Below are 72,089 nucleotides of genomic sequence, written 5' to 3' on the forward strand. Positions count from 1 at the left end.
TCTGCACAAAATATTTTTTCTTAAAAAAAATGTTCTTCTCTGTTTACTAATTCTTATAATATGCATTTCTTATAATGTTAATGTGTGATTTCTGGTCATATATAAGTTGCATTTATACTTTTATGTTTTCCTTAAATTTGGAGGTTCTTGCCTATTGTGAGATTGGTATTGTGGCAAAAAACAGGGCACCTTTGTGCATTTGAGATCACTTTGTGACTCCTGTAGGGACTTCGTTGTTTTTTTCTATACCAAGGTACAGGGCCCCTAAGGGTGGCACAATAAGTGCTGCTGTCCTTAGGGTCTTCTCTGGTCACCATGCCCTGGGTACCTAGAGTACCATTTACTAGGGGCTGATAGGTGGCCAGGGATGCCAATTGGGTTTTGTTTCAACACAGTTTTTAGGGAAGGAACACAGGCCCTGGGTACCTGGTTGGCAGGAGCCCAGGGCACACTCAGTCAAAGCACATCAGCAGTTCAGAAAAAGTGGGGGCATACCAATGCAAGAAAGATGGCACTTTCTCACACTGGCGTTGTTACAAAAATACAACTAGTAAAGGCTGGATCCACAGCAGCGCCACCCATGAGGAAAACTTCTGCCAGAGGCAGCAGCATAATCACTTTTCATCCCACCATTCCAATTCAACAATCTCAGGAAAAGTCTGCTCTGGACAAGCTGCATTTGAGCAGCACGGTGGCAGGGAATTGACAAGAACTCCTGCAAAAGCTTCAATCGCTTCAGGGTTGCAAGAGCAAAGCCATGACTGGGGTGTCAATCTGATCACACATGATCTCTTCCACTGGAGGGGCACACAATCAATATAGCATGCAAGGGATGCTGAAACACCCCAATGGATACAGAGTTTTGGCCACAACAACTTATAGTCTATGTGCTACTATCAGGAAACTCTGCAGTAAAAATGCCCACCAATCCACAAAATAGACCCACAAGCTGCCATAAAAAATCCCACATACAATTGCATGGACTTATTTTTTTCGTTTTATTGGCGATAAAGTGTCACACTTTTAGAAGCCTGCACACAATAAAACCACTAAAATGTCACACATAAGCAACCTGAAAACTTAACAGCTATGCAGGCTGGGAAACGACAGCCAACTTGAGGTTCAAATAATTAAAACTGTTGGCAAAAGGGGAGATAGAAACAAAACACCCTGTAAATGTAGCACATTCAAAGTGTGATCCAAAGCTCATTTTTTGTTCTAACCTGAGCCTCATATATTCGTAACGAAAAATACATTTTACGTAATTTAGAAGTAATTAAACAAATCAAGACAAGTTCAATCATTTTATAATTGATGCATTTTGAACGATCCAAGAGCCCTTTCGACTTGTGCCTTTCTGAGATGGCTGCCACTTTCAAATACGTTTCAGGTCGGGGGCTGGGGTTGTTAGAGGAAGTGACATTGTGGTTAAAGTGACTGCCGTCGCAGAAAAAATATCTGTTTTTTAATCCACATGAGACGGCTGAAAAGCTGTTCTGGGCGTATTATATATAGCACTTGAAAAAATAGTTTCATTTCGCTTTTTCTACTGTTCGCTGAAAGCCTTACTGCGAAAAAATTGCACGAAACCCTGGCACGTATATCTGTTAACTGAAAAGTAATCATTGCTTTTGTGTTGATTTTATTTTCCCTGAATACTAATTCGGATATTCAAGGACAGACACCAAGCAGCAAGGGGTCCATTGAAAAGAAAACATGCACCCTCAGGAGTTACCGCTGCAGTCCCTTTTCTGTGTCTATTGGTGCGTGTGGAACTACATCTCCCATCATCGCTTTAGAAACAGCAAATGTCTGCTTGGTCTTCTAAGTCCTGCGCGAGACGGAAACTGCCCTTCTGGGCGAGGGGTAGCTTGCAAGGTGTGTTTACAGTCATAAACGAACAGATCATATTTGAGCCCTTATTGCTTGTAATTTATAACTTAATGTATTTCTCTTATTCATTGTTTATCACTAGATGAACGTTGCTGTTCCTACTACTTGTGGATATCTTTTTCTGAAAGGGTGGATGTATTTCTAGATTTTATTGTTGTTTTGCAGAATTCTTGCAATATATTAAAGGGGCATTCGGCTATATGTGCCTGTTTCAGCGATATTTCCAGTAAAAGATCATCACCGAACTAGACTACTGAGTTCAATATGACTAAACTAGGCTCCCAGCAGCAACATTATATACTATATAGTAAAAGATTGTCACGTTTATGCGTATGTGAAAGCACAACATTGAGGCACACGACTGGACACGAAAAAAGAAACTGATCAAAGTTTATGCAGCAGTGTGGCAAGTCCCACTGCCAGCTGAGAGGCACAGCCACCAACCTTTATTGTTGCTTATACGGCACACTGATATTCAGGCAATGTACTCCAATGTACTCCAACATGCAGAATGACCATTTAAAATAACCGATGGAAACATTTAAAAGATTTAAAAGCTTGTATTATATATATTTAATTGGAGTTGTGGTTTATTACATCACTGAGGTTGTGCAGAACCAGATTTATAGGAAGGGTGACCAACTGGCATGGGTGCAAATTCTGGACGGTGATTGTAAACATTCAGGACAAAGAGTCAACATTCAGGACAAACATTCAGGACAGGAGGTCAAAATTCAGGACAAAAGGTACGTTTTACAGACACATCAGAAGAGGTCGTGCAATAGTATATAAGTAAGTAAATAGACAACCACTTAAGTACAAGTTAAAAGAAGTTTATATTAGGTTGAGACACTTTCATGGTTTTTCAGTATGCGCACAGCTATGAGCAAACGTGCAGGTCTTTTTGTGGTAACAAAACTGTCCCCAACACCAACTTTCCAGCTTCCCAGGGAAACGTCCTATGCCCTGTACAGCTTTGCTACCACCCTCCAATGGTGACCCTCCTCTTCACAGAGACCCTCTTTCATGTGTATTTAATTTCTTTTATAGTACTACTCGTGCTAAGTAAGTAGGACAGGGTGTCGGAATGCGTTACATCACACACATATTATATAGAGACAAATACTCATATAAATGTGAAAATCAATCTATAGGAAATGTACTTAAGATAATGAGGGTTACAAGGTGTAATCATTCTTTCATCCATCATTCAGTCTTTCACCATTCATTCTGTCCTTCCATCTGTGTGCCCATCCATATCAATATTCAACCATTTGCAAACCTATCCATCATCTATCCTTCCATCCATCAATCGTTCCACTCATCCATCCCTGAATGATTAAAATGAATGATTAAAATTTATAATGCGCAGACAATAACCCGAAGGTATCAAGGCGCCTAACAGAAAGAGATAAAAAAAGAGAGTGTTGCTTTGCTACAGGTACGCTTGCGTGAAAAGGTGAGTTTTCAGGGCCCTTTTAAAAGCCTGAAGGGTAGGCAGTGATCTTATTTCCAGAGGAAGAGCATTCCACCAAGTAGGGGCCAAGGTGGAGAAGGCCTTACCACCCCATTTCGCTCTCCTGAAACGAGGGGTCGTTAGCAAAAGTCTACCGGAGGACCGTAGATTTCTGGTAGGGAGATAGCGGAACAGGATGGAACCTAGGCCAGAGGGGCTGTTTCTGGCCAGAGCCTTGTATATCAGGCATAGGATCTTAAAGCGGATCCGGGCCTCTACGGGGAGCCAGTGTAGCAGCTTTCTAGCTGCTGTGGCTGAGGAGCGCTTGGGGAGGTCCAAAACGAACCTGGCAGCGGCATTTTGGACTACCTGCAAGCGTTGCAGTAGGCCCTTTTTCAGGCCCGCATACAATGCATTGCAGTAGTCAATCCTAGAGCCTATCAAAGCAACTGCTAGTTGTTTCCTGGCCTGAAGAGAGAGGTAATCCCTAATCCTTCTAAGGATATGAATAATGCCCCAGCAGGTGGAGATGGTACGACTAACCTGCTTGCTCATGTCCAGGGCGGGTCAATCATGACCCCCAGATTCTTGGCCGAGGCAGTAGGGGTGGGACAGGCTCCCTCTATCCACCCTTTCACTCATCCATCCCTCTATTCATCCTTTCACCTTATCCATCCGTACACGCTTCCATCCACTCTTCCACTCATCCAGCCATTCACTCATCCATCTACCCATTCACCCATCCAGCCATCCTTTTTCACTTACTCATTCATCCACCCAGTCACTCATCCTCCCAGTCACTCATCCTTCCACCCATTCAATCTTTCAGTCATCCATCCTCCCTTTCTCTTTCCATCCTGTTTTCATGTATCCATCCATCCTTTCATCCACCCATCCATCTACTCATCCATTCATGAATCCATCCATTGACCCTATCACTCATCCATCTTCGTCCTTTCACTCATCCATCCTTTCTCTCATCCATCCACCCTTTCACTCCATTCATTCATCCATCCTTTCTCTCAAACATCCACCTTTTCACTCCTTTATTCGTCCATCCATCCTTTCTCTCATCCATTCACCCTTTCACTCCTTCACTCATCTATCCACCCACCCTCCCTTTCACTCACTTATCCAGCCTTACATCCACCCTTTCATTCATCCGTCCATCCATTCACCCTTTCACTTATCAATTCATCAATCCATCCATCAGTTCTCTGATCCATCCACCCATTCACTCGCTTGTCATCCAACATTTCACTCATCCATCCATCCTTTTACCCGCCCATCTACCCTTCCACCCATACAGCCATCTATTTACCTTTTCTCTTATCCATCCTTTCACTCACTCATCCTTTCTATCCTTTCTCTCATTATCATCCATTCACCTTTTCATTCCTTCATTCACTCTTTCACTAATCCATACAGCCATCCACCCATCCCTTCACTTACACACCTTTTCACATTAATTATGAGCTGAGCCTTTGTCTGCAGAGTTGTAGACAGAAGAGGCCCGTCAGGAAATTCACCCTTGCTGTAGTTCCTAACGCAAGGAGTGGGGCGGGGGAGGGCTCACTATGCCCCTGTACTTAGGCATTCCGAAGAAGTGGAAGTCATGAGTCATGCATGATGCACAGTGCCACTGTGACATGGTGTTGTTTCCAGGGCTTTAAGTGGGATACAAAAACTGGGAGATCTTTCCAAAGGGGATGTTGAATGTAATTAAGGGAGTGGCTTAAAACACCTAAACTAAAAATCTGTGCTTAGCATAGTGAGCCTCCTGACTGGTAATTTGTTGTTTCTGTCATTGCATCCAGATATATAACACAAGAAGTAGTGTTACACTTACAAGCCAGAACTATTGGCTATGTCAATGGTTGCTAGTTGCATAAAATAAAAAAGCAGCAACCATGGCTTTGTTGAATATAACATTGAAAATGCGTCAGTTCTAAAATGATGAGACAGTGAAAGACCCATAACCCTTTTTTTAAACTTGTTTCACCACCTCCTTTTCATGAACTGGATTCTCACCTAGCAGCATAGGCGTTTTTGTTCATTTCTTCCACATGACTGAATGTCCTGCCCTAGATGAGGCAGGAGGAGGCCCACCACATGCAGTAAGAGCACAGACTGTCCCATTGTCATTCTGTATGTGGCAATCAGCCGCAGACAGATGACAATGGGCTGTTCTTGTGCTCAGAGGAGTGCGAGGTGGGAGCTGGGCCTTCTGGCAGGGGAACAGTGATGTTCCTCAATTTCCAAAATTACGGACAAATGGCTTCCATAAAAGGGATCTTCACGGACAACAGACGTGAGATCCAAATTATGGACGGTCCGTGAAATTTACAGACGGTTGGTCACCCTATTTATAGGTGGGTATCAGACAAGAAAGCTGAGTCTGTCATGTGGCCTTTTTAGGTAGTTTTGATGCGTGGGAGGACCAGTTGTCCAGGTACTTTGCTTTGGTCGCTATGCATGAATTTGAATAGAAAATGAATGAGAGATGGAACGCTTTACAATAAGACATCAGTATATGGATAGATAAAAAGTTTATGAACACAGTGTGGTGTATGTAGGAAGTGTTTTGTAGTTGTGCGCGTGTAGGGTAGACAACTCTCTCCGAGAAAAATAAGTTTTAATATTCTGCAAAGCCCCAGGCATGAATCTTAAGTAGATCGTTATATGTTCTATATATGTTATTCTTTGGTATTCATTTTTACATGACGTTTCTGTCTTTGTTAACTTTAATTATCAGTCAGAGGACGTTAGGGCAACTGTAGAACACATTTTGAACTTTTTTCTTCTTACATTTACTGTTTAAAGTGTGGTCTCTTTCTTTTGACTATCCTTTTCTATTTTAAGTGACCCCTGCAAAATGTCTGTCTCTCTCGGTCTGTGTGAAGCTTGTGATCCTCTTCCTCTATTAGGTTTAGTTATAGCTTGTTGATAAGCTTTCTGTGAGGTCAAAAATGTAGTGATCATCTTCATTTCTTCCAGCTCAGTTTGTATAGAATTGTTATCAATAAAATGTGATGTTGTTTTGAACTCAAATGGACAAGAGACTGAATGCACATGTGATACATTAGCATCGCCTTCTGTATTTTCTTGGTGTACTTTTTCATGCAAATCTCTCTCCTGAGTGAAGAATAGGGCAGTAGATGTTTCACTTTATGCCTAAGTTTTAAATTCAATAACATCAGAAAATCTGATATGACCCCTCTAAGAGTTTACCCAACTTCAAGGAATCAATTTCATAAGCTTTGACTCTATTCTTTTAGTAAGCTAGTAGTACATTATTATCTAATGTTTGAACTTAAGTAGTCAACTTTATCTTGTTGTGGCGTAGAAACAAATCAAGGTGTCTCTTTCTGTTTCGGGCTCCCAAAGTACATTTCCAGCAGATCCATTTTGCCTGTAGCAAGAATTGCCCAATTCATGTGGCTGATCCTTGAAGGCGTTCCATAATACACTTTTTTTCTCAGCTTCAGATGCTCTCCTGTCTGCCAATAACTAAGCACCCAAGTGGTGCCATATCTCAACATTTGTTTATTCTCTTTGTCTCGTTATAGACCTTTGGCCGTTCATTTAATTCAGTACTCTGTGGAAACATTCTGCAAATGTGTCCATTCAAATTTTAGTTGCAATATCTGCTGTTTAATATTCTACAACACTTGTTTGTACTGAAGAACTTGACTGTACTGGTATGCCTATTTGCTAGTGGCATTTGGTTGTCCTGCCATATTGGTTACCTCTGTGTCGGGTGTGGTAATCACAGAAGGACAAACATGGAACTCCATTGACAGTCTATGCATGTTGATCTTTTGCAATTGTGCTCCTGGATAATCGCTCACCTGAAATGATTTTGCATTATAGACAATAATCTGCAATTTTCCTGGTTTCTTAGATACCTCTATATTCTCGTAGATCTCCCATCAGGTCTACAACCAATTTTGGGTACCGAATCCCTTTTAATGTGTCTGGATTTTCCCCTTCCATCACTTTTCATTTTTGTTCTGAACAAATTCTCATATTTTATTAATTTGTGCTTTGGCAATCCATGTTTAAATTATGCCTTCTGATTTATCTGCAGTTGCACAACTTATCAGTGCTCGACTCTTCTGCACATTAATCTTTTCCCCTTCCATCACTTTTCATTTTTGTTCTGAACAAATTCTCATATTTTAGTAATTTATGCTTTGGCAATCCATGTTTAAATTATGCCTTCTGATTTTTCTGCAGTTGCACAACTTATCAGTTCTCGACTCTTCTGCACATTAATCTTGTCTGCTATCTAGTTAACAGTAACCTAGCACCTTCTAAGCTAGGCCTCAAGAGTGATGTTGCCATTTTGTTTAGCAGGTCCTTTAACCCCTTCGCTGCTAGGTCTTTTCCCCTCCTGTGCTGAGCCTTTTTTTGGCGATTTGGGGTAGTGCGCGCTTAGGCCCTTGTAACCTTTTGACCACATAAGGTATCCACGCAAAATTTGCGTTCTTTTCTTCCAACATCATGTGATTCTAAAGGTGCCCAGGGTTTGTGGATTCCCTTGGAGGGGTCCCAGAAATTAAGCAAAATACAGTGAAATATTAGTTTTTTTCAGAAAAATTGGAAAAACGGGCTGCAAATGAAAGCCTCTGGTTTTTCCCTGCAAATGGTATCAAAAAAGGGTTTGTGGGGCTGAAATCTCCATTTTCTCAGCTTTTAGGGAATGACAGTCTTTTGTCAGAGAACCAACATTTTTCACACAGTTTTGGCATTTTTCTGGGACATAGCCTATTTTTGCTATTTTTAGAGCTTTCAACCTCCTTCCAGTTAATGGTAGAAATGAGTTTGAAAGCAATAATGGATCCTGGAAAGCTATACATTTTCGAAAAGTAGACAAAATTCTGAATTCAGAAAGGGGTCATTTGTCTAAATCCATGAAGTTTTCTTTATAGAAACTAACAGTTAAATTTTGGAATAAGTGAAAATTTGTTGAAAAAAACAGCATTTTGTCTCAACGTTTTCACCTATAACTTCTTGTAATTTTTACGGCTCTTGGAAAGCAATATACCGTTACATCCGGTAGACCTTCCTGGTTGTGGGGATATATAGGACTTGTAGTTTCACCAAGAACCCGACGAACCCAGATCCAAAAACTGAGCAGCAACTTGCAATGGTATTTTATTATTTACTGGGTATAGAGCACTTATTCTTGGAAAATGTATACATGGAAAAATCTGTATGAAAGACACCTATGTATTTCTGAATTGGGTACAAATTATAGAGTTTAGAAACAGTATATATTTGCACATTTTCAAAATTGGGAATACTCATACTAGCATGAGAATTATTGGTCATTTTTCAAAAATATTTTTTTTTACACAATGTCTTTCATTGGGAAGGAAGAAATGCATGAAAACTCAATAGGTAATAACAGTTGATTTATAAATCTGAATTACCCTAAGTCTCCCGCTAAAAACGGTACCTCACTTGTGTAGGTCGGCCTTGTGCCTGCGACAGGAAACGGCGCAAAATGCAACGTGGTCACACCTCAATTTTGCAGTTAAAAATTGACCCTTTTATGGCAAATTGCCTAGCTGTAGTTTTTGCACCCTAGCTCTGCCGGCACCTAGGGAAACCTAGCAAAACTATACATTTCTGAAAAGTAGACACCCTGGGGAATTCAGGATGGGGTGACTCGACTGCCTACCACCAGAATCCCTTGCAAAGCTAAGAAATTGACAAACAAAACGCATTTCCCTCACATTTCTGTGGTGGAAGTTCTGGAATCTGCGTGGATCAACAAATTTTTAACCACCCAGCGTTCCCCCAGGTCTCCCGAAAAAAGTGGTACCTCACTTGCCTGGGTCTGCCTAGTGCCTGCGACAGGCAACAGCGCAAAACGCAACATGGTCGCACTGCAATTTCGCAGTGAAAATTTGCCCTTTTTTGGCAAAGAGCCTACCTTTCGTTTTTGAACCCTAGCTCTGCCGGCACCTAGGGAAACCTAGCAAACCTATACATTTTTGAAAATTAGACACCCAGGGGAATTCAGGATGGGGTGACTCGACTGCCTACCACCAGGTTCTGTTACCCAGAATCCCTTGCAAAGCTAAGAAATTGACAAAGAAAACGCATTTTCCTGACATTGCTGTGGTGGAAAGTTCTGGAATCTGCGTGGATCAACAAATTTCCACCCACCCAGCGTTCCCCCGGGTCTCCTGAAAAAAATGGTACCTCACTTGCCTGGTTCTGCCTAGTGGCTGCGACAGGAAACAGCGCAAAACGCAACGTGGTCGCACCTCAATTTCGCAGTGAAATGGTGCCCTTTTTTGGCAAAGAGCCTACCTTTTGTTTTTGAACCCTAGCTCTGCCGGCACCTAGGGAAACCTAGCAAACCTATACATTTTTGAAAACTAGACACTTAGGGGATTTCAGGATGGGGTGACTCGACTGCCTACCACTAGGTTCTGTTACCCAGAATCCCTTGCAAAGCTAAGAAATTGACAAACAAAACACATTTTCCTCACATTTCTGTGGTGGAAAGTTCTGGAATCTGCGTGGATCAACAAATTTCCACCCACCCAGCGTTCCCCCGGGTCTCCCGAAAAAAATGGTACCTCACTTGCCTGGGTCTGCCTAGTGCCTGTGACAGGAAACAGCGCAAAACGCAATGTGGTCGCACCACAATTTCGCAGTGAAAATGTGCCCTTTTTTGGCAAAGAGCCTACCTTTCGTTTTTGAACCCTAGCTATGCCGGCACCTAGGGAAACCTAGCAAACCTATACATTTTTGAAAACTAAACACCCAGGGGAATTCAGGATGGGGTGACTCGACTGCCTACCACCAGAATCCCTTGCAAAGCTAAGAAATTGACAAACAAAACGCATTTCCCTCACATTTCTGTGGTGGAAAGTTCTGGAATCTGCGTGGATCAACAAATTTCCACCCACCCAGCGTTCCCCGGGGTCTCCCGAAAAAAATGGTACCTCACTTGCCTGGGTCTGCCTAGTGGCTGCGACAGGAAACCGCGCAAAACGCAACATGGTCCCACCTCAATTTCGCAGTGAAATCGTGCCCTTTTTTGGCAATGAGCCTACCTTTTGTTTTTGAACCCTAGCTCTGCCGGCACCTAGGGAAACCTAGCAAACCTATACATTTTTTAAAACTAGACACCCAGGGGAATTCAGGATGGGGTGACTCGACTGCCTACCACCAGAATCCCTTGCAAAGCTAAGAAATTGACAAACAAAACTCATTTCCCTCACATTTCTGTGGTGGAAAGTTCTGGAATCTGGTGGATCAACAAATTTCCACCCACCCAGCGCTCCCCCGGGTCTCCCGAAAAAAATGGTACCTCACTTGCCTGGGTCTGCCTAGTGGCTGCGACAGGAAACAGCAAAAAACGCAACATGGTCCCACCTCAATTTCGCAGTGAAATCGTGCCCTTTTTTGGCAATGAGCCTACCTTTTGTTTTTGAACCCTAGCTCTGCCGGCACCTAGGGAAACCTAGCAAACCTATACATTTTTGAAAACTAGACACCCAGGGGAATTCAGGATGGGGTGACTCGACTGCCTACCACCAGGTTCTGTTACCCAGAATCCCTTGCAAAGCTAAGAAATTGACAAAAAAAACGCATTTCCCTCACATTTCTGTGGTGGAAAGTTCTGGAATCTGGTGGATCAACAAATTTCCACCCACCCAGCGTTCCCCCGGGTCTCCCGAAAAAAATGGTACCTCACTTGCCTGGGTCTGCCTAGTGGCTGCGACAGGAAACAGCGAAAAACGCAACGTGGTTGCACCTCAATTTCGCAGTGAAATCGTGCCCTTTTTTTGCAAAGAGCCTACCTTTTGTTTTTGAACCCTAGTGTGGTACTGAAAATCTGGACCCTGTTGTTATCCCGATATCGAGGTCCAATACCCGTGTCACAAAACATCAACATACCATGACGAATTTAGTATCGACGAACCGATAATGACTAGGACATCATCCCTATGCATTTGCGTCATGATCGGAGGTTGCCAATACCCCTAAATCCTAGTTTCCGTTCCGACCCTTTAAGCTCCATTTTGTAAGCGGCATCCATCTTGTGCCTTGCCCTCATGATAAGTCAATTAAAGGTCGAGCTTGATCCAAAAGGACACGTCCACCTTCCCTGACTTCCCCCTGACCTGTCCCAACTGACTCCACTGCCTTCAGCCAGACCTGTTTGGGCAGCTCCTCGCCCAGTGGCCGAATACGATAGCATCAATGCATAACATTCCACAAACCATTCACTACATACAGACCATGCTTTCTGCAAACATGCACCTGTCCACGTTCCTTGTTTATGGCAAGTTTTATGATTAGGAGGTGCCCTTTATTGAGGTTTCATCGATATCTGATGGGAGTTCCGGGCCTAACTGGGTAATCTATCAACAAACTGGACATCTAAAATGTGGGCTTGCTTACATGACTTCGATGTCTTTGTATTATTGTAGAAATATGTGTATAGCCATATCATAAACTCAAGAATTCTTGCTCGAAGCTATTATGTTTGTATATAAGGAGAAGGCTGGTTCTGTAAAAACGAACAGTCTCCCGAGAACCTACTATCCGTGTGGTGTACTTCTGGGACACGTGTTACTTGGTAGCTGCCAATAAAACTTGATCTTTGACTGTGACTAGAAGACTCCGTGTTTCTGTGGTCCGGAACAAGGGAGAACTCAGAGGTCTTCGGGTGTTATCCCCTGGCACCAACGGGTTCCTAAAAACCCGTTACCTCAGTTGGTGCCCAACTCGGGGCGATATCAAGCGGCGACGGTCCAAGCCAGATGTTCGTGAGGAGCTTCGTGTGAAAATTCCGGAGGACGGCCAGCCACTTCAGCGACCCCTGTATGTCGACGTGGTTCCGAAGGTCTTTGCTGCGAGGTTCCCCGCGTCCCGACGGCTACGAAGGATTGCTGCCCTGACTATTGCCTTGTTTTGGACCCAGTGATCCTTGGTAGAGCGAAACGATAGACGAGTCTTCTAGCGACGTCACAGATCTTCAAATACTTCAGTTAAGTATAAGTGGAGCGTCTCCCAGTCCTTAGTTTGTCCTTAGTTTTTGGTATCCTTGAGATACGCTTTGATTTGGTACTTGCAAGCCCCAAAGCCGAAGGACTCGTGTATTCACGAGAAGTATCGTAATAGATCATCCTTTGAAGTTTGAAGCTAGACTAGTGAGCGAAGATGCCTGGATTTAGCAGACTTGGAAACTTGTTTTGTCTTGGTTGTAGTAAGGACTCCTGATTAGAGGATTCTTGTCCGGTTCCTCCAATTGGAACTCCAACATATGAGCTCTATGTAAAGCACGGCGTAGGTCCTATCACATATAATGAAGCATGGATAAAATACACCCGCAAGGATGGTGTTTTAAAATGGCCCCAATATGGTAGTTTTGACTCAGAAATGTTAGATAATTTAGAGGTCAAATTGTTCAAGAAGAAAGCCCGGCTGGCGATGTTTGACTCTTTCCGTTTATGGCGTAAAGAGGCCAAACAAAAGGAAATTAAATTAGAAAAGAAAAATAAGAGAGGAAGAGGTATTTCGGTAATGCAAGCCGCGATAAAATTTAAAGACAACGAAGAAGATCAAATGAGTGAGCAGTTGCACAGGCAACGTAAAATGGCAATAGATAAATGCTATCCTGTTTTACCATCTCTTCAGCAAGAGACAGTAAAGGAGCGCGAAAAAGATCCATTAATGGCGCATTTGCTAAATTCGCCACCACCCTATGCACAAAATGCCACAGCACCTCCGCAACCTTTAGTTGCACCTCTGGTAGCTGTTATACCGGCTCCTTTACAGCACCCACCAGCTGTTCTTCAGCTGGCTCCTGTTTCTCTGGTGCAGCCTCCTCAAGGCTCATCGATCACATCTACTTCTCCTACTGTTCCTTCTACAACTTCACCTAGCGCACCTTCTATTTTCTCTGATACTCGTTCTACGAATGTTTCTGTTTCTGCTCTGCGTGACTCTGTTCTACCACCAGTTATTCCTCCACTTTCGCCTTCCGTCTGGCATAAAATGGCCAGCATTGTTACTAACTTTCCTTCACCACTTTTTCGGTCGCCTAAAACGACCCCTAATACGGAACGAAGACAATTACGAAGCCAAATGCCTGATTATCAGGAAAGGGAGTCATTGAATAAGTTAGCACGGAATTGGGCTATGGATACAGCGAGATATGATGTAGAGTCTGTCATGAATGTCTTCCGTCAATGGGATGAACCAACGCAAAGATACGTCTTTGAGCAGATGTGTGTTTTTCTGTGTGAGGATTTGGAAGATAATGGTCAGAAGAGCAACCAGCAAGAGTTGTGTAGTGTACGATTTAAATTTGGGGAGGGTATGATCATAGGTCCCGATGTTGAAAAAGCAGTTGAGATATTATTATCACTTCGAAGTACGGGTGGTAATTCTGGGTCATCATCTGAATGTGGTACATCTAGTAGGAAAAGAGCGAGACAGTACCCCATGAGAGAGGTTCCTCCGGTTTGGAGGGAAGGCGATGCAAATGCAGTACCGCCAATTCCGCCTCATTTCCAGCGTGTATGGGTACATGTCCCCTGGAAAAGATCCGAAGTTTTAGCACTCAAGCAGACACTACCCGATCCCCGTAAAAACCCGACTGGGTATTATAAGGAGTTGTCGCAAACTGCAAGCTCATGTATAATGAATTTAGCGGATATAGACATGTTGTTTGGGAACGTTGTTCCCCATCCTTTATGGAGTAAAATCCGTCATACGGATCATGACCAAGAATTAGGTGACTCGTGGGCGAACATTACAACTACAGATGCTAGACAAGTCGGTGGTTTTAAACCTGAGCCGTTAATAGCTGAACTTCCCGGTAGAATTCTAGCGTACATGAAGACAATAATGCCTGAAGTACGCGTAAACTGGGACAAACTCTCTGCGTGCAAGCAAAAGAAAGATGAAAATGTGTCTGACTTTTTCACGAGATTTGAGGAAACTTTCACCGACCATAGTGGTCAGGATATGGCTACCGAGGGTGGCCAAAGATTGTTCGTAGACAAATTTGTACATAATTTGCTTCCTGAACTGTGTACTAAACTAAAAGATTCAGAAAGTGCTTGGGCTGTCTCCACGTCAGCGCAGATTTTAGCAACAGCCCAGTACTATGAAAATAGGCGCAAAGACGAGCTAGATAAGGCAGACAAAAAGACAAAAGATTTAAAAACTAAAGTTCTTCTCCAGCAGGCCTATCCGCCTCGTATGGCTAGTCAGCCCAATTATCAGCAACAACAGCAGTATTCGAGAAACGCGCAAGGAAACGAGTTTCCCCATCAGCGTGTTCCGTATGGCCCGAATCAATGTGCGTATTGCAAGGAAGAGGGTCACTTCAAAAGTAATTGTCCGGCTCTTGCGCGACGCTTGAACGGTGTTTCAGGTGTAAGGGGAAGAGGTGTTCAACATGCCCCTAGAGGTAGGGGCCGTGGAAATTTCTCCCAGAACACAGCTTCTTTTCCGTCTCAGAATTCCATGAATAGCTTTCACCAACAGAATAATGCATCGTCTAAGTCAGCTCAGTACTATGCTGACGACTATTACACCGAACACGAAAATGAGGGTAACGATTGCTAGGACAGCCATGGACAAAGAGAGGGAGTTGTTTCAGTTCCAGTAGATCAGAATGGACCTTATGTCGAGGTAATTACATCAGGAGTGTCAGAGCCATTTCTGCTGGATACTGGTGCTATAAAAAGTTCTATTATGCACTCGAAACTTCCTGGCGCACCTTTGTCTGGCGAAATGAATGTCTCAGTAGGTTTCTCTGGCGCCCCTGTTAGAAATCCGATCTCTAGTCCTATATTACTTTCTGTTGGCCCATGCGAGTTGGAAGGTTTGGATTTGCTAAAAAGGTTATATGCGACTCTATACTGTTCCCCCTTGGGAGTACAACTTACTTTAGGTAAGAAAGTAATTTCTCCAATGTATTTGTCAAAGGAAAATATTCCAACTGAATTGTTATCACTTCCTGATATACTTTGGGCTAATGGTTCTAATGATGTCGGTCGTTTGGAGATAGCACCGTATGTCATAACTTTGAAAGCCAACGTTAGATTGCCACGTATTCCCCAATACAAAATATCTAGCGAATGCGAAAAGGCGTTGTTAACAATCGTTTATGATCTGATCGATAAAGATGTTATCGAAGAAACAACAGGTAACGTTTGTAACAGTCCAGTTTTGCCAGACTTAAAACGTACTGATCCTTCACAGCCCCCTGTGTATAGGTTTGTGATTGACCTCAGAGAAGTAAATAAGGTAGTTATCCCACAGTTTCCAGTTGTCCCCGACATTACTGCTTTATTGACAATGGTTCCAGCTTCAGCAGCTTGGTTCTCGGTGATTGACCTGAAGAACGCTTTCTTCAGCATCCCGATTGCTGAGGAGAGTAGAGACCTTTTCGGCTTCAATTTAGGAGGACGAAGCTTCCGCTTCAAGTGCGCTCCTCAAGGCTACTGCGAAAGCCCATCAATATTCAGTCAGGCTCTGAAAACACAACTAGACACAATTGTGCTGCTAGATGGGTCAACTTTGATTCAGTACGTAGACGATCTGCTGATCGCTGCAGACACTGAAGAAATTTGCAAGCAAGCCACGTTGTCATTATTGCATCACTTATGTGACATGAAGCACAAAGTCTCTCTTTCCAAACTACAATTTTGTCGACAAGACGTAACCTACTTAGGTCACATCTTATCGAAGGAGGGAAGGAGACTGACACCAGAAAGAATACAGGCAATGGCAGAACTAAGTGCCCCAAGGACACAGAGAGAGGTTCGAGCCTTCTTGGGCATTACATCGTACTGTAGACAATGGATACCGAATTTCTCATTACTAGCTAAACCCTTGCTGACACTACTCTGTAAGGACACGCCCAATCCTATGCCCTGGTCTGAAGATTGTCAGACGAGTTTCCACGAGTTGCGTGATGCATTATGTTCGGCTCCTGTGTTGGGAAACCCCAACTACAGTAAGCCTTTTACATTATATGTCCACGAAAAGGAAGGTTGTGCATTATCAGTCTTAAAAATACTTTGGGGACAAACAGCGCCCATGCGCGTATTTTTCGGCAACTCTAGATCCTGTGGCTAAAGCCCTTCCAAGTTGTCTGAGAGCAACGCCGCAGCAGCTGTCTGCATTCGACAGTCTGCTGGATTAGTCATGAATAATACTCTGATCGTTATGGTTCCGCATGCAGTAGACATTTTGCTAAATAGGACAAAGACACAACACCTCACTAGCGCTCGACTATTCAGTTACGAACCTACACTGCTAGCAAGTCACATCCACATAAAGAGGTGTGATACACTCAACCCCGCTACGCTACTTCCCATCCCGACAGAAACAGACACAGACAAAATTGATAACCATGACTGCTGCTTTAGGACAGAAGAAGAGACAAAAGGGAGAGTAGACTTACAGGACACTCCCCTTCCCGAATGCAATGATACTTTATGGGTTGATGGTTCATGCTTCAAGTTGCCGAATGGTGATACGACTACAGCATATGCCGTAACGACATTACACACCATTATAGAGACCGCGCGTATTTCCCACAATTCTGCACAAGCCGCAGAACTTATTGCACTTACCAGAGCATGTGTGTTGGCGAAAGGAAAGCGAGTGAATGTGTACACTGACAGCCAATACGCCTTTGGTGTGGCTCACAGTTTTGGGAGATTGTGGCGTGAACGTGGGTTCTTTACGTCACATGGTGCAAAGATACAACATGGTCAGCTAGTTAATGAGCTCCTTGAGTCACTGACCTTGCCACTACAAGTTGCCATCATAAAATGCAGTGCACACAAAAAGATTCAGGATGATGTTGGCCGCGGGAATGCATTTGCAGACGAGGTTGCGAAAGAAACTGCAAGGAACACAATGAGTCGAATGTATGTTGTGGGTCCCGCTAGATGGATTGCTGATGTGGGAATGTGTGAGGACACCATTGACAGCGTGAAATCAATACAAGCCGAGGCCACTGAGAACGAGGTGAATGAATGGAGAGAAAGTACAGGTAGATTAGATTCGAATGGTTGTTGGGTCGAATTATCAGAACACCAGCGATGGCTATTACCTAATGTATACGTACTTGCAGTAGTAACGATGGCTCATGGAATTGCACACATCAGTTCGAGAGGAATATGTAAACTATTGGCCCCAGTATGGCAGAATAGTAATATCCCAAAATATGCAGAGAATGTGGTCAGAAACTGTATGGTATGTTTAAAGTACAATCCCGGTAGGGGAACCCCAACTCCAGCTGGTCATTTTGCGCCTCCAACGTACCCATTCGAGGTTCTGCAGCTCTATTTCATCCACATGGAGCGGTGCAACAATCTGAAGTATGTGCTCGTCGTTGTTTGCGCCTTCTCCAGGTGGGTGGAAGCGTACCCCCTTAAGGACAATACCGCCTTATCAACTGCCAAAGCCCTTGTCGAAGAGTTCTTCCCGAGATTCGGTATGCCTAGAATTGTCTGGAGTGATAACGGAAGTGAATTCGTAGGATGCGTGATGAAGAGAGTGTTTGAGTGTCTAGGCATACACCAAAAATTCCACGCTGCAAATCACCCCCAATCAGCTGGATTAGTAGAGTGCTACAATGGCACATTAAAGCTGAAATTAGCCAAGATCCAAGCCAGTACAGGTCTTAAATGGCCTGACGCCCTGCCTCTAGCACTCCTGTCGACCAGAATGACTGTCCATTCCAGATTAGGACTTAGCCCCCACGAGATAGTGTTTGGCCGCCCAGCCAACGTCTGGGGCGTGACAAGACCAAAGAAACTCAGTGAAATAGAACACCCCGTACTGCTTGACTACCTGTGCGGATTGACAACTAAATTACGTGTTTTACACCAACAGGTTCGCAGTTCCTCTCCGCCAGCCTCTGACGATCCAGGCCACCTCATCGAACCCGGCACGTGGGTCCTGGTGCGGAACTTCCAGCGCACCAACAACGAACAACCGAGGTGGACCGGACCGCACCTGGTACTTCTTTCCACGAGATCTGCCGTTCGGGTGGAAGGCAAAAAGAACTGGGTACATGGGACCCATTGTAAACGGGTCCCTCTGCCCCTTCCCTACGACCGGTGGGTCAATAAAGGACTTGCCGACTCTGAGACAGAATCCGTACCTCGCTTCATCCCTTTCAGCCATGCACGTTTGAAAGAAACTAGTACCGAAAAGGAGAGTGATCATATTTTACAAGGACTTGTGTCACCGTCTATGCAATTGGACACTACCGAACCCGAGACATTGATTGAAGACCACACCGTACCTGGGAAACGACGGTACAACCTACGGTCTAGACAAAGAGACTAATAAAAATACAAACTAATGTAAATTTCTTTTCCCCTAAGAACTATTTTTGATTTTTCAGCTCTCTCGTCCCAGGGAACTTGCTCATTTTTGATTTTCGAACCGCCATCCGGTTCTGCTGCTAGGGTCGCGGTTGAAGTCTGGGGAGTGCAACTGGGGAAGTTTTAGGTCCACGGTTCTGGTTGGTCCACGGGAGTTACCACGGACTGAACAGAGCGCGCTCCCTGGCAGAATCAATCTACCACCGCGGGCAGCAACTAGAGGATGGAGTTTCCTAGGGTAGAGAGACCTATCAGACTCACGAACTTTGAAAAACAGTTATGCACGATACTGTCCAAAAAGAAGATTCCTGATAATATGTGTTTTAATGTCATGTAGCATAGTTGTGTTTTTGACTGGTTATACTCTATTCGTATTTAAAGTTACCTTTTTGAATGACACCCAGCCACCACCTCCTCCTACTATTTCTCCACACTACTTTCACCCTCTACCTGAACACGAGTCTGCCCGAAGACTCGAATTTGTAAATAACTCTTTCATTCAACTTCTACACCAACACCAGTCCATAATGAACACCTCGAACTGTTGGATATGCGGACTCATGCCACATACAACCGATAAGGGGATCCCATACTTCATTCTGCCATTCAGTTATTAATGGTTCTCTGTGGGCTTTCCAGACCATGTTCCTATTCGCCCTAGAACCATACCCGACCCGTTCCACTGAGAGCGATTCCAGTAACAAGGCACTAATTGCAGGGATAAGAAATATGAGTAGGGATATCTACACATATCTGACAATCCCCAAAGATGAACTCAGTCCCTACACCCGTTGGAACGTGACCAAACATGGGGTTTATCTGATCAAGAGCCAGGCAGCAAAGAAATCCCGCCCAGTTTGGGTAGTGCCCCACCGAGGTCATTTATGTTTACAGGGTATTGGTAGGGATCCCACGGCACAGTTAGGAAAGAGCATTTGCACAGAAACATATGTGTTCGCTTCCCGAACTTCCCCTATACTCTTAGCAGCCAAAGGCACGTATTTCGTCTGCCACGACCAAGCCTACACGTGGTTGCCCCCTGACTTCTCAGGTACATGTTTCATCTCATTTCTGCTGCCTCCCACCTACACGGCCAGAGCAGATTACCATCGGACAAGGACAGCTAGGGGTGTCGTGAGTAAAGACGACACCGCGGGTCAGGAATTCGCTGACTTTGCAAAGGGTTTTCTTCCATTTTGGGGTCCTATGGTGAACAGCAGGAATATTCGTCAGTTATCGAGGATAGTTGAATCCACCGTGATTACAACGGCCGAAGCCCTAGGCAATTTGACAACCGAGCTTCAGTCGGATCGACTTATGACCCTTCAGAACCGAATTGCCCTAGATATCATACTCGCCGATCGTGGTGGTGTGTGTAGAGTCATCCAATCCAGTTGTTGTATATTCATCCCTGATAATGCGCCGACAGTATACCAGGCCATCTCTAAACTACATGAAATATCTGGTTCCCTTCACGTTGAGAAAGGGGATTGGTCCTTGCTGGGGTGGTTCTGGGAACTGATCACCGGCTGGGGATGGAAAACACTGATCTTCATTGGGATGATCTTAGCACTTCTGTTTATGTTCTGCCTATGTGTACAGTGCGCTCCTGCACTATGTGGCCTCTGTGCTACTTCGTGTGTACGGAAGCCTGTGTCAAGGGACGAACGGAGTAACAGAATGATGCTACAGCAGCATCTCCACGAATTTCTCCATACCGATTTTGACTCAGATTAACGTGAGTTATTGCCTTACATAAGGGCAAAAGGAGGGTCTGTGGTTCTGAAAATCTGGACCCTGTTGTTATCCCGATATCGAGGTCCAATACCCGTGTCACAAAACATCAACATACCATGACGAATTTAGTATCGACGAACCGATAATGACTAGGACATCATCCCTATGCATTTGCGTCATGATCGGAGGTTGCCAACACCCCTAAATCCTAGTTTCCGTTCCGACCCTTTAAGCTCCATTTTGTAAGCGGCATCCATCTTGTGCCTTGCCCTCATGATAAGTCAATTAAAGGTCGAGCTTGATCCAAAAGGACACGTCCACCTTCCCTGACTTCCCCCTGACCTGTCCCAACTGACTCCACTGCCTTCAGCCAGACCTGTTTGGGCAGCTCCTCGCCCAGTGGCCGAATACGATAGCATCAATGCATAACATTCCACAAACCATTCACTACATACAGACCATGCTTTCTGCAAACATGCACCTGTCCACGTTCCTTGTTTATGGCCAGTTTTATGACTAGGAGGTGCCCTTCTTTATTGAGGTTTCATCGATATCTGATGGGAGTTCCGGGCCTAACTGGGTAATCTATCAACGAACTGGACATCTAAAATGTGGGCTTGCTTACATGACTTCGCTCTTTGTATTATTGTAGAAATATGTGTATAGCCATATCATAAACTCAAGAATTCTTGCTCGAAGCTATTATGTTTGTATATAAGGAGAAGGCTGGTTCTGTAAAAACGAACAGTCTCCCGAGAACCTACTATCCGTGTGGTGTACTTCTGGGACACGTGTTACTTGGTAGCTGCCAATAAAACTTGATCTTTGACTGCGACTAGAAGACTCCGTGTTTCTGTGGTCCGGAACAAGGGAGAACTCAGAGGTCTTCGGGTGTTATCCCCTGGCACCAACGGGTTCCTAAAAACCCGTTACCTCACTAGCTCTGCCGGCACCTAGGGGAACCTAGGAAACCTATACATTTTTTAAAACTAGAAACCCAGGGGAATTTAAGATGGGGTGACTCGACTGCCTACCTCCAGGTTCTGTTACCCAGAATCCCTTGCAAATCTAAGAAATTGACAAAAAAAACGCATTTCCCTCACATTTCTGTGGTGGAATGTTCTGGAATCTGCGTGGATCAACAAATTTCCACCCACCCAGCATTCCCCCGGGTTTCCCGAAAAAAATGGTACCTCACTTGCCTGGGTCTGCCTAGTGGCTGCGACAGGAAACAGCACAAAACGCAACGTGGTCGCACGGCAATTTTGCAGTGAAAATGTGCCCTTTTTTGGCAAAGAGCCTACCTTTCGTTTTTGAACCCTAGCTCTGCCGGCACCTAGGGAAACCTAGCAAACCTATACATTTGTGAAAAGTAGACACCCAGGGGAATTCAGGATGGGGTGACTCGACTGCCTACCACCAGGTTCTGCTACCCAGAATCCCTTGCAGAGCTAAGAAATTGACAAAAAAAATGCATTTTCCTCACATTTCTGTGGTGGAAAGTTCTGGAATCTGCGTGGATCAACAAATTTCCACCCACCCAGCATTCCCCCGGGTCTCCCGAAAAAAATGGTACCTCACTTGCCTGGGTCTGCCTAGTGGCTGCGACAGGAAACAGCGCAAAACGCAACGTGGTCGCACCTCAATTTCGCAGTGAAATCGTGCCCTTTTTTGGCAAAGAGCCTACCTTTTGTTTTTGAATCCTAGCTCTGCCGGCACCTAGGGAAACCTAGCAAACCTATACATTTTTGAAAACTAGACACCCAGGGGAATTCAGGATGGGGTGACTCGACTGCCTACCACCGGGTTCTGTTACCCAGAATCCCTTGCAAAGCTAAGAAATTGACAAAAAAAACGCATTTCCCTCACATTTCTGTGGTGGAAAGTTCTGGAATCTGCGTGGATCAACAAATTTCCACCCACCCAGCGTTCTTTTTTTTTTGTGGAAAAACCTCTATTGCAGCATTCAATAAAAATACAAGCATGGGCCTACAACCGCAGGGGCCGGCCGCTAAACAAAATTAAGACCCCCTATATCACAGTACGACACAGCTCATCAGCCGACAACCCTGAGGTCCGGCAGCGATTCAGGATAGAACTTGTATTAGAATGCACAACTAAGTCCCAGGATGAGACAGAGGTTCCATTTTATATTATTTAAGAAAGGATCAGGTGCCATACAAGCAAACAGAAGAATACGGGGGGCAGGGAAAGAGATATAATATGCACGTAAGAACCGATATAATGGAACATTGGCGCCAAAGCATATGGATCGATGCAAACGACAATACAATATACATTCAATGTTGAGCGCCAGATCACAGGGCCTGCCCACCCGGGAATCAGGATATCATAAAAAGCATAAGCACTGAATACAAGTACACGATAAGGATCCGAATGATTCACAAGCTATACTGATCCTTTAAGGAAGAGAAAGGGAAGGAAAGAAAAAGGCCATAGAAATAAAAAAGGCAAAATAAAAAACCCTTTTCCAACCCCCCACCCTGCACCCCTGCAAATGGCTACAGCCTAACCCCACTAGCAGCGTGCCTGTCGCCCCTAATACCTAAAACCCTAAAAGTAGGAAAAAGAATGGAGGAGGGCTTATCCGTTTGGGCTCCCAGCCCCTTTAGTCCCCCCGCCAGAAACAGACACCCCCTTTCACTAAAAGACCAACGTATGACAACACTTATAGAAGAAATTAGGGGGCACCGTAATACACCGCCCAGCCTTTTAGATCAAACAGTTGCAGGTTGAACACCCGTAAAAGCCACTCCAACCCGTCCCGACCTAGTTGATCTTAACCCTGGCCCTTCCGAACCAGCACACGAACCCCCCCCAGCGAGACCCAAAGGCACACAAAGGAGTAATAGAGGAGAAGGGAGTCATCAAGAATCAATCTATGGCGATTCGTAGGCAGTGAGTCCACAAGAACTTCAGACGCAGAAGAACTCTCCCTCCTAGATGGACAGTCCCAATGTATCTTGCCCAGGAGTCGTAAAGTCACCAAGAAAGGAGAAGACAACCACAAAATGAATGGAAAGTCAAGAACAAAAGTCTCCGGGAAGGGAACGCCTTTCGATACCTCCAAAGTCGATAGTGGTGGAAGGTTCGGCAATACACCGACGACCTCAGGAACACCTTCCTCCAGGGCACCATCCGATGGTTTCAATACTTGCTTCCTCACGGGGTTCTCGCACGGAGTCAAAATGGCCGCGGTTTGAATGGCTGCAGATTGCTGTTCCAACAGTAAGGCTGGGTCCGGTTCCACCAGGAGCATCTCAGATAGGCGCGTGTCCAATTTGCACAATAAGACATCCACATGTGAATGAAACGCCCTAATTTCTGCCAATATTGACCTCAGCGATGGCTCAAGCACCGTTCGATCCATAATCTCACACCCAACACCAATCACAATCACCTCCCCGGGTGAATCTGGCATCCTCAGGGGGGACAATCAGGATCACGAACGTGCAGATGCGGAGGGTGACCAGTCTTTATTCGCAGCCACGGTCAACCCGGTTAAGGCCGCAGGCCAGAGACCTCGACTCACCGAACCCCGGCGGGCCCAATACCGGATCCGCGGGACGGGGACCCGCAGCCAACAGCAAGCAGAGTCACTCCTCCATCGATGCTGAGCAATAGAAACGATCGCCGCCAAATTCGGGCTTAAACAAAGCCTCCACTCCAATTGACCAGACCCAGCCTGGGTCTCCCGGCCGATGTTGTTGCACTGCAGCCCGGCTGTGAAAGTACTCGAGGCCCCGGCTTCACCGCTGGAGTAGGCCACAATCTTCAACTCGATGTAACTTCGTCAAACCAGCCGATAAAAGTTCCCGGATTTTACCATCGGAGTGTGGAACAGTTCATGTACACAGAGGCTAGGCGTAAAATCAGGATAATGTACAGGATATTGCGGCGGGATACGGAGGTCGGTGGAGCCGGGAGCCTAAGCAGCCATCTTGTTCGCTGACGTAGCTCCTCCCAAAACCTATATATTTTTGAAAACTAGACACCCAGGGGAATTCAGGATGGGGTGACTCGACTGCCTCCCACCAGGTTCTGTTACCCAGAATCCCTTGCAAAGCTAAGAAATTGACAAAAAAACCGCATTTTCCTGACATTTCTGTGGTGGAAAGTTCTAGAATCTGCGTGGATCAACAAATATTCACCCACCCAGCGTTCCCCCAGGTCTCCCGAAAAAAATGGTACCTCACTTGCGTGGGTGGCTCAAGGACCCGCGACAGGCAAGGGCCCCAAACCTAAGGAGGCGACATCAAAATAACCTATCACTAAACAACCTGGTTTTGCAACGGGGTTTCCATGAGTTTTTGGCCCGGGGCTCGGCGGCCATCTAGGGAAACTTACCTAACCCACACATTTCTGGAAACTAGACACTGGGGGGAGTCCAGCGAGGTATGGCATGCATGGGTCCCCCAAGGTTTACCTACCCAGAATTCCCTGCAAACCTTAAAATTTGGTTAAAAAAACACTTTTTCATACATTTCTGCTTGGGATCTTCGTGCCGGCACAAATGTCCTACAGCCCAGTGTTCCCCTTGTTCTCCCGAGTAAAATGATACCTCACTTGCGTGGGTGCCCCAAAGCAGAACAGGCTAAAAATGAATTTTTAAAAATTGTAGTGTTTAGGATTGACAAATTAAGCACCTCACCTTAGTCACAGGCCTTTGGCCCACCCACACAAGTGAGGTATCATTTTACTCGGGAGACCTGGGGGAACGCTGGGTGGGAGGAAATTTGTGTGAGCCCAGTGATGCCACGCTTTCCCACACAAAAAAAGTGTGAAAAAACTGATTTTTTTCAGCAAAAATTGAGGTTTGCAAGGGATTCTGGGTAAAGGAACGTTGGAGGATCCACGCAAGCCATACCTCCTTGGAAGCCCCCGGGTGTCTACTTTTCAGAAATGTGTGGGTTTGGTAGGTTTCCCTAGATAGCCGTCTAGCACGGGGCCAACAACCCAGGTAACCCCTCTTGCAAAAGCTGGTGGTTTTGACATTGACATTAGTAAGTTATTTATAGCTATAATGTACACCTTAACTGAGTTACTCAAAAGTCAAAAATTCAAGCACGGCTATCTATTCCTCAAAAACACACACATGCAGGTTGGATTTGGCACGAGGGCGAGTGATGGTTCAGTACATAAAATTTTATTAACAAGATATTTCAACAAAATGAAATGCTCTGTCAATAAATAAATGCATAAAAACCGAACCAGTGACTCGCAACTCGTGAGCTGTAAAGCCACGACAAGGCACCAACCGTTTTACAGGCCATTCACGCACCTTTCATACCTGATACACACCAGACCATTGACACCATCCGGAAGGAAAAGCAACACATTACAACATTCACAAAAAGGGACAAGGTACACCCTACTTCAGAAAGAGAAAAAAGACAAATATTATTGCACAGCCATCTAATCCGCAAGCACACACACATACTGGTTGGATTTGGCACGAGGGTGAGTGATGATTCAGTACATACAATTGTATTCGCAAGTAATTTCACAAAAATGAAATACACTGCGTATAAATTAAAAGTATGATAAACTGAACCACTGACTCACAGCTCGTGAGCTGTAAAGCCACGTCAAGGCACCAACCTCTTTACAGGCCATTCATACACCTTTCGTACGTGTGACACATACAAAACATTCACACCGCCAGCCGCGGACCCATCACATTACAACACTCACACCAGCAGACAGCGCCATTCAAGGGCCCATCACTTTGTAACGCCCACATTTCTGACACTGCAACTACACAAAATGATGGACTGCATGGAGTGTCACTCAACTAGCAGTGTGTGTAGTGACCAACAGATAGTAACTACTCACACACCGCCAGCCGAGCGCCAGTCCACCCACACCACCATCCAAGCACCAGACCATGCACACCGCCAGCCAAACACCACTCAGCGCACACCGACAGCCAAGTACCACTTCACACACACCACCAGCCAAGCACCACTCCACGCACACCGCAAGCCAAGCGCCACTCCACACACACCGCCAGCCAAGCACCACTCCGTGCACAGACAGCCAAGTACCACTCTACGCACACCGCAAGCCAAGCGCCACTCCACACACACCGCCAGCCAAGCACCACTCCGTGCACAGACAGCCAAGTACCACTCCACGCACACCATCCAGCCAAGCGCCACTCCACACACACCGCCAGCCAAGCACCACTCCGTGCACAGACAGCCAAGTACCACTCCACGCACACCATCCAGCCAAGCGCCACTCCACACACACCACCAGCCAAGCGCCACTCCACACACACCACCAGCCAAGCGCCACTCCACGCACACCACCAGCCAAGGGCCAGTCCACGCAGCCCGCCAGCCAACCACCAGTGCACGCACACCACCAGCCAAGCACCAATCCTTGCACTCCACCAGCCAAGCACCATCCACTCACACCGCCAGCCAACCACCTAACCATGCACTCCGCCAGCCAAACAAAAATCCACACACACCACCCGCAAAACACCAATCCATGCACTCTGCCAGCCAGGCACCAGTCCATGCACACCACCAGCCAAGCGCAAGTCCACGCACACCGCCATCCAAGCACCAGCCTGCACACACCACAATCACATTTAGAATTCTTTTTTTCAAAATAACACTAAACAAATGGAAATACCTACAAATCAGCTAACACAAATTCTAAAACTAAACACATTGCACTAATGCCAATCCTTGAAACAAACTAAACATTTTTACAGGATACAGACGAGGCAATTCACTTTACAGCTCATTAAAACTCCCAAAACTTCTTTTGCATGTGGTACGATTTAAAACAAGCTGACACACACAATCCAGGCTTAGAAGGACAGTCAGGGCAGTACATACGAGACTCCTTCCGCACGCCTCTTCGCCAACAGACTCTGCATCTTCTAGTCGGAAAGTCTCTTGCGGATGTGGGAGGAATGTATTCAGGAAAGTGCCGATCTTTCAATCTAGCCACATCCTCCACCACTCCAAATCTAGGAACACTTGCCTGTTCCACTAGTACAGGGCTGCCTATTATAGACTCCTGAAACTTGACAAAAGGCATCTTCGACTCAGGACAAGACTTCTGGAACACAACAAAAGCATTAAAGGATGCCAAGTGGAAAAGATGGATAGCCAACTTCTTGTACCAAATGTAAGCCTTTCGAAGAGCAGCATAAGGTTCCAACCTCTGATCTACTCTGTCAACACCACCCATATACTTATTGTAATCTAAAATGCACACAGGTTTGCGCACTTCGCACTAGACTGTCCCCGCACAAGCCTTTTGCAAACAAGTTCCTTTGGGCAACCATTACGGTTACAGCGCATTGTGCCACAAGCAACAGTGCCCACTTTGGCCAATTCCTTGAACAACCGCACACCAGTGTAGAAGTTATCTACATATAAATGGTGGCCTTCGTTAAATAATCCTCTACCTAGTTCCCACACAATTTTCTCAGTCACTCCAAAAGTGGAAGGACAACCAGGGGGGTTAATGCTGGACTCCTTACCAGTGTACACCCCGAAATTGTAGACATATCCAGTCTCACTGTCACACAGCATATACAGTTTGATTCCATAGCGTGCCCTCTTACTAGGAATGTATTGCCTAAAAACCAAGCGGCCCTTGAACAATAGCAAAGACTCATCCACTGCAATTTCTTTACCAGGAGCAAAGATCTCAGAAAAACGATCAACAAAGTGATCAAGGACAGGCCGAATCTTAAACAGACGGTCACAATCGGGGTGATCGCGTGGCAACGCTAAACCATTATCAACGAAATGCATCATCCGAAGAAGAAGCATATACCGATCACGACTCATAACTGCTGGAAATATAGCTGTTGCCATCAAGATGAATATGAAGACATTGATGGCTTCCTTAGCAAGCCCATCAAAAAAGTTAATCCCAAAAACTTCTTCATCTCTTCAACATTTGTGGGAGTCCACTGGGTAGCTCTAGAATGGGGCTTAAGTCTGGCACTGTTGTCCCTCAAAAACTGTTCTGCATACAAATTAGTTTGCTCAACAATCTCTTGCAAAAACACATCGTCAAAAAACAATTGAAAAAAATGTATTGGCAGAAAATTCTCAGTATTCACTCTACTCCCAGGAACACCAGTGAAATCTGGCAATGCCGGCTGCACCATGCCAGGGGGAACCCAGAGGCCATCCCTATCAACGGGAGGAGCAGCCACCCCAGCCTGCAGCCCAGAAGCCTCTTGCTGCTGTACATAAACGGGAAGCCTAACAGCCACAGATACTTCTGGCTGCACAACACCAACAGAAAACATAGCATCCCCAGAGGGCTCTTGCTGCACTACACCAACAGGAAGCCTAGCAGCCTGAGATGCTTCTTGCTGCACTACACCACCGGGAAACCAAGCAGGCCCAGATGCCTCTTGCCGCTCTACACCAATGGGAAGCCTAACAGCTCCAGATGCCTCTTGCTGCACTACACCAACAGGAAGAGGAACAGCACCAGATGCCTATTGGCGCACCACAGCAATGTGAAGCCTTTTGGGCGCAGGCTGCAGCCCACATGTCTCTTGCCGACGTAAAAAAAAGGGAAACCTTGCGGCCCTAGGCAGCAGCCCAGATGCCTCTTGGCCCACTACCGGCACATCAATGTCCTCCTCTACCATAAGCACTTCATCAGCACTAGAAGAAGATTCATCATCCGATGATTTCATGCGAAGAGAAAACTCACTGCCTGAATCTTCTGCCCCTACCTCTGGGTCCGAATCGGAGTCAGTCTCTGAACCATGGTCAGAGGAAGACTCAAAAAGCAAACCAAGAACCTGCTGAGCAGTAATCCTGCGACTAGCCATTATCCTTACAAAGCAAGAAGACTGCACACACAAGTGAACAACAACCTACACTGTGCAAAGTAAGAAGTAAACAAGGTAAGCCTTTCACACAAAGATCTATACAATCCAAAACAATTTCACTCTTACCAAATATAGCTACACTCACCAGCACCTACTCTGCTGAGACACAGCAAAAAGAAATGATATCCCACTAGAAAGAAAAAAAAATTACAGATTAGAAAACAAAGTGCACATCAAGCACTAATGCTGAAAAAAAATAAACAAACAAAAAACACAGAGCCACACAAACTGCTATAAGTACACCTTTTTCAAAAAGACAATCATCTAGGGAAAGTAGTACAAAATACATTCACTTACCAAGCACATGCAACTACACAAGCTGCAAAACCAGCAGTAACAGAACCGCAACCTACAACAATCCAAACAGCAAAAGCCTGGAACAAGACAAAAATAGAGAAGAAAAAAAAATTACTACCACATTTCACAAACAATATAACAATTAAAAAAACAACACGCAAATTTGCCCCCCAAATTTACACTCGCCCAGATGGGCCATCAAATAGGGCTTAGACCAATTGGGATTAGGTGAGGTTTTCCATCAAGACACTGGTTAATTTTTTGAAAGTTTTTTACTGCCTAACCCCTTTGGTGCCAGTCGGTCTTTTGGTCCTAACAGTACCCCCCTCACACGGGGGCAGTAAGGACCAAAAAAAGACCAACTGGCACCAAGGGAGGCGGCCAGTAAAAAACAACCAAAATTATAACCATCATTGGAAGCAAGCCTTGCCCAAGGGCTCTCTTCCACACACTACAAAACTCAATTCCTAGGGCCAAAAAACAGAAAAGAAAAGGGCCAATTCACCCCCAGGGGGGTGGGGGTGAAGCAGAAAAACAATCCTAAAACAAGTTCCCTCTAAGAAGCAAACCTTGCCCAAGGGGTAGCCGCCATTACAAAAAAAACAATCCCTGGTGCCTAGTAGCATTTTCTGCCCCCCCCCCCCCCCGGGGGCAAAACGGGCAAAAAAAAGGCCTATTTGCCCCCGGGGAGGGGGTGGGGGGCAGAAAATATACATAAAAAATTAAGCCCCCTCCAGGAAGTGACCATTGCACAAGGGGTCAATATTAACCTTGCAAAAAGAATAACCCTGGTGCTAGTGGCGATTTTCTGCCAAAGAAACGGGCCGATTTGCCCCAAGGGGGGGGGGGGGGGGGCAGAAAATCTAAACCATAATTATTTGCCACTAGGAAGCGACCCTTGCCCAAGGGGTCGCTTCCAAAACATAAACTTTGCCCCAATACAAATCCCTGGTGCAAGTGGGGAATTTCTGCCCCCCCTGGGGGCAAAACGGCCGAAAAACGGTCCGATTTGCCCCCAGGGGGGGCAGAAAATCAAAAAGATAATCACAGCCCACCTGGAAGCGACCCTTGCCCAAGGGGTCACTTCCTAAAACTAAATTTAAATTCCCTGGTGCTAGTGGGGATTTTCTGCCCCCCCTGGGGGCAAAACGGCCAAAAAAAGGGCCGATTTGCCCCCAGGGGGGACAGAAAATCATGAACACAATTACTGGCCACCTGGGAGCGACCCTTACCCAAGGGGTCGCTTCCAAAACAAAAACATTGCCCAAATACAAATCCCTGGTGCTAGTGGGGAATTTCTACCCCCCCCCCCTCCCTGGGGGCAAAACGGCCGAAAAAACGGTCCGATTTGCCCCCAGGGGGGGCAGAAAATCCAAAAGTTAATGTGAGCCCACCTGGAAGCGACCCTTGCCCAAGGGGTCGCTTCCTATAACCTAAATTTAAAATCCCTGGTGCTAGTGGGGGCATTTCCGCAGCACGATCGCGACGCTGTGCGCGATCGTGAGGCAGAAATGCCCTGCAAAGAGACATCAGGGGAGAGGAAAATCTCTTTCCTCTCCCCTGATGCCTCTTTGCGGCCCCAAACCCCCCCAGACACGAAAAACCTACAGTTGTCCTCGGCGCGCAGGAAGCAAATGGCTTCCCGAGAGCCTGGGAATCCCTGATGATCTCAGCGTGCGCTGTGCGCGCTGACGTCATCAGGGATTCCCATGGGGAGGGGCGTGGGGGGGGCAGCAGAAACTCTTCTGCTGCCATCCCCGTACTTGCCAGCAAAATCGAAGACCCTCGGGGGGAGCGCCAGCGCTTCCCCCAAGGGTGGGGCTCATGACCAGCTGGGCTCGTCATCAGCGCACGACCAGTGTGCACCATGACGAGCCCAGCTCGTCATCAGCCACGAAGGGGTTAATAGTCTATGTATGGAATCAGTTAAGTCTCAGGATGTAGCTCTAGTTAAGTCTGAAGCTCACTTCTGAACTCCACCTATAACCTACTCATTTGACTTGTTCTTGGCAGTGGGGATCTAATACAAAAGTGGCAGTTTTACTCTCTCAGCTAGTTAGAACAGAATTCAACCTGAGTCCTTGCCATTTCCATTTCCATTTTATTGCATTTGTATCGCGCATAAATCACCCGAAGGTCTCAGAGCGCTGGCAGGCAAAAGGAACCTCATGTCCATCGGATCTAGGAAAGTGGAGTAAGCTCATCTGGCTAAAAGAGCCAAGTTTTTAGCTGTCTTCGGAACTTCACATGATCAGGCTCTAGTCTGAGCTGGATGGGGAGAGAGTTCCAGGCTTCTGGGGCGGTTTTACTGAAAGTTCTGTCCATTTCTTTCCACATAAGAACAATGAAACCAAGGGCACGTTTCTATGCAAATACCGAAGTGCATGTAAATGAAAGCCTCAAATGAATTCTCTAAATTTCCTTTAGCACTCATTCACACCTGCTATACACAGTTACCTATGCTTTTTTCTAAAATTCACATAGGTAATAATTAAAAAATGTATATAAAGCAATGTGATGTGAAAAATACTGTGAAACATTAACAATGCAAATGTTAGTAGCATTAGCAGTTAAAAATAAAACATTGAATAAATATTCATATAAATACTCCAGTTCAGCAACTTTTTTACATTAATATAAATAACTTTACCTCTTGAACGCATGAATAAATAAATAGCCCAGTTCTATGAACTAATATATAGTTCAGTTTCAATCTGAAGTTCTATTAATAAAGAAACAAACAATTATTTACCTTCGGTAACACTCTTTTTGGTGGAAACTCTGTATAACCCCAGATTCCTTGCCTTAGAATATCCACTCAGCGCCAGGCTGGATCCGGAGATTGTTTTATATCAGTGCTCCTGTGTTCTGCACATAAGCAAGCAAGCTAACTTCAGTTTCTTATATATACCCTTTCCTCTTCCTCAGATGCAGAATGTTAACACTTGTTGGTAGCTGTGTGTTTTAGAAGTTTAGGAGATGTTAAATGCACTTGCAAGCATGCCTAGTTATTTTCTTGATGCCACCCAAGGAATGCTTATGTAATGTATAATGCACGTAATGGTATGAGTTGCTTGCCAATGGTTAAATACTGATGTTTGTACATGATATAATGCATGGTATACTATCACAATTGTGTATACCAAGTACCTAACACTATGTATGACTTGAGAAACCAAGAAAAACCAATAAAGTGTGTTTTAAGAAAAAAAATGTTGGTAGCTGTATGTTAATTACTAACTAAGCACCTTTTTAGATGTAAAAAGAAAAGAGGCCACTTCACAGAACGGGAAGGTGAAAGGGCAGTGAGGAAACTGTGGTTAATATCCACAAAAAAAGAGCATAAGTAACTTGTTCTTCTGTTGGTTACTTCGAACCTCCGATTCCTCACCTTAGACTAGATACCAAAGCAGTACCTCCCCAAGGTGAAGGGTCTGTGGAGTGGTCTCAACCAAAGAGTTTTGTTGAACCGAGCAGGCAAAGTGTCCTTCCTGCCAATCTGGCTGTCAAGGCAGTAGTACTTCGTGAATGTATCAACCAAAGCCCACTCCTCACACCAACAAAGTGGTACCAGCCATAGCCATGGTGGAATGGACTCTCAGACCTTCTGTGGTTTCTTCTTCATCAGTGTGTAGCAGATCTCAGTGCAGAGGACTAATGTCCTCTTCTGCTCAACCTTCCCTTTCTTTCTTCCAGGCAACCTCACAAAAAATTGATCTTTCACTTGATGAGCCTTGTGCTGTTTATGTAAAAGCTTAAATCCCTTTTGGAGTAAAAACCAATGTATCTTCCCTCCTCTCTGTCGAGGGTTTAGTGGAGTAAGGAATTGTGGTAGAGTGATAGTTTGCACAACATGGAAGGGACTCACAACTTTTGGTAAGTAGTCTGCCCAAGTCCTCGTCACCAATTTCCCTGGGGAAAAAGGTGTTGTTGGGCATTTTCACTGAAAGAGCCTCAAGCTCACTCAGGTGACAAGCTGACGTAACTAGGCATGGGCTGACTTTCGCTAGCCCAAACTCTGCGAAGTGACCAAAAAACTCCACTGCCCGATGTGGAGTTCCGCAAGCGGCGGAGTGCGTTAGGTTGTGACGTTTGCGCTGATCTATAGCACTGGAACATCAGCGTGAACTGCACCATGCGCAGTGCAAGAGGGTGCTGCTTCTTTCTGCTGCTTGAGTAGATGTTCCACTCGAGGAGCAGTTTCCTCAACCAGAACAGAAGGTTTCTCAAGCGACCATCCGCGACTGCCCGCGTTGGGAAATCTTGCCAGGAGGTGGTCCGTAGTAAAATTTTCCTCACTCGCCAACTCAACGCTGGCAAGAGCAAGCGAGGAGTTTTTCAGAACTCCACTGCTGTGCAGAGTGGAAAAAACTCTGCACCTCCGCAAGCAGAGTGAAATTTCACCCCCAAGCCTAGATGTAACCTCAATGAGAAAGACCATCTTCCAGGTAAAGAGATGCAGCGAGTCCAGAATCAGCTCGAGGGGTGTACACGTGACGAAACTCAAGACCAAGTTACCATCCAACTGTGGCAGGACAAATGGCATGGAAGAATGGGTGTCAAACCGGTAATACATCTTATCATAACAGGTGATAAGAAAAAGGATAGTTGGTCCAGCAAATGTAGAACAGGCCTGCAAATGACCTTTGATAGTGCCCACAGCAAGGCCTTGCTGGGATAGAGATAAAACAAACAAAAGCAGCTTTGCCTGTAAGGGGTAAACAATGCTTACACCATACCAGGTTATACATTTTTCCCAGTGCCCAGGATACGTGGATTTTGTGAAAGGGCATCTGCGGATGAGGATGGCATCCACCACTTCTGGTGGTACGTTGAATGCAGTTAATTGCTGTCATACAATCTCCATGCAAAAAGCTGTAAGTTAGGTAGATACAGGTGGAGGACCCAGCCCTTTTGCTAAGTCCTCTTGTGAAGTGGCAGCCTGATTGGAGGACAGATGCTCATGTACAGAAGTTCTGGTACCATACTCTCCTTGCCCAATCAAGGGCATTAGGATGACTTGGGTCTGCTCATTGTTGATGTTATTTAAGTTCAAGACAAGCTTTATTCGATTTTCGGCATTAAAATCATAAAAGCAGACAGTTAAAATATCATCTCACATCTAAAAATTACATTAAAACACATTAGATAGGTACAAGTTCATAGAAAAAAAATGTCATTTAACAATAACTATTTCTTTTACATTTCATCTCTGTATTTCTCTCACATGTTTTACATCCAGCAGTCAAATATTTAGGGATTTTCTGGCTCTGTGTACACTTTTTAAAAAACCCAGCATAGATCCTATACAATAACAATTTCCCAACATCTGCAAAAACACAAAGGCGGGGTGACATTGTCTCCATCCCAACTGTTTTAATAGCGGTATTATCCATCTTCGCCTTTCAGTTTTGTCAAATTTGCAGAATAAAATTACATGGATTGTTGTCTGTGGTGAAGTGTTATCACAAGGACATCGGCAAAGTTCCCTTGACCAGTTATTAATATCTGGGTGACTGATCAAACGGTGGAAGGTCCCAAATCTGAAACGTGTTAACATAAACTTGTCATATCCCCCCGATATACATGTCAAGTATGTTTAAATGTTATATGTTATGGTAATTAATTGAAGTTCAACCACCGTAGGTTTATTCATTTCCAGTGTTACCCTATTTCCTTCCAGATGAGTTATGCAATTTGTTTTTAATTCCTTTCGATTAATAGAGTTCATATTTCCGGGTAGGAAAAAATACTTTGGACGGCTGATGTCCTGCATAACATTTCTTACATACTTCAACCAGGGAATCTTGTTGGCATTATCTAATTTCATTGCATCAGTTATTATTTCCCTATTTAGACCAGTGCTAACAGAGGTCCAAATTCTATGCCAGAGCAGCACCGGTTGTACCATAATTAAGTCAGAGATGTATGGTACTTCTAATTCACTATGGCAATTAAAAACTGGAGCACTGGCCGGGACTGCCAATATGAATCTTAGGAAGGCATTTTCCACATATTGAATTGGTGCACAGTCATAAAAACCCCAAATACCTGTCGCAAACACTGCTATACTAGCGCATTTAGCTTGATAGATTTTTTAAAGGATTTCTGGTGGCCTTTTCCCCAATTGTTTTGTAAAATTAATTAAGGCTGCGGTTGACTTCATAAACAGGAGGCTTGATTGCTTGGGCCCAAGACCTGGTGCGGCTAAAAAGAACACCCAGGTAACAAAAGGAGCTGATAGATTCCACCCTACTTCCCCCGGCTTGAAAACTTCTGTTCTTATGTTTCCCTCTACCACAGGTCATAATGAAGCTTTTCTTTGCATTAATTTTTAGTTCTAGGTTGTCCATAAAACTTGTATAAAAAGTGAGAGACCAATCTGGGTACGTGCCATGATTACCGCATCGTCAGCGTAGAGAAGGGAAACTATCGGGCGTTTATTACATATGGTGGATCCCCAGCGTTTGACACCAAATCCTGTTCCAGGGCATTTGTGTACAGAGTAAACAGCAGTGGTGACAAAACACAGCCTTGCCTCACTCCCCTCTCAACTTTAAACGGCACAGTACACTCTCCCTTGAGTCCGTAACAAACTTTTGCTGTAGCGCCAGAGTATAGCTGTCTTAAAAACTGGATTAAAATGGGATCAACCTTTAAATCACTAAGAACGCCCCACAGCTTATTATGAATTGCACAGTCAAATGCTGCTGTGAGGTCAACAAATGGCAAACAAAATTTCCCCATTTTTGCCTGTGTATACTTTCCAATTAAAATACTACGGTTAAGAATCTGCTTGTTAATAATTAAACCAGATCTCAAACCATACTGTACATCGCTTAAAATATTTTGTTCTTCCGCCCATGTTTGCAACCGGTCTAAAACAATCCTGCCCGCTGTTATTCAGGACACGAGGTAGAGGCAGAAAGGTGTACAGGAGTCCCTTGTGAGAACCTGCACCATGCTCCCCTTGATGGACAACAGGAAGACCTTTAGATCCAGACATAAGGACCACAGCTCCAGCAGATTGATGTGGAGTTTACCCTCCTCTGGAGACAAGGGTCCTCTGATCTCCACCTCCCTCAGCTGACTTCCCTACCCAGAGGTGACAGGCCAGTCAGGGCAGTTACAATTCTAATACCTCAGACGCCCTATGAACCACTACTGTTAAATAGGCACTCTCATCCATGGGTGGCACATGTGGTGAGTCAAGCTCTGTCTCAGTAGAGGTATCAAACCCGACTGCCATTCTGTATATCAAGGTGTAATGTATTATCAGTATAATGAGGGGGGAACAAACTCTCCCCCTCACCATCACCAACATCCGTGGATGCACCCTGCTCTTGCACAGAATCATGGTCAGAACCAAAAAGATAGTGGCGCATCTGCTGATTGCTATAATGCAGTAAAGGCACAGGGTTAGAGTCAGGCTGCATGATGACTAGTTGCACTTTAGAAATGTTGCAATGTGAAATCGGTCAAGGTTAGGCTGATGTCAGTTTGAGGTCTGACATGGGTGTATGCACTGGATCATTCTCTGGCATTGTGGTGGCAGGAAACAGCATCAGTTGTAGAGCTGGAGTGTAAGTCCATACTTAGTCGGCACTGACCCGAAAATGAGTCCTAAGGGACAGATGGCGCCGGGCGGCGACCTCCCAGTACTGTGGGGCCCCAAGGCATGCCAGAGGGACCCGGAAACACACTGAAAATGTGCAGCATGGCCTCTTAGAAGACCGCGGTGGTGCATTAGGACCAACTGAGGAATTCATACCGTAGCCGGTGATCTTAGAGGAGTGCAATTTATATTGCGACGCCCTAGTGTCTTCTCTTTGGAGCCAGAACACCAGGATTGAGTTGAGTCCTGCTTCACTTTTTTATGCTTGTGTTTGGACATAGATTTGCAGGAGGACTTAAAGCATCGTATCTGGTCTTTAAAAAAAATCTGAAAACCTGACTTTTCTCATCCTAGAATGTTGTTTGTGCGCTTCTTTTCTGTCTCCTCTTTGTCTGCTACAGCGCCTTGACACCCTCGGGTATAAGTGGTATCCTATACATCCTATCCTACGAAATTGATTAGTCGCAGGAGCGGCCCAAAGACTGGGATTGAGACAGACCTCGACTTGGAATGGGAGCTCGATGTGTGACAAATCTGTGCCCTCTTCGTGTATTTGGTGGTATACAACTTCGCCCGGTCTTACATTGTCTTTAGATGCATGAGGCCATACTTATCACACCACAGGAACCGAATGCACACCTTTTGCAGGTCTGTGATCAATATCTACTCCCTGCAATCTTTCCTTCTGAGAAACATCTGCTGCCAATTGGCAAAGAGGTGTCACAAATTAATAAGAACATACAGTGGAAATAGTCGAGGCCTAAGGATAGAAGATGCTGGTGGGGAAAGTATAAAGAACATTTTAAAATTGTTGACTACTTTCATTAAATGGCTTGAGAATCAGAGTTGGGAGATATTTATAGCATGAGGGATAAGGAGAGGGGGAAATATATTACACAATCAAGTAAGGTAAGCAAATGAGTATACTTAAGTCCCACAAACAGTAATCATAATTACTCCCATCCAGGGTCAATTCTTGGTAGGGAATATATAAATATTTCTTTTAACTGTTTTTATTTTTAAACATCAGCCAAAAAAAAACTTCAGCAGGTCTTCTTAAAATATTTGTGGGGTTTTTATAGCCATATATTTTGTTTTAACTGGGTTGATTTCCAGACCCTTTAGTATGCAATATTAATTTAGTGAGTTTAAGAGATTGTGCAAGTCCTTTGAGGTTTGGGATAACAGAATTGTGTCATCTGCGAATGTTAAGGGGTAACAATCTGTCAGGGATGATATTTATTAGGGTTCTGTATGTCCAGGAGACTGACTTTGAGGGCATCTTCCTTTGCAACAGTCTACCTTCTAGTGGTGCATATTCTGGGATATCTGTAATGTCAGGTTTTTGTGCCCTCCAAGCATGTTGCAAATGTAAATATTTATATTGTTGCGTATCTGACAGTTGATATTCGGCTTGGAGATCCTCGAAGGTGATGAGGCCCACCCCTTTGATCATGTTGCCTAGGGCCGTGATCCCGACTGTGTTCCATTTCTTGAAGCCCTGTAGTTTTGCCAATTCAGACAAACGCCTACCCTCCCACAGTGGCTTTAGTTAGTCTCTTGTCCCATTTCATCTGACGCTTTGCCCCCTTCCAGGCCTCTGTCGTCCTCTGTGTAGCAGGCAGTAACTCTTGTGTTCCTGCCCCCTCCCCAATAGAGATAGTGAAGATTGGTATGTTCTCGGAACTAGAGTCCCTCCAGGGCAAATGTGGGGTGATCTCCAGGGGTATGGCTCCATTCATTAATTACCATTAAATGTGCAGCCTGATAGTAGGATTGGATATCCGGCAGGGCTATACCCCCATTATATTGGCCGCTCTGCAACGTTTGCAGTGCCGCTCTAGGGTGGCCTCCATCCCATAAGAAGGAGCGAAGTTCGTCGTTATTTGCCTTAAAAATAGTCTCCCGGATCATATGGTATGTATTTTGGAGTGTATATAGTATTTTGGGGAGCGTTATCATTTTATACATGGCCGCTCTCCCTAGCAGCGTCAGGAGAAGCCTTCTCCATCTTCCAACTTCTTCCCGGAATTCTGCCAGCACTTGCTTAATGTTGTGAGTGAGGCAGTCAGCCTCATGTATGGAAATAAACAGCCCCAAATATGTAAAACCCTCTTTGGTGATATGTAAATGTTCTGGTATGAAGCGTGTGTCTATAGTACCTCCAACGGGGTATAGCCTCAACTTTCATCAGTTGATGTTGCATCCTGCATGTTTGCCATACTCCTTAACTAGTTGTAGTATCAGCGGAAGTGTAGTGTCAGGGTTGGTGATGTAGGGCAGAATGTCATCTGCATAGAGGGATATCCGCTCATCTGTGAGATGACCTCCAGTGTATTGGAAACCTCTAAGTTCTGGGTGGGCCCTGATCAGATAGGCCAGTGGCTCCAGAACTGACACTAAAATTAGGGGAGATAAATGGCAGCCCTGTCTGGTTCCTCTTTGAATAGAGAAATCAGCCGATTTTGCCCTATTTACCCCAACAGTAGCTCTAGGGCCGGTGTATAGTAATTCCACCTAGGTCATGAAGTCTCGTCCAAATCCAAACTTTACCAGGACTTGTCTCATGAAAGGCCAGTGGACAGTGTCAAAGGCCCTCTCTGCATCCAATGAGAGGAGCATCTGCAGGGTAGATCTGTCCTTCACTGTGTCTAGAATATTGTCAAGTCGACAGAGATTAAAACGCGTAGCTCAGCCAGGCATAAAGCCTGATTGGTCACAGGGGATCAATGATATAATAACCGTTAAAAGTCGTGCCGCTAGGATAGATGCCAAGATCGTTGTTTTGTTAATTAGTCATGATATTGGGTGGTAGGATCTGCAGTTCTCTGGGGATTTACCCGGCTTTAGTATGACCAGCACTGCGACCTGGCAAAAGTCTAACCGCAGCGATCCCTCTTCTTCTGCCGTCTGAAACATGTTTAGGAGATGAGAGGCCAGCAAGCTAGCATTTTGCTTGAAAAATTCCGCTGGTAACCCGTTTGGTCAAGGAGCCTTCCCTGTTTTTTTGCCTATTTATGGCATCCTGCACTTCAGTTAGGGTGATTTCTGTCTCCAGGGCTTCCCTATCCTCTCGCTGCAAGGTGGGGGTATCTATACTAATGACATATTCTGTTATCTGTATTTCATCTGCTGGTGGCCTAACCGCATATAATTTGTGTAGAAGCGTGCGAATGCTTCCGCTATGGTGTGTGCGGTTATATGTCATTCTTCTGACTCCTGGCTCTGTGCCAGCCAGCTCGCCTCCCTTTCTCTCCTGCCCAGCCAGGCCAGCAGCCTCCCAGCTCTATCTCCTGACTCGTAGAGTCTGTGATGTGTGGCCTGGATTTGGGTCTGTAGCTCCCATTCTGTTAGAACCCTCAGCTCCCTGCGTGTGACCGCTATTTGTCTTAGGAGGGTGGCCCTGGTATAAGGAGTAATGCTTCCCTTAAGTTCCAGGAGCTTGTCCTCTAGGGTTTCTACTTAGCGGGTTTCGTCCCTACGTATCTGTACTATTGCATCTTGCACCCTACCTCTGTTCACTGTCTTATAGGCCTCCCAGAGAGTGATAGTTGAGGCTCCCGAGCCTTCTTTCTCTTAAAAATATAGCTCAGTCTCCTTTGCCGGGCCAGAGAAATAGTCGAGTCTGGAGAAGACTCTATGTGCCCCAGAGAAATAGGAATAAGTGCGGTCTAATGGATGTTTTCGCCGCCATAGGTTAGTCAGTCCCCTAGACTGTGCGGTCCAGGGTTGGGTCAGGTACATCATTAAAGTCACCCCCAAAGACGTGCGTGGAGGGGCCTAATTCCAGTAGTATCCTAACGATTGCCTGCAGTGTTTGGGGATGCAGTCGTGGTGGGGCATAAACACTGATTAGTATAAGCACTCATCTTCCCCAGGTCCCCTGGACGGCAGCGAAGGTCCTATTGGGATCCGTCCAGCTCTTGGTGGTGTGGAAGGGGGAGGAGGGGATTTCTTAAATCATATGGTGACTCCTCGCACACCTGGAGAGAATCCCGCATGAGCGAGTGTTGTATATGAACCCCTCCCAATAAAGGCACAATGTGTACCTAACAAGTGGGTTTCCTGCAAAAAGACAATGTCGGGCTTAAGTCTCTTGACCAGTCCCCTCTTATTCTTGCTTCCTAACCCATTGACATTCCATGTCAGTGCTGTAAATGTCTCACCACTGTACGTTTCTCATATGTATCCTGATGTGCGCAGGCAGGGCTGCCTGCTTGTCACTTTCCCACTGTCCCTGTCTGGAAACTCCGGCACACCTTACTTGCTGTATGGGGAACATGTTTTACAAACTGAACTACAAAGCTTTGATCCCTTAACCTCTCCCCCCCACCCCAGTCTCTCCCACTTCCTACGCCTGTCCCCTGAACTGTCAACATGGCAACCTGGTGCAAGTACCGCTTGAGAGGTCTGTAGTCCCACCCCCTCCTTAAACCCCCCTAACCCCTAATCAATTCAATAAAGGATATAAACTTCAAATTAAATGTTCAGCTCAGAAACGCTGAGAACAGTAACATCTTGGGGGGCTCTGTAGCAGTTCTACAGTTCATCTGTCATTGATGCAGCCCGTATTTCAGCCTTCTTCACCACTCTTGTCTTGTTGCTGGTGTGTGTTCTCTAGGTTTCTAGTCACAGTGTCTTGCTATTCTACACGGTTGATGTTCTTAAGGGGTGGATGGTCACTATAAGTGTCCGCAAGGTACTCCTTATCTGAGAGTTCCTTGCGGGTGCTTTCCCGCTGGCTTGCCTGCTTCTTGCTGGCCCGGGCCTTGGTAGAGTCTTCGTCGAATCCGAGCTTATCTATGTCTCTGGAGCGTGTGGTGTTCCCCTCAGTGGGGTATCCATTCTCCTTCTGAGCCCTCTCGTGAGCAGACGCCTCTTTTAACCCTCTGCGGTTTGTGCTCCGACTGCTCTGTTACTTCCTGCATTGTGATCCTCTGGTCCTTGTTTCCAGTCGTAGTGGAGGGCGCTCCTCTATCCAGGCCTATGCCTCTTCTGGGATTTGAAAGAATTGTGAGGTGCCATGGAAAATACCTTTGAGCTTGGCAGGGAAGAAGAGCATATATTGGACCTGCATTGCTCTCAGCTTGGCCTTTACTGAGTTGAATGTTTACCTTATCTTCTGCACTTCCTTTGAGTAATCGGGGAAAATCATTATCTTGGCGTTACAAGTTCCCATGTGCGTCGTGACTCTCTGAGAATTGTGTCTCTATCTTGAAAATTCAAGAACCTTGCTATTAATGGTCGCTGAAGGGCACCAGGTAGCGGTCTCGTATTGGGCATCCTATTGGCCCGTACAATAATAAAACAGGGTGAAAATGTGGCCGTTGTAAGGGAGTCCCACAGCCACGACATCAAGAACATCACCGGGTTCTAGCCCTCCGCACCCTCTGGGAGCCCTATGAACCAGGTTGTTTCTGCGTGCTCTGTTTTCCGCGTCATCCACCTTCCATGCTACCTCTCTCATAGTTGCCTTCAGGTCATTGACGTCTGAGTGCAGCTTGTGGGACGTGTCTTCCACCTCCGAGATGCGAGTTTCAGTTTGAGCCACCCTTTCAGCGATGTTACGCATATCTTGGCTTAGGAGGGACACTTCTGACCTTATTTCTGATACTTTGCCCTTAATGGCGTTTCTTGAGGGGTGGATCGCTTAGAGGATGGTTGTATTATCCGATGGTACCAGGGGTTCTCCCTCTGTTTCCGGCAGCTGGGGAAGCATTTGTATATACTTGTCCAGTTTCGGGTTCTTTATCCCTTGCCATCGTGCTGTTGAATGAGTTGGGTAATCTGGGAGGCGATTTGTCACTTCTGTGTTCTTTGTAGTAGGCCCGGACGATGGGCGCCGCTCAGACCGTTTGGGCAGCTAGTCTAATGACCGGGGAGGGGGTTCCCCTATTTTGTTGGTGTTGGGCACCGTCAGGCTCAAGCTCCCCTCTTATTGTCTATGCCCACTCGTCACTGCCACTATCCCTGTCTCCTCCGTCGCCACCATCCCATCTATCAATTTATCCCTTCCCTCCATCTGTGTGTAGCAAGTCGTCTGACAAGGAGTATGGCCCTCTTCTATCACTGGGTGCTTCTCTGCGATGCCAGGGTGTTATTACGTATCATCAGTACCAGGGTTCTGTATGGTCTGAGAGGCCAGATCCTTTCGCAGTTGTGTGTGCCTCTATTTTCCTGGACTAAACGCAGCGTCTCCTTTGTACAGGGGGCCCTGGGAGGCGACCCCGCGCGGCAGGGGTGACTCCCTGGACGACCGCCACCAGACTGAAGGAGATAAGAAACTAAATTAAGGGCCCTCAGATATTATCCATGCCAGCACAAGGGAAACCGTGAGAAACAACGGTGGAGGGCTGCAATACATCCGCAGACAAAGGAGTGTGGGAGACAGGTGGATCACCCCTCCTCCCTCTGGCCTGCATACAGACATGTGCCTGGGCTTCAGACAGCGCCGGAGACAAATCAGTCGCCTCGTCGTTCCAACTCTGCCAGCAGCGGGGGCCGCACCTCACCCCCGGTCCAGCCCGCGCCCGGCCAGATACACACTCCGGGGTTCTATTTCTACCCCAGCGGGGGGATGCGGCCTCGCGCACCCCCACTCTCCAGTGCGCAGTCCATCTCTCCTGCACACAGGTGGGGCTCAGACTATTGTGCCCCTCTAGATGCGAGTTGAGTCCTCGGCTGCCTGCTCCTGTCGCCTCTCAGCGCAGCTCGTGCCCTCGATAGTTCATGTAGTGGGGCTGGGAGCTCAGCACCCGGGGTCCTCTTCTGACGGGAGGCGGCGTTCCTTGATTAGCTCGTCCCAGCCACCATTTTGGGTGTCTGTGCCCCATCTCGCTTCTTCCAGTTTCTACACCGCTGTGCGCCTCTTTGCTCAGCAGAAACAGCGTTTATGATGCTAGCGTGCCGCAGGAATTGAACGGCACCATTAGTGAACTGTAGATGGTGGATTGAAGGGCAGGATTCTAATGAGGATTCATTTCAGGCTGCCGGAGATCCGCCATATTTATCTTTAAATAGACACCAAAAATGACTGTTGAAGGGGTCAGGAGTTAAGATTTTTGCAAGGTTTTCATAAATCGCTGCAGTTCATGCAAACAGTTTTGTAAATCACTGATTTTCACTTGTAGCGGTAGGCAATGAGCCTCAAATGCAAGGGTCGAGGCCAAAGTCAAAGTTTCAGGACGATCACAACGGAGTGCGGGTTAGATGCCGGAGCCTAGCTGGTCCCTGCTTACTTTTACCTAGGCTTGCTGGTGTGGACCTCTGCTGCTTGAGTCCAGCATTTGGTTCGACATTGACAGAAAGGCGAAGTCCAGCAGTCCGGTGGGAGCCGTGGCTCTCAATGGCTTTCGAGGCTACCTAGGAAATAGCAAGTAGCTGTAGGGTATAAGTCTCTGATTCTGTGCCAAAAAAAACTATCTCGCAAGTTCTATGGGGAGAAAGAGTGCACTCTACCATCAGACAAGGATCCAGGACTTTGAGGGGTACATCTTGGCGGCCAGTAACCGATCTCACAGGCTACACCAGCAGAGTCCAAGCCCAGTGGCAACTGGTCAGCTGGGCACTATGAAGGTACTGTGTTTTTTTCGCTGTTGTGTCCCTGAAACTTAACAAAAGGCTAGCCAACTAGCCCTTGGAGTCCAATCACTGGTCATCTGCACAAGTCGGAGCAGGTGCTGGTGGTTTGGCACAAGTGGGAGCAGGTCCAGCTGTTGGGGTCTCTCTCCACGGGTTCAACAGCAGGAGTAGCACTTATTTGTGTCACCCTGTCTTCATTCATCATGTGCAGTCTTTCTTGGGGCAGCCTTTCTTTTTGAGGTCCTCAGGATCAGCAGATGCAGTCCTTCTTCTGTTCTTTCTGAGTCCAGCAGTATTCTGAAGCTCTTAAGCCAGGAGTCCAATTTTATGCCAAATTCTAGTTTTTGGGTGGGTAGGACTCCCTAACCAATGGGGTTAAAATGTCCATGGATCAACCCTCCCAGCTGTTCTAGAATTTCCTGGGAGATTGGCACTAAAACAGCTCACAGTGCATCTCTCTGCCCAAATCCAAGATGTCAGACTTTTCCTTCCTTTTGTCAGAGCTTTGATCACTCCCCTAAGGTGTGCCCAGTATAATGAGCACCCCCCTGGAAAACCGGTTTTGCAACAGGTTTTCCCTCTCTGGATGAGATGTCAGCATGTCTACCTGCACAAAGGAGAGGCCAAGCTAAAGTGTGACTTGCATTTGCCCTTTGATAGGCTGCTGATCCTTTGAAGCTCGCCCATCTGCAGGCACAGCCCTCTGACCAACCTGCCCCTCAGTGGTTGCACCTCCTCCCACCAACAAGATTTTCATTCCCCTTTCCTGAGAACCGTTCACACCTGCTGTAGGAGGGCAGAAGGCTGTCTCAGTGACAACTGCTGTAGTGAATTAGAAACGCTAGTAGAACTTTGAAGCAAGGAAGTTGCAAAAGCACCTTTATATTAAAAGTATATATTAAAAGTTACCTAAGATCTGACTCCAGCAATAAGTCAAGCTTAATGTAATAATTAATTTGATACCCTGAAGTACTATATTTCGTGATCCCAAATGGAAGTTAGCACTTAGTGGTTGGGCTAGTGTAACCTCATGTTAGCCAATGGGCCAACCAGCCTTCCTACAGTGAAAATGACAATCGCAAGTTTTCACTGTCAGGGTAGTCAAGTCAAGTACAGCTTTATTCTAAGCTTTATTTTACATACTCTGGGTATGTAAAGCATAAAAGAAACCTATCCTTCATTGGCTGCTAAGGCCTACCTTAGGGGTGACTTATAAATATTAAAAAGAAAGGCTTGGACTTGGCAAAAGGGTTTATTTCAGCATGTCTGGTTGGAAGTTTAAGAGCTGACCGACAACCCTGCAGCGGCAGACCTAGAGCCATGTTTCCACTTTGTCACTACAGTGGTGGCACAGTACGTGCTGCAGCCCACTAGTGATATTTAACGTACAAGCCCTGGGTACACTTTGTACCATATACGAGGGACTTATAGGTAAATTAAATGTGCCAATCACGTGTTAGCCAATGGCACATACATTTTGAGGGGTCAGAGCACATGAACTGGGATCCAGTCAGCAGAGCCCAGTGTAATTCAGAGTCGGAAAACCAGCAGCATCACTCCAACTTTGGGGAGTGATCATACATAAAGGGTACTTTCCTTCGACTCGCCGATGCCGCGAGTGCAAGGTAAGTGGTTTATTTAATATTACTTAACCCGTCGTCTGTCAACTTCCCCCACCCTGCGCGCCCCCTGCCCCACCATTCTTACCTGTGCGAGCTGCTACTGCTTGTGCTGATAAGAAAGTGATAACTTCTCTTTCTGCATGTCAGATTCAAACATGTGTTTTGCCATGGGGGACACTTGGTCTAAAATGCAGGGCTGCTGGAACAGCAGATTTTTCGCAGCCCAGATCAGTCCCCCCTCCCTCTGACTACCTCAGACAGTGCCATGGGGCTGGGGTGGGGCTTTTTGTAGTTCCACAGATGCTTGGTGAGTGGAACTTTACTTGCCATATGTTGACTTTGATCAAATCTTTGTCTGTTTTGTTACAAGTGTCCTTTACTCTTTGGGGAAAAATAGCAGTCAATGAAAAGATTCTTTGAGGCCCCACCATTTGATTTACTAAATCATTTACTGAATGGAAACAGAGATTATAACAAACAGCGGTGTTTATTGCAGGAGAACTCTAAATTATGAGCCAACTGTTGTTAATTCACGTTGCTGTTAATGTTTTTCTGTATTCCATTAAAATTAGGCTGACATTGGTTTTAATGGCAGGCAGCAGTGTATGGCATGGCAGAGTTGGGTGGTGGTTAGCCTGCTCCGATAATACAGCAGTACTTCATGCCATCTATTTGTGTGAATGCAAGGTTATGCCAGGATTTCAACTATTTTTTAAATGCGCTTCATCCTTTCCAGGCAGCAGCCAGTGAGGGATTTCTTACTTGTCCAAGGTTACAAGTCATTGTAATGTAAGGAGTGATGTGAGTTGATAGTTTAGCAGTGTTGCGTATATTTGCTGACAACTGTGGCCTAGAGGCAAAAGCAACAGAGTACCATCTTATAAAGGGCAATGTACAGGGCTAGCCACTGGTATTAATGTGGGCTTCAGGGAAGCGTAGCTTAAGATGGCCATTGAGATACCAGCGGCATGAAATATTAAGTATTGAAGTGTCGGAGACAGCTGTAAAATACACCATTTGATCCCATTTTTCAGTTTTTGTAGTAAGACTGCTTGATACTTAAACTTTAGAATGAACAATTTTTCCCCTGAATTTTCACACAAGAAAAACCATTGAAGACCTTCCTTCAGTTTCGACTTGGTTGCTCGCTTATTCATATCCCCACCACTTTTAGAATCCACCAGCCACCCCTGCTCACTGCGACTGGGTGACAGCACCTCAGTCATGCCCCTTACTACATTTTAAGATGTAAGATCTTAATGTGAAGTGGCTGTATGGGCACACCTGGGAAATAATAAAAAAGGAAGTTGCTGGGCATAGAAGCATACGTGGCCCTCCCTCCAGATCTGCCATGGTCCGGTCTCAGTCCAAACTAAGACTGGACTGTATGGTGTTCGCCTATACAATGTTTTGCATCCTGTGATATAATTTCTTCACAAGAAAATGGCATCATATCTCTAAGTTTAAATTTTGTGTGTATGTTTGTTTAAAATCTAGGCTTCGGTGTAACTTTTATGCTTCCTGAAACACACCTACGTCACTATTTTCTCCCATTCCAGTCTTTGCAATTATTTCCAGGCACACCAGCATCCTGGTTGAATCGAGTTCTCTGAAACTTTCTTTGAATGGAAATATCCTGCTACTTAAAAGGATTGTTTTGCTGAGTTATGTTTTGTGAGCCTCGATTTCTAGCAAAGGAAAATCTGTGCAAACATGTTCATAAAAATTGCATTTTGCTCTACTATACATGCTCTTCTAAACCCAAAGACCTCATCCCTCCCTCATTTCAGATCAATATGAGTAGGATGATGTGATTTTTAAATTTTTAGAGACACGTGTATTAGAATGACAACCTCACCTTAGACCATGACAGCAGACATAGCAAATAAAGGATTTTGACATCTCATTTTAACCCGCTAAAAAGTCTTTGTTGGTCATGCCAACAAGTACATTCAGCATTTAAAAATATTCAGAACTGGATCTGCCTTTTAACTAGAGAGATCAGACAGAAATGCATTGTTTTTCTTTAGCTAATGCAAATTCTTTTTCTTTAATTTTATAGGTGGGCACTCTCTTTATCAAGGAATTTTAATAATGAATTGCCTCTGCATTAAAATGACATCATGCTCCGGGTACCCTGCATTTGCATCTTCAATGAGTATTCTTTACAAAATTCACATACTTCCTGGCCAGTATACAGCTGCTTGTAGATTGCTATCAATGTATGCCTCGAAGAAGAGCTTGAAAGATTACTATTGTCTACTCAATGTTGACGAAGGATGTTCTCTAGAAGATGTAAGAAATTCATATTGTATCCTTGCCAAAAAATATCATCCAGATAGCGGCTCTGCCACGGCTGATGCCAACATGTTTGTGCAGATAGAAGAAGCATATAGAGCTGTGATTACCGACATGACCAAGTCTGCAAAACCAGGCATTGAGCCAGATGAAGAAGATGATAAATTGAAGTACAAAGCTCCACAGCACCGGCAATACTTAAGTTATGAGGGCATTGGTTTTGGTACGCCAAGCCAGCGAGAAAGGCAATATTTACAGTTTCGAGTAGATCGAGCTTCTGAACTAGTGATGGACTTCAGAAAACAGAAACTCGAGAGCCAGTATGCCGAGAATGCCATGGTTGCCAAAGATATTAAAAGTAGCAAAAAGGTCAAAATAACTCAAGCCATTGAACGTTTGGTGGAGGACCTTATTCAGGAGTCCATGGCCAAGGGAGATTTTGATAACCTTAGCGGTAGAGGGAAGCCATTGGACAAATTTTCATATTGCCCACACGCCGATCCGATGACTCATAACCTGAATAGAATCCTGATGGACAATGGATACCAGCCTGAGTGGATCATGATGCAAAAAGAAATACGAGAAACAATTGAAAAACTAAGAAAAGAGATAGTGGACGCCAGAAAGAAATACAGCGACCCATTGACATCACAAAAACTAAAATTCTGGAACCAAAGCTGTGAAGAGTTCAGAGAAGACATTAAAAAGCTTAACAAACGAATTAATGACTTTAATCTGATTGTTCCTCTTTTAAACTGGCAAATGGTTCATTTTAGTGCAGACAAAGAAATTGTCAAAGCAGAGAAGACCTACGAGGCTCTAATGGAAGCGAAACGGAAAGAGGATGAATCCACAAGCAAACACGAGGAAGGATCTGTGAATCCAATTTCATCCAGAGACAGATTCCTGGCATGGATCAAACTTCTCTTGAAATAATGGATTGTTAGAAAAACATTAAATAATTTCAGTTATCCTATTTATTTATTACATGTGTTTTACCCTGCTGCAAGCTTAATTCGTTGACTTTTAGATTACTTTAAAATATTAAATACTGCAACAGTTGTTACTGAAAAATAACAATGTAGTTATTGGCACAAAACTATTGTTGTTTAAGCAAAATAAAAAAATCACTGTCTTACAATATGGACATGGCCGCAACAGTATTCGTTCATCCATTAGTGGATTGCATGCTCCTTAAAAGATAATTCAATGTGTTACTCTTTTTTTGTTTCTTCGTATAGTCTGTTCAATTGTGCAAGTTCAAGTTCACACTGTGAATAAACAATCTTAAGCGCACAAAACAATGCTTTTTCGTGTATCTTCCCCCAACCCCTATACCCCTACCATCACCACTCTGGTCAATTTTATTGCCCATATTCTATGTTCGACTACCAAACAACTCATTTCATACTCTGTGATGCATCACACCTAAAACAAGGAATAAAAGTAACCAAGTTGACTTAACATAACTGGCCCAAGATGTTCTTAAATTTATTGAGGTTTCTTCGAATCCCCTTTGCTGGGAAGCTGTGCCCGATTATCCTTCAAACCCACTGACTCTGATGTTAAGCTACACCGTGCTCATTTTTAGGTCTTTCTAGTGTCTCATCAGTCAACCTGATGCACTCTCTAGATTGCAGCTGTCATGGTCACATTAGAGGTGAAGCTGCAAGATATTCCACATGTAGGTTGCCTCTCTTCATATACGGAATGTGTGTGCTTGTCTCTGTGCACTCTTAAAACATTGCAGTTCCGGATTACCAAATAGACAAAGTAGACACCGGCTCATGGGCCCCACTTTATAGCGGCCTGCGACAACTGTTCAAAATAATATTGATTTGATCTTGAAAGAAAATTACAATCAAGCATTCTTAAATTGTTTCCAATTAATTTGTGTTTAATAACATTAATATTTGTTAATGTTTAGTTTTGTGTACTAACATTTTTTTTTTAAATTGTTGGTTGGTAAAATGAAAAACGTATTAGGAGATAATTTGCGAGGGGGTGCCCAAATTTCGACTGCCTAGGGGCCTCCACAGCCTTTAATCCGGCACTGGCACTTTGACTGTCTTTCAATTGTTTGCTGTCAAGAGTACTTGCAATGCTCATTCACTAGTTCGTGGCACCAGAGTTGCTGCATCACTTTGAGCGAATTAAGCAAAATTACAGGATCAGGCCTTTCACTGGTGCTGTTACCATGCTTACCTGTCAGGGACCAGCCCTCCATCTCTCATGACAGATGGACCTTGTCATCTTGGAACCCTACTTGGTTTACGAAGCAGAGGGTGTTTACTGATGTTTTGGCACCCCCCAGATAACTGCCATCTCCATTCACTAATATATTGCCAATCCCCCTTTGTAACTTTGCCACTTACTGCTGCAGAAGCCTGGCTGCTGGTTGTGTTCGACTCCACAGCTATAGTTATTATGCCTGACCCAATACCTACCTGGTCCTGATTACCTCCTATTGGTTTCCAAATAGAAAATCAATACACAAGTTATTTACTCTTTTACTGTTAAACACTAAATAACATGACAGTGTGTATTGATTTCTATTTCTATAACACCCTACTATTTCATTAATGACAATGGGTAACACTCTGTACTATTGTTGTATAAGAAATCTTAAAATAGATTGAAGAAGGAGCAGTGGAGTTCTCGCCTGAGCAGGAAATTGGGAAGGGGTGCTACTCCTTGTTCCCAAAAAGGACGGCGGCCTGTGTCTGATCCAAGACCTCAGGCTTTTTAAATGTTACCTTCAATGGGAAACATTAAATATGCTGTCCCTGACTCAGGTACATAGCAATGGAAGATTGAATGGTGTCCCTCGACTTTCAGGATGCATATTTTTTACATACCAAACGTGCAGTCACACAACAGGAACATATGATTCATGGTAGGTACCACCCACTACCAGTTTGTAGTCCTCCAGTTTGGTCTGACATTGGGTATATACCATGGTGATGGCAGTAGTGGAGGCACATCTGTGGATGTCTGGGATTTCAATATTCCTGTACCTCAATAATTGGTTGCTAAAAGTGAATCTGCAAAAAGTTTCAGCGCTCCGTCCATCATCTTGTTGTGTTTGCTATGTTTGCCCTAAGTGGCCAAGGGTATACCCAGAATTGGGTCCATTGCTCGCTGTGCCACTAGATTCAAGCTAGCCTGGCTGATGAGGGGTAATAACCCGAACCCGGTCCCAGGATGCTTGTTTCCGGTCCAGGAAGGACCTGGTCTGGCAATTCAGGCTGAGCTGTTCCCATGAGGAGCAGGGTCGAGACTGATTTGCACAAGGCTGGGTTCAAACTGGGGTGGCATAGTGAGCAAAATAACAATGGATTAAACCCAGATATCTTTATCTGGGGGTGAGTGGTTGAAGGGTTTCAGCACTCAGTCCATCATCTTTTTGTATTTGCAAGGTGAATCCGCTGCATATAGTGCTGGGCAACCTGCAGGCAAAAGCATCCCTGCTGTTCCATCTGCTACTAATCTGCTGTCCTCCCGTTTGGTCTTACAGCTGCACCTCAGGTATTCATCAAGGTGATGGAGGTGGTTGAGGCACATCTGTAGAGGTCGGGGATCTTTTTCTTCCCGTACCTCTGCAATTGGTTGCTCAAGGTGAACTGACCACACCCAGTATTGGACAACCTGCAGGCAAACAGCATCCCTGCTGTTTGACATGGGCTTTTCCTTCAAACTGAGCCAAATCATACGCAGTGCCCTCACAGTGCCTCCTGTTCAGTACTGGACATAATATCTCTGTGAGCTTTCCCTCTTCCCCAAAGGTTTTGGGACATTGAGATGTGCTTTTGATATTTTAGGAAACGCTCATGTTCTGATTCCAACTATTCTTTGCCTGCTAGGTCTGCTGGCTTCCTGCATCCCCTGGGCACCATGCATGCTGGAACATAAAGGCTCTCCAAGAGTGCCTCATAAGCAGTGATTCCAACACGGGCGGCGGTATGTCAGACATCATCAGAATTCATCCAGGTTGGACGACAGATTTGCTGTGGTAGTTGGCAGAGGAGAATGTGGTATAAGGGAAGCCCTTTTGCCAACCTCCTGCAATGCCCGCAGTAGATGCGTCCACCCTAGGGAGGACGCATCTACCCTAATATGTGTTGTGCATCTTAACCGCATCGCTGCGGCGGCTTTTCCCGCTGTGTGCGTCAATTTTCAAATTACCGCGTTACATGACGAGCTCAGCTCGTCATCAGCACACGAGCGCCGTAGCTGATGACGAGCTGAGCTCGTCATCAGCATCGAAGGGGTTAAGGGACTGGAGATCAGAGGACTGTGCTCTCCAGAGGAGCAGGTCTTGCATATTAACTTGCTATAGCTGTGGGTGATGCACTTGGCTCTGAAAGCCTTCCTGCTTGCCTTTAGTGGTTGGTCTGTCCAGAGCTTGACAGCACCACTGTGATGAGAAATTTCAACTCACAGGGAAGCCAGGAAGCTCCATCCAGATCTTGTCAGACAACACAGCCTCCATGTGGTATATCAACAAGCAGGAAGGCCAGGATGTACTGAGTCTCTAGGCCTGTGCACAGGCGCATGAGTTCTAGCTGGCCACCAACCATCTAGCCGGCTTGCTGAGCATCAAAGCCGACAATCTTGAATTAGCATCCCCTTGCCTTGCACTACTTGCAGTTCTGTGCCTGTCAATTTCCATTTCATGGCGTAAAGGGGGCATGCATTTTGGTTGATGTGGAACGTACAGCCTCACTATGTATCCCCCACCCCATACCCTTAATTCCTCGAATGTTGAGGAAGCTGTGCTAGGATCGGTCCCAATAAATCCTGATTATCCTGGACTGGCCAAGGAGCATGCGATTTGCAAACCTTCTGCAGCTCTCCCTTTGTTTCTTGCTCGATGGTGACAACAACCAGTGAGTCTTTGGCAAGTAGCAGGGATACTACAAATCTCCTCTAACTCGGTTGGCATACTTGTTCCAGTGGAAGCAGCCATTATGTTGTGCTTGCTAGTTCCCTCACTTGCAATAAGGTGCATACATCAGCTTCTTATGCTTGAATCTCTATAGGTCTTTAACTGCACACTTTTTTTTGTAAGCTTACTAATTTAAGAGTTTCATCATCAGATTTCATCTTGTGTAGTTCCTCATCTGTGTAGGAGTCAAAAAGAAACTATCCCCAAAATGTTATGCTGTGTATTGAGGGACAGATGTGCCAACCTGCGCCACTTCTCAATGCATTACCACGCTATGGTAATAACCATGAGCCAGATTTGCACATTAGTTAGCTATAGTGATACAGTCTGACGACCCCACACAGCCTTTCAGTATTTCCTAGTGATTCTGTCTGCGATCCCTTGGATGAATGTTTGTGAATTTGTGAATGGGCACGTTCGTCTCGTGGAATGCAGTGTTGTAGAACTTTATTATATAAGATATCTGTACACTAACTCTTGGTCTGGAAGAGTTTTAGCTGTAGAAAGCAAACCACTACATTTCTTGCACACTGCCAAGACAATCAACAAAGCTGGAAGTGGATTTTCTCTTTCAAAGTGGGGATCTTGGCCTGATATCCTGAAGCTTTTCGCTTGTCGTCTTTTTGTGGCCTTGCCTGTAGCTGGACTGAGGAAAGGACGAGGCTGGATTTAGTATGAATTACAATAAGGGCCCAAAGTTCTCATTGGTGCCTTGGATAGCAGAGTTTCAAGTTTCATGGAACACTGCTCTTGTGGTAAGACGTCCGAAGATTAGCTTCCGGTCAGGTTCGTGACATTAACGGAATGCTGCAACATTGTCTACTAGTGAAATCCTCATCGGTTGTGTGACTGCATCACCACAACCTGGAGCAGTAATGTTTACCTCCTCCTTCGCCTTTCTGTTATATGTGCATCCACTACTGGTGGATGCATCATGATTGGCCTAGATGATATAGGTCGAGGAATTACACATTTTGTTGCTGGTTTTTGAGTTACTTCTCCTGGTTGACTTGTGGGAAGAGTCCTGCCTCTTCCCACAAGTTAACCAGTCTCTAGGGTTCTTCATGATGTCTATCAAAAGGTGGAATTGGAGACAGAATCCTCCTTTTGTTCGGTGCATGCAAGCTCTCCAAACACCATTGATCTTGTTACGGAGGCTTCAGGATTTCTGGATTCTGATGCTGGAATCCAAACTGTGAAGCCCTCAACATCAAAGCCAAAGAACACACAAGGAGGACCTCAGCATCACATGATGCCTAAACTTTTAATTGAGTGCTGGCAAAATCCTTAAAATGTAATGCCTTCATGTCAAATGTTTCCTCAATACCAAACCTAGAAGAGAGTTGCTACAATGAGGTAATTCTTGTGTGTGATCACGGTATGTAATGGGAGCTGGGTCCTATGTGTAGAGGGCGCACCTTCCTTGGTGATCGAACTGACTGGAACCCCATGATACAGGATACAGAATATTTCCGTAGAGCTCAGCGTAGCCCTCTGTTAATTTCCCTCTGTTCTTCAGCCTCTTCCTATAGTTCTATTCTTGACATAAAGCAGAACCATCGATGGAGGAGAGTCCATACAAACCACAAACATTGTATCTGTCTTTCCTTGATGGCTTTTCACCACAAGGAAGGGCAATTGCCAAAGCGAAATTGCTTCCTGACTCAGAAGATAGAGGAGGAACGAGTTATCCAGACTAAAGGAAAACCCCTTCAAGCTAGAAAAAAGTGGCTGACATTGTGGTGGATAAACAGAAAATGATGGGCATGCAGCTTCAAGACTCCTCAAAGGAACAGGATTTCTCCCAGTGTTTCAAGCAATGTCTACGGCACCATTTCTATGTTGTGTTTCCTTCCGAGGGGTGGCAGGAAAAGTGTTTCCTCAGTCAAGTGTTATTTATACTGCTAATTTTCAAGTTATAGTTGCATATTTAAATAATATTTTGCCTCTTACCGGCATGTGCTTGACACAACTTTTAAAAGTAAAAATGTTAGAATTGAAAATGTGTTCCCGGCTCCTGCACATAGAAATATTTAATTATTTATCGATGTCAAACAAACTCCTGTTATATAAATACAAGTTATTTAACACATACACACAATAAATATATTCATATACTTGGTGCCCATTATAGCTGTCGAAAAATGCTGCACTGATGTGACATAACGTACCAACAAACCGAGGGCAGTTTTATGATTCCACATGCATAGGGAGCCTCCTGAGCTGAACATATGCTTCCCTAGCAAACAAGCAGCAGTTTGAACTGTGTTATTTGGTGCTTGGATACATCCCATCAATTCTGTTGGAACAAACAGGTGACAGAAGATGCACTAATAAAGCCAGTAAGTGTTATTATTTATGCTATTAGTTTTCTATTGCATTGGTCCAGTAGACAATATTATCATATTGGACTGTTCTTGGGTGAACTTAAAAGGCTTCAGGACTCATTGAAGTTGTTACTGTTTGTTTACAAATGGCTAAACTAAGGTCAGAGGTACCAGATAAAAATTATACAATGTAGCTTACTTGAAGAGATTTGTTTTGGCATTTGTTGCAATTGTGCTGGCTTTGGGATAAAGGCTAGGTAACTCAGTGTATTTGCAGCCCTGTTACGGAGTGCCACCCAACAGTCTCACATTTTCTATCAGACAAGATAACCACCCATACTAGACCAGGGATCCCACCACAGCTCCCCATGTAGGGGTGCCAGGTAACCAAGGCCTGAAAGTCTAGTATCCATTTAATGCTTGGGGTTGGCTGCCTGCCGGTAGTTGGAAGCAGGGCTTAGCTGCAACACATATCCCGCGGCCAACCCCATGCGGTTGGCGGCCAGAGGGAGGTTGGCTGCCTCCGTGTGGGTTGGCCTGTTGCCAACCCCGCTGCACACACCCAACACTTAATAAAGTTTGATTAAACTACTTCTGTGACTTTTTTTTACATGGCTTATTATTATATTTTGGGGGTAAAAAATGCAATCATAAAATTAATCACAAAATGGCCTTGTATTCTATGGGTACTTCTTCAGGCCACATAAAATACAACCATGTAACCTGCCCGCAGGTGACACTGTAGTCTAAGCTTTAGAACAAAAGCTCCAGGCTGGGAAATGCTATAACACATATGGTAAGTTCCCTTGGGTCATGGATTCAGTGACCCATGAAACTAAAGTTGCTGAGGGGCTGCAGAATTCCCTACAGCCCTGCAACAGTGTTGGTGATGCCCCTATCCCTTCTAGGTCTAGGTACATCACCAAAAACAAATTATATGTAAATAACCCTACCAGAGCGTTATGGGGCTCTCCTTGAAGTAGCAGTAAATAATAACTGAGCAGCTGTGGCGGGCTGTTTATTATTCACTTTTTGATCTATTAAAAAAAATTCTGGGTGTCCCGGTCCCACACGGGACACCCACCGCCCCCTATAGGGCTCCCTGCAAGCAGCCCTATGAAGCCACGCAGGACCCAGCATGTCTTTTTTAAACTTTACGGTGTGCTCGGTGCCCACCCAGGGCACCTCAAGTCATTACTTTTGGGGGCTTCAAGGAGAGCCCCAGGGCCTCTGAGGCCATTTATTTTATTTATTTATTTTGAGAGTTTTATATAGCGCGAACAAGATCTTTGCAGATATCAGAGCGCTTTACAACAAGGGGGTAGTAAAAACAAGAGAGCAATTAACAAGCTTTTGAGCGACAGATAGTTGAGGTAGTAAATGGGTAGTAAAAATAAGGTAGATAAAAGAGGGAGCATAAACAATCAGTTAAACAATAATACAAATAGTCAATCTGATAAACAAGTATTACAAATAGTCAGGAGTCTCAAAAAGTTCCAAAGTTAGGTACATGTTCAGGTGAATTTAGCCATGAGGATAGCTTTCACTTCTTTCTTAAAGAATGTAGTGGAGGTGATAAGTCTGGTTTTTATAGTTCATATCAAGAACGCACTAGGGACAGCGTAATATGCACGAATTTTTTTTTTATACGCCTTTTATTTATTAAATTAAATGTTGACTCACTAGCAGCATTATGACGTATCACGCTTTGCCCGGGATAAAGGCCTGGCCACACCCTTCCCTTCGACGTCTTGCCCCGCTTCGCTACTTTCTTGGTTGCACCCTATTGCCACTTTCGTGTCGTGTAACCTAACGTTTGCTTTTGTAATCTGTTCCCTTGAAATTTCCCCCTCATGTATCATTACCATTTCTATTGTGAAGCACTCTGACACCTTCGCGCTCTGACACCTACGGGTAAAGTCCGCGCTATACACAATCGCGTGAATAAATAATTGACCCCCTGCCGAAGGCCCGTATCATTACCGTTTCTATTGTGAAGCGTTGTGACACCTTCAGGTAAAGTCCGCGCTATACACAATCACGTGAGTAAATAATTGACCCCCTGCCGAAGGCCCGCATCATTACTGTTTGTATTGTGAAGCGCTCTGACACCTTCGGGTAAAGACCGCGCTATACACAATCGTGTAAATAAATAATTGACCCCCTGCCGAAGGCCTGCATCTCCCGAATACAGCGCCACCTCTACGCACCCGGGCCGCGCTTCCACATTGTGTATGATCTTTCCTTGCAACTGAGCCGCCATACATTCGCTACGCTAAGGTCTCTCACCTCACAGATCGCACCGGCGCCGCAACAGATCGTCACCAGCCCCACCGGGCCTGTCCTGCACAACTGTTGAGGCTAGCCTTTCCTTCAATCCCCCCGAGGCGAGAGACGAAAGCCATGCCATGTCTCTGTTGCTGCAGGAGCTGGCATTGCATATATATATATATATATATATATATATATATATATATATATATAGACGAAAGATTTCTTTGCAGAAATAAGAGGCCAGAGGGGGTTTCAAGGGAACAGCAAGTATTTTTAATGGGTTGCTGGCAGTGGCGGTAAATGCATTTCGGCATCGGCCTTCCTCAGTACCCTTCACTGGTTCTCTCCAAATGTCACTCAGTCCTGTTAAAAATGTTCATCCGCAACTTCATACTCCTCCCCCTTTGGTATTCGACACACCTGGGCAGTTCATTTCAGTCCTGAGAACTACCTCTCCCAGCATGCACTGTACTGGCAATACCGGGTTGGTGGCGTGGGCGAGTGGTTCCAAAGACTGTAGGTCTGTGCGGACAGCAGGTGAGTGGAAACAACCCCAAACAACTTCCCAAAAAACCCACGAGCGTGCCCCTGGGCCCCCTCCTTGCTGCCCAGCCGTTGCTCTCCGGAATTCATACAGGTTTGGTGCTGCCAAATGCGAGGCGTCATGCTCCAAGGGGATATAATACCTCCTTCATCCTGATTCCTTCCGAGAGTTCGGGCGGTCTCCGACTTCTATTGATTACTCAATCTTGTATTTGTTGTGCCGGAATTGAGTCGGGACTCTTGTCGGGCAGGGCCATCTGTGCTGCGTCTTCTGGCGGGCGCAGAATTTGTAGACGAAAGATTTCTTTGCAGAAATAAGAGGCCAGAGGGGGTTTCAAGGGAACAGCAAGTATTTTTAATGGGTTGCTGGCAGTGGCGGTAAATGCATTTCGGCATCGGCCTTCCTCAGTACCCTTCACTGGTTCTCTCCAAATGTCACTCAGTCCTGTTAAAAATGTTCATCCGCAACTTCATACTCCTCCCCCTTTGGTATTCGACACACCTGGGCAGTTCATTTCAGTCCTGAGAACTACCTCTCCCAGCATGCACTGTACTGGCAATACCGGGTTGGTGGCGTGGGCGAGTGGTTCCAAAGACTGTAGGTCTGTGCGGACAGCAGGTGAGTGGAAACAACCCCAAACAACTTCCCAAAAAACCCACGAGCGTGCCCCTGGGCCCCCTCCTTGCTGCCCAGCCGTTGCTCTCCGGAATTCATACAGGTTTGGTGCTGCCAAATGCGAGGCGTCATGCTCCAAGGGGATATAATACCTCCTTCATCCTGATTCCTTCCGAGAGTTCGGGCGGTCTCCGACTTCTATTGATTACTCAATCTTGTATTTGTTGTGCCGGAATTGAGTCGGGACTCTTGTCGGGCAGGGCCATCTGTGCTGCGTCTTCTGGCGGGCGCAGAATTTGTAGACGAAAGATTTCTTTGCAGAAATAAGAGGCCAGAGGGGGTTTCAAGGGAACAGCAAGTATTTTTAATGGGTTGCTGGCAGTGGCGGTAAATGCATTTCGGCATCGGCCTTCCTCAGTACCCTTCACTGGTTCTCTCCAAATGTCACTCAGTCCTGTTAAAAATGTTCATCCGCAACTTCATACTCCTCCCCCTTTGGTATTCGACACACCTGGGCAGTTCATTTCAGTCCTGAGAACTACCTCTCCCAGCATGCACTGTACTGGCAATACCGGGTTGGTGGCGTGGGCGAGTGGTTCCAAAGACTGTAGGTCTGTGCGGACAGCAGGTGAGTGGAAACAACCCCAAACAACTTCCCAAAAAACCCACGAGCGTGCCCCTGGGCCCCCTCCTTGCTGCCCAGCCGTTGCTCTCCGGAATTCATACAGGTTTGGTGCTGCCAAATGCGAGGCGTCATGCTCCAAGGGGATATAATACCTCCTTCATCCTGATTCCTTCCGAGAGTTCGGGCGGTCTCCGACTTCTATTGATTACTCAATCTTGTATTTGTTGTGCCGGAATTGAGTCGGGACTCTTGTCGGGCAGGGCCATCTGTGCTGCGTCTTCTGGCGGGCGCAGAATTTGTAGACGAAAGATTTCTTTGCAGAAATAAGAGGCCAGAGGGGGTTTCAAGGGAACAGCAAGTATTTTTAATGGGTTGCTGGCAGTGGCGGTAAATGCATTTCGGCATCGGCCTTCCTCAGTACCCTTCACTGGTTCTCTCCAAATGTCACTCAGTCCTGTTAAAAATGTTCATCCGCAACTTCATACTCCTCCCCCTTTGGTATTCGACACACCTGGGCAGTTCATTTCAGTCCTGAGAACTACCTCTCCCAGCATGCACTGTACTGGCAATACCGGGTTGGTGGCGTGGGCGAGTGGTTCCAAAGACTGTAGGTCTGTGCGGACAGCAGGTGAGTGGAAACAACCCCAAACAACTTCCCAAAAAACCCACGAGCGTGCCCCTGGGCCCCCTCCTTGCTGCCCAGCCGTTGCTCTCCGGAATTCATACAGGTTTGGTGCTGCCAAATGCGAGGCGTCATGCTCCAAGGGGATATAATACCTCCTTCATCCTGATTCCTTCCGAGAGTTCGGGCGGTCTCCGACTTCTATTGATTACTCAATCTTGTATTTGTTGTGCCGGAATTGAGTCGGGACTCTTGTCGGGCAGGGCCATCTGTGCTGCGTCTTCTGGCGGGCGCAGAATTTGTAGACGAAAGATTTCTTTGCAGAAATAAGAGGCCAGAGGGGGTTTCAAGGGAACAGCAAGTATTTTTAATGGGTTGCTGGCAGTGGCGGTAAATGCATTTCGGCATCGGCCTTCCTCAGTACCCTTCACTGGTTCTCTCCAAATGTCACTCAGTCCTGTTAAAAATGTTCATCCGCAACTTCATACTCCTCCCCCTTTGGTATTCGACACACCTGGGCAGTTCATTTCAGTCCTGAGAACTACCTCTCCCAGCATGCACTGGCGGTTGCCAGTAGGTATATATAGTTAGGATTTTTTCTCTATGGGATTTTTGAAAATTCTATGTCTAATAACTTTGGCGTTTGTGGACGGAATTGGCTGAAATTTTCAGGAAAATGGCTCATTTTGTTTCTGAGCAGCCCTTGAAAATTTGGGGGGGGTTCGTCAAGGGGGGGCCGAGAAAAAAGGGGGGTCCCAAAACGTGTTTTTAACATTGAGTTTTCCATAGGGCGGTTGGCCTCACTTTTAGCCCGAACGGCTGAATGGATTTGCACGAAACTTGGCAAAATTGTAGGGACTGGTAGCCCGATGTGCCTTTTGTAGGTCTCAATATATGTGCTCCAGTGGATTTTGAGAAATTAACGTTTAAAAAAAGATATATATCTGTAACAGCGGACCGGGCAGCGCTCCAGTACGCGTACTTTTCGCGCAACGGAGCTTTGTGAAGCGAAGCTGATTGGTTCTCCGGCGTCTGTAAACATTCCAAACAGTCCGTAGCGGCCGCCATCTTGTCTGTCGGTAGAATCGAGAGACAAGAGGAGGCCAAAGCGAAGGGGCAAATGACCATAAGGGGGAATAGTAGATCCTCGCTGACCCCCTACGTTTGATGTGGAGGTTTTAAAAGGGCCCCGCGGGGCAAAAAAAAAAAATAATAATAATAATCGAACAGCTGAATGGATTTGCACGAAACTTGGCAAAATATTAGGGACTGGTAGCCCGATGTGCCTTTGCTAGGTCTCAATATATGTGCTCCAGTGGATTTTGAGAAATTAACGTTCAAAAAAAGATATATATCTATAACAGCGCTCCGCTTCGCGTACTTTTCGCGTTACGGAGCTTTGCGAAGCTGATTGGTTCTCCGGCGTCTGTCAACATTCCAAACAGTCCGTAGCGGCCGCCATCTTGTCTCTCGGTAGGATTGAGAGACAAGAGGAGGCCAAAGCGAAGGGGGAAATGACCATAAGGGGGCATAGTAGATCCTTCCTGACCTCTTAGGTTTGATGTACCATTTTGCCAAGTTTGGTGTAATTCCGTTCAGCCATTCAGGCTGTAGACGTATGTAAATGTCCTATGGAAAATTGCATGGGGAAAACACATTTGAAAGTGTTGAAATTTAGAACCAATTAAAATGTTAGTTTGGTTTTGTATTTGTGTGTGATGAAAGTTAATTGGTTATGTATATATGTCAAATGAGAGGAAACCACAGCCATTTTGTGATACTACTGTCTGAGGTACATTTGTGAGGAATTTTTGGTGGCGAATTTCTGGTGTTTGATTTACACAGTACTAACACTTCTCCTACTTTTAAAAAGGTGAGTTGTTAATTTGTAAGGGGAACTATGTTGTACACTTGAAGATAATTTGAAAAATGTTTTCTGTTATTTATTTGCAGTCCTTCTGTTATACTAAATACTTGATAAAGTTAGTTTTATATTATGTATTACTAAAAACGATAAATGAAAGTGATTATTTTTTTCTGCAATTTACAGCAAGCAATTTCAAAATAAAATGGCTCACAATGAAGAGACCGTGGCAATTTCTTTTGAATTGTCCACTACATTGATTGAAATTGAGAGCACCAATAATGAAATATTGTCACAAGGAGGAGATGACTTGTATGATTCCATTAGATTGATTGAAATGGACAGCACCAATAATGAAATATTGTCACAAGGAGATGACTTGAATGATTCCACTACATTGATTGAAATTGAGAGCACCAATAATGAAATATTGTCACAAGGAGGAGATGACTTGTATGATTCCATTAGATTGATTGAAATGGACAGCACCAATAATGAAATATTGTCACAAGGAGGAGATGACTTGAATGATTCCACTACATTGATTAAAATTGAGAGCACCAATAATGAAATATTGTCACGAGGAGATGACTTGAATGATTCCACTACATTGATTGAAATTGACAGCACCAATAATGAAATATTGTCACAAGGAGGAGATGACTTGAATGATTTTTTTGATCAATCTGTTGATGGCGAATTTATCGAATGTTTGGAGACCATAGAGTTAGAAGAATCATCATTGCAGACTTTTCATGAGGAAATTGCTGATGAGGACATGTTACTAGTTCTTTCAAATTTAGAAAATTCTGAAGAATAAATTTATATTTAGAAATCAAAAATTGTTTGAGACATTATTCATTTTTATTTTTAATTTATGAGGTTGTAGCGAAGTGATTGTAGTATAAAATGAGACTTATAGTATAGAGTGCAACATTTTTATGTTACATGGTAAGTTTACTCATATTTACTTCCCTTCTGCCACTATATTATCTCCAATGTGTATTTGACATCTCTTCTTCATCTCCGGCCTCCTTTCTCTCACTGTGTGTCTCCGATGCATCTTATCGCTGCTATTTTGTGTAATTACAGAAGAGAGTAAAATAAAATAGTTCGGAACGTGAAAAGGGGGCAAAGTAGAGTACTCCTCACCCCCTAGGCCTTTTTAGGCGGTCCCAAAAGGATCAGTTTCTGCTTTCCTGAGAGATTATGGTATGAGTTCCATATACCACAATAACTTGCATTACAACATGCCAGATATCTATCTCCTATTACCAACTTTTGGAGATATTCGCGCTAAGCGCGAATATCTCCAAAAAGTAACACCTGCCCTGAGCAGTTCTTAGCCATGTTATCCAATGGGAGGTGGATAACATGGCTAAGAGCATTAGCTCGGTAATGCATGAATATCGCTGAGTTTTTAGCGATATTCATGCATTGCGGCCGTTTATTATCGCATTTGCGATAAACCTTGATAATAGCAAGGTTTATCTTCGATAATTTCTGACGATGCTTAGCGGTAAAAAATTCGTTGGTAAGCATCGTTAGCGATAAATATGGCTTAACTTTGGTAATATGCCCCAACGTCTGTTAACGTTCGATTCGAAGGAAATGAGGAAGTGTTGAAAAACATTGTCTGCGCCATCTTGCCTTTTTTGAAATGCCACACTTTTGTCGTGCACGGCAGCCATTTTAGATGTCTTGACCAGACCCACTCTCTGCACGCTGTCGATTCGTAGCATGGCTCCTCACCCTCGCAAGCATCTTCCCCAGGCACTGGTCACCCCCGCTCTCTGTCTTATGCATGGGCAATAAACCTCCCCCCATCTGCGCTGCTCTTCCCTGAGAATCACACTCTGTGCCCGCCCGACACCTCCCTTTCGCCCTATTCACTACCGCACCCTCTGACACTCCTCTTCCTCTGTGTCCGATTGTCCAGGCTATCACCTAGCCCTGCAGATGTAGTTTATGGCCCCAGCTGTAAAGAATCACCCCTCTTCAAAGGAGTTATAGTAGATCAAGGCCCACACCCGATGAGATCCGTCACACCACACGTGTTCCTACTATCTGAAAACCATCCTGTTTTGTGATTGGGGAGGGGACCGAGCCTGAAGCGGAAGATTCCAGGAATGACTCTTTGTACATCAAAGTTTTTACAATTATGTGTCACATTAAAAATATATAGCACTCCAACAAAGTAGTAGGAATATAAAACTTTAATAACATATAAATATATACAACAAAACAAAAACAGTAAAAACATTTAAACAACGAAGAGACCGTGGCAATTTCTTTTGAATTATCCATTAGATTTATTGAAATTGACAGCACCAATAATGAAATATTCTTGTCAGTAGCGGTCTGTTGTGCGAATAGTTCCAAGGCAGCAGAACGCGCTGAAATCTAGATGGCACGAAAGTGATGTCTAGTAAGTTGCCGCCCAGCAAATAACGGCGTGGGGCGCCGCGGGGGTGAGTGAGTCCAGTAGGCACCACAGCTATTCTTACCGGCATTGCAGAATTACTGCTGGGGACAATGCCTGTGCTGTAGCAGGGTCACAGCAGAAACAAAAAGGATTCTGTTGAAGATGTTGTTGGTTTTAAATTTGAAAACAGTTCTGGTGTCAACTGCTATGCTAATGTAGTGGTTAATGTTTTGTTTTCTCTAGAAAATGTAAAAGAGGGGGAGGCAGTCCAAAGTTCCGTTAAAAGGGCAAAGGAAAGGATCGGTGGTTTGAACTATCAGTCAAAAAGGGGAGGGGGTGCAACAATTTTTCCTACCGGGTCACACTGTGCTTTCACCGGAACTGAGGTCTGCAGGATTCTAGTAATTCAAAGTGAGGCTGGCGCCAGCATGGGAGCGCCGACGTCCCGCGGATACAGTTTCGTCACTCCACGGGCGATCATGGCAGTCATTCCCCATCGGGGGTCGGAGACTCCCGCGGCTCCTCTAGAATCTTCAAGGTCGTGGAGGACTACGGTGGTGGAGTCAACCAGTGACCGGGCCATTTCTTTATGCTGGGCCCGCTCTTGCCAGGTCGACCGCCATTTTGAGAGTTCGGTAGCTACTGGCGATCGCGGGGTCAAATGAGCGGACGGGCTCCACCCTGCCGGGCGAGACGTTGCAGCATGGCCACAGTGGAAGAACCCTTTTCCGGGCGCCTGGAGCGCTGAGGGTGCAGCTGGGAAGCCTCCACCTGGGGAGGCGGGAGAGGCCTGTTCGCACCGTCTCTCCCTCCCAGTGCACCCCACGGCGTCTCGCTTGAGATTTGTTATGGCCGGACCAGGCGATGAGGACGAGGGGGGGGGGGGGGTCGGAGGCATGTGCAAGACATCCCCCCCCAGTGTTGTCGCAGCCATTATTCATGAAAGAAGAAGTGTCCCGTCCGTCTTCGGGCCGGGCTTCCGGTAGATGTCGGCCGGACGCCCCTGGCTCTGGCCCCATGAACGGGTTTCTTGGTTTATCGGCTGCAGCCGGATCCCGTCGGCCTCGGCCCCCCGACCGTTTGTGGCCGGACCGGAAGAGCATGTGGCGGGAGTACCTGCAACTCTCAAGGGCCACCGCGGCCGGACTGGGAGAGAGAGGGGAGGGTCGAGGAGACATTCCCCCCCCCCTGCAACTGTTCAGCGTTGTAAAGGCAATCCCCTGGCCGGGTCCCGCTGGCCTCGGCCTCTCCTCCGGCTACACCCTACGTTAGGATCTCCTGGCCGAGGCGTGGCAGCAGGACCTGCCTTATATGGGCTGCTCCCGGCTGGGCGTAGCCGCAACCCTGCCCCACATTGGAAGTTTCCAGAGTGGGGGCGGATGTTCTACTGACTTGCATTTTCCCTAGTCTATCGATTTTTTTGGCGTGGCAGGCGGTGGGACAGCGAGGGGTGATTTGGTTTCTCTTACTGTTTTTCTGGTCTCTCACCACTGGCATATTTTAACGTTTTCTTGTTTCTAGGACATTAATAGGTTTTATCATTATGTTATGTTATCGTTTCTTTGTTCGTTGTTTAATAAAAGTTCATGTTCATCAGTGGCCTACTGATTTTCGTTTTCCTATTCTTTTCTTTCCAGGTTGTTTCATGCTAAAGTTTCTGTTAACAGGATACAGTGATCACTTCGTTATTATTGCATATGTCCTTTTCACTAGGGGTGCTCTCTGGTCGGGCCAGATGACGTATCTCTAGTAAATGGTCCGGGTGAAACAGGTGCATCAATCAGTGGGGAGTAGATAGGCATGACAGATTACAACGGGGGAGAAAGGTCCGCATTACGTACCCTTTCACTACTTGCAAAGATTTTCCTACGTTTATTTGCAAACACGGAATATCTCCAAAAAGAACTAATTCCCAAACAGTCAATGTTCGGACAATCAATCAATCAATGAGGAATGAAATAGGTACGACGTGTTAAAGGCTTGCGTTACCTACCCTTCACTATCTGCAAAGGGAGAGAGAATATTCCTATTCTTCCTCGTTTGCAGGCAGAGAAGATCCTTAAGAGAACCAACTTCGAACAATTCAATGCTCGATTCAAACAATCAACAAGGGGTACTGTGAACACAAATGAACGCCGCTTATGTACATACGCATTGCTATTTTCAACAGGTTGTTCCTAATGTTTCTATTTTAGCGAGGTCAAAAAGAGATCCCATTAGTGGCCTACTGATTTTGCTCGATTCCTTTTGTTTTTTTACACGATTTTTCGCTATCTGCAAAGACTAAACAGAGTATTGCGACTCTGTGCTTGTTTGTAAATAGAGAATGAACCAAAGAGAACAATCAATCAAATGGAGAGAGAAGCAGGCACGACGGATTACAAAGGGGGCAAAGGGCTGCGTTAACTACCCTTCACTATCTGCAAAGAGAGAGTACTCCTAATAGAAATGAGGGGTGGGGGGCAGCATTCAAAGCAGATCAGTGTGCATAAACACGAAAATGTTTTTACTTACCACGTACTTGACATTCGACAGCTTATGATATTTGCTATTAAAAAAACATTGAAATTCACTGAAAAAACCATATGTTATAGACCATATATAGTTAGGAATTAGCATTTACAAAACCTTGAAAATTCACTGAAAAAACCATAGGTTATAGACCATATATAGTTAGGAATTAGCATTTAAAAAACCTTATTTTACTCACACAAAACCATTGAAATTCCATATATAGTTAGTTGTTCTAACTATATATCGCGCACCCGCAATCCACTGCTGATCATGTCACATATTACATCATTCATGACATGGTCAGTGACATCACTGATGACATCACTGATGACATCTCAAATGACATCACTGATGACATCACTGATGACATCTCATTTGACATCAATGACCACATCACTGATTATATCATTCATGTGACAATACAATGCATCTCCTCACATTTTAATATAACCTCTGTTTTCACCCAGTGTTAAAAAGAGAGTATAATTTTGAAACCATTGACACACCAATACTAGTTACTACATACGCACTCACTGATTGCTACGTCTACACACACCTTCACTCATTCACCCATACAATCATTCATACATACAATCACTCATCTTTACAACACTATCATATGCACTCATACACCTATACAGACACTCACAGTCTGCCACTCATCCATGGAGTTACTCACACACCTAGTCAGTCCTGTAAAGAATCAATGACACTTCCATTTTCTTGTCTATACAGTTAAAACATAGAGCACCTTACATTTTCAAACATATACTAACACATACTTACCTTCTTATACAATCATTGATACAAGTACAGATTGATCTGCACAGAGTCACACACCTCCCAGCTAGCCACACACACACTCAGTCTCCCATACAAATACTTGGGCAATCAATCAATAACCCATATAGTTACTCATATAGCTACTGATCAACACATGCAGCAGTTTACAGAACAACAGACATAATGATGCACAAATTAAGACAGTTTAGTCACTAACCCATTCACTCAGTGAGACACATTTAATCACTCACTCATACAGTCAGTCATGCACCTACTAAATCCTTCGTCCAGACACTTACACATCCACTCATTCTTCAATATGTAAGACATATTTAAACTTTATAGAAACAAAAAATCACTGGATGTTGTTATCAGTGATGTCATCAGTGATGTCATTTGAGATGTCATCAGTGATGTCATCAGTGATGTCACTGACCATGTCATGAATGATGTAATATGTGACATGATCAGCAGTGGATTGCGGGTGCGCGATATATAGTTAGAACAACTAACTATATATGGAATTTCAATGGTTTTGTGTGAGTAAAATAAGGTTTTTTAAATGCTAATTCCTAACTATATATGGTCTATAACCTATGGTTTTTTTCAGTGAATTTTCAAGGTTTTGTAAATGCTAATTCCTAACTATATATGGTCTATAACCTATGGTTTTTTCAGTGAATATATATATATATATATATTTATATATATATATATATATATATATATATATATATATATATATATATACTATATACTATATATGGTCTATAACCTATGGTTTTTTCAGTGAATTTTCAAGGTTTTGTAAATGCTAATTCCTAACTATATATGGTCTATAACCTATGGTTTTTTCAGTGAATATATATATATATATATATTTTTATATATATATATATATATATATATATATATATATATATATATATATATATATATATATATACTATATACTATATATGGTCTATAACCTATGGTTTTTTCAGTGAATTTTCAAGGTTTTGTAAATGCTAATTCCTAACTATATATGGTCTATAACCTATGGTTTTTTCAGTGAATATATATATATATATATATATTTTTATATATATATATATATATATATATATATATATATATATATATATATAAATATATATATATATATATATTCACTGAAAAAACCATAGGTTATAGACCATATATAGTTAGGAATTAGCATTTACAAAACCTTGAAAATTCACTGAAAAAACCATAGGTTATAGACCATATATAGTTAGGAATTAGCATTTAAAAAACCTTATTTTACTCACACAAAACCATTGAAATTCCATATATAGTTAGTTGTTCTAACTATATATCGCGCACCCGCAATCCACTGCTGATCATGTCACATATTACATCATTCATGACATGGTCAGTGACATCACTGATGACATCACTGATGACATCTCAAATGACATCACTGATGACATCACTGATAACAACATCCAGTGATTTTTTGTTTCTATAAAGTTTAAATATGTCTTACATATTGAAGAATGAGTGGATGTGTAAGTGTCTGGACGAAGGATTTAGTAGGTGCATGACTGACTGTATGAGTGAGTGATTAAATGTGTCTCACTGAGTGAATGGGTTAGTGACTAAACTGTCTTAATTTGTGCATCATTATGTCTCTTGTTCTGTAAACTGCTGCATGTGTTGATCAGTAGCTATATGAGTAACTATATGGGTTATTGATTGATTGCCCAAGTATTTGTATGGGAGACTGAGTGTGTGTGTGGCTAGCTGGGAGGTGTGTGACTCTGTGCAGATCAATCTGTACTTGTATCAATGATTGTATAAGAAGGTAAGTATGTGTTAGTATATGTTTGAAAATGTAAGGTGCTCTATGTTTAACTGTATAGACAAGAAAATGGAAGTGTCATTGATTCTTTACAGGACTGACTAGGTGTGTGAGTAACTCCATGGATGAGTGGCAGACTGTGAGTGTCTGTATAGGTGTATGAGTGCATATGATAGTGTTGTAAAGATGAGTGATTGTATGTATGAATGATTGTATGGGTGAATGAGTGAAGGTGTGTGTAGACGTAGCAATCAGTGAGTGCGTATGTAGTAACTAGTATTGGTGTGTCAATGGTTTCAAAAATTATACTCTCTTTTTAACACTGGGTGAAACAGAGGTTATAATAAAATGTGAGGAGATGCATTGTATTGTCACATGAATGATATAATCAGTGATGTGGTCATTGATGTCAAATGAGATGTCATCAGTGATGTCATCAGTGATGTCATTTGAGATGTCATCAGTGATGTCATCAGTGATGTCACTGACCATGTCATGAATGATGTAATATGTGACATGATCAGCAGTGGATTGCGGGTGCGCGATATATAGTTAGAACAACTAACTATATATGGAATTTCAATGGTTTTGTGTGAGTAAAATAATATATATATATATATATATATATATATATATATATATATATATATATATATATATAAAACCTACTACCTACTGGCGGTCGCCAGTAGGTATATATAGTTAGGATTTTTTCTCTATGGGATTTTTGAAAATTCTATGTCTAATAACTTTGGCGTTTGTGGACGGAATTGGCTGAAAATTTCAGGAAAATGGAACATTTTGTTTCTGAGCAGCCACTGAAAATTTGGGGGGGTTTGTCAAGGGGGGGCTGAGAAAAAAGGGGGGTCCCAAAACGTGTTTTTAACATTGAGTTTTCCATAGGGCGGTTGGCCTCACTTTTAGCCCGAACGGCTGAATGGATTTGCACGAAACTTGGCAAAATTGTAGGGACTGGTAGCCCGATGTGCCTTTGCTAGGTCTCAATATATGTGCTGCAGTGGATTTTGAGAAATTAACGTTCAAAAAAAGATATATATCTGTAACAGCGGACCGGGCAGCGCTCCAGTTCGCGTACTTTTCGCGTTACGGAGCTTTGTGAAGCGAAGCTGATTGGTTCTCCGGCGTCTGTAAACATTCCAAACAGTCCGTAGCGGCCGCCATCTTGTCTCTCGGTAGGATCGAGAGACAAGAGGAGGCCAAAGCGAAGGGGCAAATGACCATAAGGGGGCATAGTAGATCCTCCCTGACCCCCTAGGTTTGATGTGGAGGTTTTAAAAGGGCCCCGCGGGGCAAAAAAAATAAAAAATAATAATAATCGAACGGCTGAATGGATTTGCACGAAACTTGGCAAAATATTAGGGACTGGTAGCCCGATGTGCCTTTGCTAGGTCTCAATATATGTGCTCCAGTGGATTTTGAGAAATTAACGTTAAAAAAAGATATATATCTGTAACAGCGCTCCGCTTCGCGTACTTTTCGCGTTACGGAGCTTTGCGAAGCTGATTGGTTCTCCGGTGTCTGTAAACATTCCAAACAGTCCGTAGCGGCCGCCATCTTGTCTCTCGGTAGGATCGAGAGACAAGAGGAGGCCAAAGCGAAGGGGCAAATGACCATAAGGGGGCATAGTAGATCCTCCCTGACCTCTTAGGTTTGATGTACCCTTTTGCCAAGTTTGGTGTAATTCCGTTCAGCCATTCAGGCTGTAGACGTATCTAAATGTCCTATGGAAAATTGCATGGGGAAAACACATTTGAAAGTGTTGAAATTTAGAACCAATTAAAATGTTACTTTGGTTTTGTATTTGTGTGTGATGAAAGTTAATTGGTTATGTATATATCTAAAATGAGAGGAAACCACAGCCATTTTGTGATACTACTGTCTGAGGTATATTTGTGAG

The 72,089-nt window shown here is 44.7% G+C and overlaps 1 protein-coding gene across 1 annotated transcript; it reads left to right on the forward strand.

Annotated features, from left to right (window-relative positions):
* The first annotated feature begins 1,786 nt into the window (after positions 1–1,786).
* DNAJC28 (DnaJ heat shock protein family (Hsp40) member C28) lies at positions 1,787–50,106 on the forward strand. Its single transcript, XM_078655958.1, has 2 exons — positions 1,787–1,878; positions 48,570–50,106. The coding sequence occupies exons 1-2, from the start codon at positions 1,809–1,811 to the stop codon at positions 49,739–49,741; spliced, it is 1,242 nt and encodes a 413-aa protein (XP_078512084.1). The 5' UTR covers positions 1,787–1,808; the 3' UTR covers positions 49,742–50,106.
* The last annotated feature ends 21,983 nt before the right edge of the window (positions 50,107–72,089 follow it).

The sequence above is a fragment of the Lissotriton helveticus genome, chromosome 8, assembly GCF_964261635.1.
Source record: "Lissotriton helveticus chromosome 8, aLisHel1.1, whole genome shotgun sequence".
NCBI lineage: Eukaryota > Metazoa > Chordata > Amphibia > Caudata > Salamandridae > Lissotriton > Lissotriton helveticus.

Coding starts and splice junctions, on each gene's coding strand:
- DNAJC28 (XM_078655958.1), top strand. CDS start 1,809: ATGTCTGCTTGGTCTTCTAAGTCCTGCGCGAGACGGAAACTGCCCTTC. Junction 1,879..48,569: donor GGCGAGGGGTAGCTTGCAAG/GTGTGTTTACAG, acceptor TTAATTTTATAG/GTGGGCACTCTCTTTATCAA.